Genomic DNA, 72089 nt, shown 5'->3' on the forward strand with positions numbered 1-72089 from the left:
CATTTTTGTCTTTTCTTTCTTATCTTTAGCTTTTTCTTTCTTTCGACATTCTGTAACATGGTATCCATATTTTCTACACTTAATACAAGCAGTAGTTATGTCTATAGAATCTTTCAATTTTATTAAATAGTCTTTTTTGTCTTTTAGTTGATTAGGTAAATTATCTATCAATTTCATTATTATGTCTTTTTGTTTCCTAATTCTTTTATTAACCTTAAGAGTGTTGGTTGATTTTAATTCTTTCTATTTCTTTACTTGATCTATTTCTTTTTGACTAACATGAAATATTTCCATTAATTCATTTATTATATCTTTCTCAAATTCTAATTTACTTATACGTTTTACATTTTTATTATGCCTATCACATTGTTTTTTAGTATGTCCATATTTTTTGCATTTATGACAAATATTATTACTAACATGTCTATCAGTTTTCTCATTATCTGATAACTCAGTAGTATTTAAAATTGTTATGTCTCTTTTTCTATCTATCTCTAAGGGTGTATTTAAAATTTTCATCTTTTTAGTTAATTCTGTCAAGCTATTTGTTTGGGTATATATTATATCTCTTTCAATTGATTTTAGTCTTTCATCAATTTTTTCCTTTAAACTATTACACTTCTTGTCTTCTCTGTTGACTACTTCCACTTTTTCCACTTTTACTTTTACTACACTATCACTGTTTGCCTTTTCTTTTAAACTATCATTATTATTGTTTTTCCTCCCTTTGTTGACTATTTCTCTTGATTTAAGTCTTTCTTTTTCTTTTGCATCTAGCTTCCTATGTAGAGATTCTTCAAGAGTACTTTCTTCAAGAGTACTATTTTCTTTCTTTAGCACTTTTTTTACTCTTTCTTCTTTACTTGTCTCTTTTAGGCTATTTTGACTTTCTATTTTTTCTAACATTTCTTTAACTATGCCTTTCTTTATCATACCTCTTTCTTTGTCTTCATTTATTATATCTATAGCACTTTCTACAGCACTTCTTTCTTTTATGATATTCTTTCCTTTATCTTTATATGTGTTGTTCTTTCCTCAATTGGGTTAGTTTTTCTGTCAACTCTTCTGTCAGTTGCTTTTTATATCTGTGAGCCTATATCCATCTCATCTTTTCTACTATTATTTATATGCCAATTATCTGTCATAGTTTTTGTTAAAGATGATCTATGATGGGGTTCAAATTTGCTTTCTTGTTTCAAAGGTGAATTTAAAGCTTTCATTCTTTCATAGAGGTCCAAAAAACTATCACTTTTCTTTTCTACTTCAGTATATATAGCGGATCTATCAATATTTTCTAAAGATTCTAATTTTTTATTAATTATATCCAAAAAACTATTATTGTGTCTATCAGTATGTCGGTTGATTTTATCTCCTGTTAAAGTACGCCAATTATTTGTATTACTATTATAATTATAATCATCAATTTCACTGTCAGAATCAGAATCTGTTTCATAATCCATATTACTATTTGACCAATTATTATCTATATCTTTCATGCTATAACCTTGATCATAATCTATATCATCATATTCCATGTTTCTAATTAGTGTGTGCCTAGCCTAAATGTGAACAAACAAACAGATGATAAACTAAAAAATGTATTTATTCTATTTCCAAGCAATTAATGATTACTAGCGGAACTATTACTAACCACTGGTATCCTTGCTATTGGGACCACCTCCTCAGGAAACTCCATTGTGGGACCACCCAAACAACGCTTGTCCATCGGCTAACAAAACGGGCTATCCAACGCGAAACTATGGTTTGCCAACGAGTCTGAGGCTGACCAACACTATAAAGGAGCAAGTAGTGGCTGAAGTAGTAATATATGTTCTTAGTAACTTCTTAATTACAAAGAAATAAAACTAGTACATCCACCATCCATGGCTCTGATACCATTAACTACCTAGGAGAGAGCATAGTAGTAATATGGAAGCATAAACAATGATAAAGAAGAAAATAGCAAAATAGATATATTCAAAATAAGTTAAAATAGAGTATGGAATATGAAAACAAAAACTAGTAAAATCTTAATTGAATAATACTTATGTCTTTGATTAAACTTGAAAACAAACTGTCTTTGTTACAAGCTTTGAAATTATTATTATTATTATACACAAATCACACATCTCAAGTCAAATATTGTGAAAAAATTTCGTTTCTGCGACTAAAATAAAGCCACATGATATTTTAGAAATTTCATTAAAATTTTTAATTATTTTTGGAAACAATTGTTGTATAATAAGTAAATTGAATACCTTGGCAACCATCTTTGAGGTACGGGTTCTCAAGGTAGCCCTTCTTGCACTCGCAATGGTACCCTGAGCCATTGATGGGATTGAGATCAATATATGTCCGTTTGGCAAAGATTATTTTTGCTAACTTATTTTAATATTTAGTTTATTTCTACTACTATTCATAGGTCCAACTGCACTATTTCAACTAACTTTTACATTTATCTACAACGTTTTCAGTAAAACATTTTCAGTTTTAGCAAAATAAGTGGATCCCAAATGGACCTTACATGTGGTATTCACTCCACATATGTAATTCGCTTCATTCTGAGCAACTTCACACGTTTCGTTACCAATTTCCCAATCAAGAACCACGGGAAGGGTTTCATTGTTTCACAAACTAATAAGGTAATTTGAGGAGAAATTGAATTTGTCTTCTCGGATTATAAAGGCAAAGCTTCAGGGATTGAAATCCAAATCTTTATTGTGGTTTTTAAAGTTATATGTTTCCATATAAGCATTCTTCAATCCTTAAGGAATATCTAACTGGCAACGCCCAATCCCAGAGCAAGAACCATTGACTACGTTTCTTGAGAATGTAGTCAAGAAAGAAGGCATGAAGGAAGGTAACACAGGAAAGAAGAAACAAGAAGAACACAGTTGCAGTGATATAAAGCCAGAGCAAAACGACAGATTTTATAAGGAATGAAAGAAAGGGAAGTTAAAATCAAAGAGTGGCGTTTTACTTAAGTGACTAGCATGTGAGATAGTTGGCATGTGAGAATGTTTAAGTGCTATATAGCTGTCAAATATGGATTTCTTAGTTTGTTAAAAGTTAGTTAGATTTGTTTCTTTCCCTCTTTTCTCTGTAGCGTATATAAGGCAAAGCCTTGGTGTAATTTAATCAATTTTTCCATTTTAATCAATTCAAGCAAACAATTTCTCTCAAGCAGTTTCTAGAATCTTTTCTTTGATATGGTATCAAAGCTTCCAATAGCATATTAATAGCTTCCATTTCTAACGTTGCTTCAAATTCTAAAACCCTTCCCAAAAATACTTCTAATACTGTAAATCATAAATCATCCAATCAAGCTCCTTCAATGGATGATGTGAATATCAATCCTTCAAGCCCTCATTTCATTCCACCATCATATGTTGTTCTGGTTTCTCAACCATTTATTGGTTCAGAAAATTACCTCAGTTGGTCAAGGGCTGTGTTTCTATCTCTGAGTGGTAGAAACAAATTTGGTTTTCTTGATGGTTCAATTCCTACACCTGATCTCTCTCATCCTTTGTACAATGCGTGGCATAAAGCAAACACCACAATTCTTTCATGGATGGTGAATTCTTTAAGCAAGGATCTTGCTACCAGTGTCATGTACGTTCACACTACAAGGGATTTATGGATTGATATGCGTGATAGGTTTTCATAGCCAAATGTTTCAAGATTCTTTGAGATTTAGAAAGAAATTTCGAAGCTTTCGCAAGGTTCCTTATCGATGAGTTCTTATTTCACCAAATTTAAGATTTTATGGGATGAACTTGTGCATTATCAATCTTTCTCTACTTGTACTTGTGTTTGTACCTATGGCTCTCAATGAAATCAACTAAATGCTCAGCAAAAGGATCAAGTTTTTCATTTTCTTATGGGACTCAACGACAGTTATTCCACTATTACTAGTCAAATCTTGATCACCGAGCCACTACCTGCTTTGAACAAAGCCTATTCTTTGATCCTACAAGAAGAAAAACATAGGCAAGTTGGTCAAGCTGATTTGGTCACTGAACCAACAGCTTTGTATGCTAATAATTCTAATCCTAAGGGGTTTCAAAGGTGGAATCAGGGTGTGACTCATGGCGATTAGGGTGGTAAGAATGGTAATTCAAAGAAGGAGAGGCCTGTGTGCACTTATTGTGGTCTTGTTGGTCATATAGATGATCAGTGCTACAAATTGCATGGATATCCTCCAGGCTATAAGCACAAAGGGACGGCATCTGCTAATCAGGTTTCTAGCAGTGGCAATCTTGGAAGTTTCTTTTGCAACAATGGTGGATTTTGGAATGTTACTTTTCAGCCTATGCAAGGTTTTCTCAATCAACCAAATCTGATGCATTGCTCCCCACAGCCTCAATTGTCCATGCCACAGTCTCAATTCAATGCACCTCAGTGTCCCATCACTCAAAGGCAGTGTGAACAACTACTTTCCTTCCTTGCTTCTCAATGTTTCAAGGAAGCTAATGCCTCTCAGCCTTCTCACCAAGCTACTTCAGTCTTGTCTCCACTGACCAATGCTGCTACTACTGTAGGCCCTAGCTCTTCCATGCCTTATTTTGCTAATTTTTCAGGTAGTCCCTGTTGGTTACCTCTCAATCCTTCTCATTCCATTTTTTCTACTCATATAGTTAATAGGCATGCTTATAAATCCAATGACTGGATTGTTGACACTAGTGCTTCAAACCATATGGTCCATTCAATATCTTGCTTGTCCTCTATTACATCCACAATTAACACTTTTGTCTATTTGCCCAATGCAGAAAACGCTTTAGTTACTCACATAGGCACAGTTCATATCTCATATCATCTTACCCTTTATGGAGTTCTCTGTGTTCCTTATTTTACCTTTAATCTCATATCAGTTAGTCAACTCACTAAAACATTGTTTTGTTGTCTTGTATTCCTTGGTTCCTTTTGCTTTATCCAAGACCTGGCCAATTGGAACATGATTGGACTGGGTAAAGCATCAAAAGGCCTTTATCTACTGCAACACAGTCTTCCATCATCATCTGTTCTTGCTACATCTTCACAAATACCAATTTCAATTCCTTATCAATAATACTTCTGTTAATGCTGACTTATGGCATTTTCATTTAGGGCATCCTTTTTATGCCAAAATGTCATTGCTTAATAAATTTGTATCTAGTTTGAATTCTAATAAAGCAATCTATTGTGACATTTGTCATTTTGCCAAACAAAAGAGATTGTTGTTTCCTATTAGCACTCATGTATCTTATTGTCTTTTTGATCTTATGCATTGTGATCTTTAGGGACCCTTTTCAGTTCCCACCATTAAGGGTTACAAGTACTTTCTTACCATTGTGGATGATTACTCTAGGTGTACTTGGGTTTATTTACTTAAATCTAAGTCAGAAGCATAAGCTCTTATTGAACAGTTTTCTAACATAATTGAAACTCAATTTGGTGCAAAAATCAAGCGTCTTAGAAGTGACAATGGCACAGAATTCTTTATGAAGGATTTTTTCAAATCCAAGGGCATCTTGGATCAATTAACTTGTGTTGAAACTCCTCAACAAAATGCAATTGTTGAGAGAAAGCATCAACACATTTTAAATGTTGCAAGAGCTTTAAGGTTTCACTCTTCCTTGCCTTTGAAAATGTGGGGTGACTACATTCTCACTGCAGTTTATCTCATCAATAGGCTGCCCTCAAAACATTTGCACAATAAAACTCCTTATGAAATGCTTTTCCAAACACCTCTTTCATATGGCCATATTAGGACTTTTGGTTGTCTATGCTTCACTTCTACTCTTTGTTAAAACAAACACAAGTTTGTACCAAGAGCTAAAAAAAAGTTTTTTCCTAGGATATCCAAGTGGTATTAAAGGGTACCAGGTCATGGATTTGGAAACTAACTCCATATTTGTTTCTAAAGATGTGATCTTTTATGAAAATATTTTTCCTTTTGCATCTAGTTCTCCCTCCATTCTACCTCTTTTGATTCTACTTCATCTTCATTTGTTTTCCCTCATTCTATTCCTGATTCTTCTATTTCAAATTCATCTTTTTTAAATGAAAGTAGTGTTTCATTCCCTAATTCTGCAGACAATGTTTCTGCAATTCAGATTCCCGATTCACCATCACATTCTCAATCCCCACATGTTAGTCCTGTTGTTGTTGATTATGAGCTTGATCTTGTTCCTATGTCTGTCTCTATGCCTAATTCTCCTTTGCCCCTCAGAAAGTTCACCAGACCACATAACCCTCCTTTCGACCTAAAAGACTATTCTTGCAAGTCTGCCACTTCCACACCTATCTCTTCTAAACCTTCCTCTAGCCTACCTTATAACATATTTGCTTGTCTTACTTATTCCAATCTCAATAAGCATTACAAGAAATTTGTCATGGCAGTTGATTCCACCTCACCAGACCCTACTTCCTTCCATAAGGCTGTCCAAGGCAAACTACTCCCTCTTTACCTATACTAAAGCTTCTTTTTTCACTGTTTTACTAGTATATGTGGATGATATTTTGCTTACTAGCAATGACCCTGGTTGCATTACTAACTTGAAGCATTTACTTGACACCAAGTTTGGCTTAAAAGACTTGGGTTCTTTGAAGTATTTTTTGGGTCTTGAAGTTGCTAGAAGTGACAGGGGTATAAGTCTAAACCAAAGGAAGTATTGCTTGGTGATTTTGCAAGATACAAGCTTCTTGGGGTCTAAACCAATTAGAACTCCAATGGAACAAAATTTGCATCTTTCAAAGGATGTAGGAAAGTTGCATCTAGATGCAAGTCAATACAAAAAGCTGATTGGGAGATTTCTCTATCTTACTTTGACCAGACCTGACATCACCTATACAATGCATAGGTTGAGTCAATTTCTAGCTAAACCAAGAGAGCCTCTTATGTTGGCAGTCAAAAGGGTACTGTAGTATTTGAAGGGTACTCCAAGCAGAGGCTTGTTCCTCTCTAGCAACTCAACAATGCAAATGAAAGCCTTTTATGATGCAGATTAGGCAGGCTGCCCTGAGACTAGAAGATCCATCACAGGCTATAGCGTGTTTTTAGGGGATTCCTTAATCTCTTAGAGGCCCAAAAAGCAAAGCATTATCTCTAAGTCTTCAGTAGAGGCAGAGTACAGGGCAATGGCTACTACAACCTGTGAAATTGTGTGGGTTCTTCAATTATTGAGAGACTTAAGTGTTGATCATCCAAGTAGTGCTCATCTATTTTGTGACAACCAGGCTGCATTGCATATTGTAACTAATCCCGTTTTCCATGAAAGAACAAAACATATAGAAGTTGACTGTCATTTGGTAACAGACAAGATAACAGAGGATGTGATTAAAACCTTTTATGTTTCAAGCAAATTTCAAACAGTATACATCTTTACCAAAGCTTTAGGACTTCCAACCTTTAGCAGATTGGTCAATTGCATAGGTTTAATTGGGATTTACTCACCAAGTTTGAAGATTTCAACTAGTCAAGTCAATGATCTTGTGGATTATGACTTGAGGGGGAGTGTTGAGAATGTAGTCAAGAGAGAAGGCATGAAGGAAGGTAACACAAGAAAGAAGAAACAAGAACACAATTGCAGTGATGTAAAGCCAGAGCAAAACAACAAAGTTTATAAGGAAAGAAAGAAAGGGCAGTTAAAATCAAACGGTGGCATTTTACTTAAGTGACTAGCACGTGAGAGTGTTTAAGTGTTATACAGCTGTCAAATACAGATTGCTTAGTTTGTTAAAAGTTAGTTAGATTTGTTTCTTTCCCTCTTTTCTCTGTAGCGTATATAAGGCAGAGCCTTAGTGTAATTTAATTAGTTTTTCCATTTTAATCAATTCAAGCAAACAGTTTCTCTCAAGCAGTTTCTAGAATCTTTTCTTTGATAACGTTGCTTAAGTTTTGACAACCGATAGAGAAATGTTGACCGTTTAGATTACCATTAAGGAATGCATGTGTCATAGCCAATGGCCACGAACTTGTTTTGATTGACAGAAACTGTGAAACTGGGGACGCTAAGAGTTGCTTTGATGTTTGGCTCACGCGTACCCCACTTATCGACGTTACAGTCATAAGCCTTATACATCAAGATTTCAATCTGGCCTTGGATGGAAATGTTTGTAAACTTCACGTTTCCAGTTAGTGGTTGAGGTTGACTGGACAAGTTGCTACAATTGATAAAAAAAACCTCGAGTTTCATTGAGGAAACAACCTTCAATTATGCCAAACAAATATGGAATTTTTATCTCCACATCTGTCGATGCAGTTAGGCAGGGCTAATGGAAATGTCGTTGATGCCTGGGTCACTTAGGCCATTGCATAGGGGCCCTACTAAAAAAAGCCCCGAAAATTTAGGGCAAAAAATCGATATTTTTTTTTTTAAGTATATATATTTTTCTGAATATATTAAAAGAAAGGAAAAAATGCAAAACTAATCCTCTAACTTTTACGTTTTTTCATTTCAGTCCTTTAACTTTCAGTTTTGTCATTTTAGTCCTCCAACTTTCAATTTTTGTCAATGTAGGACCCGTTACAACTCAGTTAGTGGTTGCCGTTAGAATTCCTGAAACGACACCCTTTTTTTTTGGAATTAAAAGAAAATAAGAAAAATCTAGAAAAAAAAAAATCAAAGGAGGCGAGTTATTCGCAAAGGTCGCTAAAGGTCGATTCACCGAAGATCTCAGCTGGAAGTATTTTCAGTAGCTCATCTCCGCCATCGGATTCTGCCATTCGCGCGGCATCTTCCGCTGCGATCTTAAGCTGGAGAATCTCCTCCTCGACAAGAGCGGCAATCTAAAAGTCTCCAATTTCAGACTCTTGTCATCGAGAAGCAGATTCGACCCGACGGGCTCTTGCACAGCCTATGCAGCACGCCTGCTTATGTGGCTCTGGAGATTTTGACAAAGAGAGGCTACAATAGTGCAATGGTCGACGTTTGGTCATGCGGCATCGTTTGTACGTTCTGAACACAGGCTATTTGCCGTTTAATGATCCCAATCTGATGGCTATGTACAAGAAGATTTACAAAGGAGAGTACCGGTATCCGAAGTGGTTTTCGTCGGATCTGTAACAATTCTTGTCTCGGCTTTCGGACATGAATCCCAAGAACAAGATCACCATTGATGAGATGATGAGGGACCCATGGTTTAAGAAAAGGTACAGGGAAGTGAATTTCTACGATGAGTAGGTTAAGGTGGAGGAGTTCAAGGTTACAAAACTTAATGCCTTAGATATCATTTCATTCTCGTTAGGTTTGAACTTATCTGGTTTGTTCGATGACTCATGTAAATCGAGTGATAGTGGGTTACAACAGAGAATGCTGATCTCTGCTAAATTTACATGGTTAGGAATTTGGGCGTTCTTTAGTTCTTTGTTCTTCAAATCTGCTAAAAAGCTCTTCTTTTTTTTTTTCTTTTTCTTTTTTTCAGATTTTTTTTATTTTCTGTTAATTCCAAATTTTATAAAAAAAAAAAAAAAAAAAAAAAAAAAAAAAAAGAGTAAGAATGGCGTTGTTTTAGGAGTTCTAACGGCAGCCACTAACTGAGTTGTAACGGAGTCCTGCATTGACAAAAATTTAAAGTTAGAAGACTGAAATAACAAAACCGAAAGTTAGAGGACTGAAATGAAAAAACATGAAAATTAGAGGGTCAGTTTTGCATTTTTGCCTTAATAATAGTATATTACACCAAAGTCTTTGTTTTTAGAGAGTAATACACTTGGGAAGTTTAAGCCAAAGAATTGTTTAGTCTGTTGCTTCCGTCATCTTGTAAGGAATTTTTAAAAGAAGGAAAAAAAAAAAAAACAGTTCCCCAACAATTAAAAATAATATACATATATATATATATATATATGTTAGGGTCATATTTTCTATGTAATTGGCTAATCTTTTAACAAAACATACTTTACTTGTAATTGGATAGATCTAAATTTGGTTTAGTGTATGAAGAAGTATTTTGTTCTAACATATCAAGTGATACCATTAAAGACATGAAGTTTGATTCAAGAAATAAGTAAAGAAAAATTGTTTCATTAAAGCTTGACACTAGCTGCTATTGAGGATTAATGATAAAGCTTGACACAAGCTCAACACAAGCTCGATCTATCGAGAATTACATTCAAATTTTTCAGATCTAACCCATGATGACTTGAATGATTAGGGTTTCTCTCTCTACAACCCTAGAGATATGTAAAGCTTATTTTAAAAGTCATCAAGTATGGAAACAAAGACTTAGAACTCATATACTTTGTGAGAAGCTACTATGTTTGTGTGCCTTAGGGTTTTATAACCAAGTGTTTCCTGATCTTCATTGTTTATGAAGTGAAGAACTTTGCAACCAACAACAATCAATCAAGTTGCTGAAGTTAGTCATATACTGGGATCTATGCAAAGAAGTTAGTCACAGATTGGAGATTTGTGCAACAAAGGAAAGAAATCTGCTACAAAATCAAGTACAATTGGGTATTGGAGTAAAGGTTCAACTGTAAGTTGGTATTTTGGGATAAGCTAAGGTTGTGGTAAGATTTCTCATGATAGGCCAGGAATGTATTGACCCCCATTTGGTAACTTAATCAATTAATTTAGTCAAGTGAAATTAATTAGATTCAATTACATGTAATGAGCATGGTAGCATAAACAAATCACCAAATAACTAAATGCAGCGGAAATTAAATGTGATACAGGTGATTTGTTTACAAATGGAGAAAAACCACCAAGGCAAAACCCCACTGGGTGAATTTAAAGTCACCACTCCCAAGAATCCACTATTATCAAAACAAGCGATTACAAGTAAAAGGAATCCAAGTACCTAATACCAACCTACAGTTCAATCCTTACTCCAATACCTAATTGGACTTGCAATGTAGTGACAATATCTCCTTTTAATGCATGGCTCCAAGTACATGACTAACCAATCGATGCACGGATCCAAGTACGTGACTAACACACCAACTTGAGAAAGATGTTAGTTGCAAAGTTCTTTAATTCATCCAAATGATGAAAATCAAAAAGCTCCTTGGTTACCAAACTCTTAGCGCAAAGATGCAACAGCTTCTACAAGGAATATGATGAACTATGGCAAATTCTGTCTCCAGTCACAATTTGCATGCACAATCAATTTGCATTAAGTTGCATCACTTTGCATCCCCTTTAACGGCCCTTAAAATAATCCTTATATATGTCTAGGGTTGTGAGAAAAAAACCCTACACAAATACACTTGGATATGCGTGAAAACAAATCTAGAAATCTGAATTTCGTAATTCTCAATAGATATTGTCTCTGTCGAGTAGCTATCAATCAGCATTAAATCTTGATAGATATTATCTGTCGAGTTTTAATAAACAGCACTTCTTCACTTGTTTCTTGAACAAACTTACATGATTTCAATACTAGACTTGAACTCTTGTTCCTTGAAGTACTTAACCCATCTTAGATCTACCCAAGTACAAGTGCGTTTTGTCAAAGGATTAGGCAATTTACAATAACATATGTTTTAACAAGTTCCACATATGTCCTAACAATCTCCTCCTTTTGCAATCCGTGACAAAACCACAACAAAAAAATGAAGTATGAGAGAAGTAATAAATCACTAAACTCATAATCACTTGTTGAGTACAATAAAATCTAATCCTAATACAAACTCTTGAAAAACTTTGCAAAAAGAGAGTTCATGGCATGATAGATTTTGACAACTTGTCTTTCTAAAACACTTTAAACAAAACTCATCAAGGCATCTTAGTGTGAAACAAAAATAAAGGATTGCATACATAAAAGAACATGTGCATAAAGGGAGAAAAGAAACAACACCTAGAAAGATAGGTGAAGAAACATACATCATATTATATATATATATATATATATATATATCAAAAGATAAGTACAATGTACGTCAAAATGATCATAAGACCGATGTACAAAAGGATAAAGTAACTATAAATAAAGAAAAGAAAAGCACATACATCCTCACTACATCTCTCAAAAAAAATAAACACTCCCCCTATCAAAAATGTCATATGCTAACTTCTCCCCAAATACATGAATACTCTCAACACAAAACTACTCCCCCTTTTTGTCACGAATGACAAAGGGTAAGTCACTGAGAAGTCATCTTGTCATCACCAGAAGAGCTAGCATTCTCATCCTTATCATCAATACCATCATCAGCATCGTCATCCTCAAAAGCCTCTAGAGAAGGAGAGGGAGAAGTGAAGATTCTGTGGAGAAAGAAACGAAAAAGTGAGATTTGATTTCACATTGAACCTATTTAAACAAAATGCAGCTCAATGGAGAGAGGATCTATCTAAATCTGTCGACCACTAAATCTCAACAGATATGAATCTGTAGAGGTATTGTCGAGAATCTGTTGATGGCAAAAACACCTCAATGGATCAAACTTTTGTCGAGAATCTATCGGCCAGACAAAAACTTTCTCGATAGATCGAGAAGCTGTCGAGAAGCTATCAAGACAAATTCCGGATAGCTCGATGGATGGAAATTGCGATAAGATCTGTCAAGAAAAGAATTCCAAAAGGCTCGATAGATAAGAAGCTGTTGAGGATCTGTCAAGAAGCTGTCAAGCTTGATAAAAAGCAATTTTTCAAAGAGATGAAAAACACATAGAAATGAATGCAAACAAGCAAGCTACTCAAACAAAGATCCAAACAACATGTTAAACTCTCAAAATCACCCCTCAACAAGAAAATGCAAAGCATTTATAGATCCAAAATACACACACACACACTAAACAAGTCTAACCAAATTTTATATTTCAAAAATAAGTCAAGACAGTTTAGTGAGTATACATTAATACATGTATCTCTTGTGATGGCCAAAACACATTGTACCTACATATGTATCAAAAGTAGTAAAGAATATGCATGGTGTGAAAACATCACAAGAGTGTATAAGTGTCTCAAGTTATGATGATTTGAGATATGAGAAAATCAATTTTAACTCACACACAATCATAACTGCTTGATGGGGACTATCACCTTCGAGATACATCTTATAACTCCTACATCTCCTAGAAACACGCTTGCAACCATATTTAAAAGCATTTTGATTCTTTTTGCTTTTATATTCTTTACACCTTGTTATGGCCAAAACACATTGTACTTAAACATGTATTAAAAGTAGTAAAGAATACGCATGGTGTGAAAATATCAAAAGAGTGCATAACTGTCTCAAGTTATGACGATTTAAGATATGAGAAAATCAATTTTAACTCACACACAATCATAATTGCTTGATGAAGACTATCACCGTCGAGATACATCTTATAACTCCCACATCTCCTAGAAACACACTTGCAACCATATTTAAAAGCATTTTGATTCTTTTTACTTTTATATTCCTTACATTTTTTTTTTTAAGCATATCATGCATAGATATATAAGAGAGAGAAAAAAAATACCCAATTATGTTAAGCCACAAACATCACAATTTCATTATGCCAAAACACATAGATGTTATATATGATTGGTGGGCTTTAGTGGTGGGATGGTTATTTATGCCTTTCTCTTAGGATTTTTTAGTCATTCCTATTAAAAAGAGTGATATGAGTTTTAAGTATAAGAGATTACTTAATCTTACTCATCACAAACACGAGCCATAAAGCTCACTTGCTTAGTTGTGCATTGAGATGCTCATCTAAGTTATAAAAGATACAAAGTTTAGAAAACTTTGTTTCAAAGGTTATCCAAGGTACACAAGTACTAATGTACATAAAACACACACTGTTTTTGTATTTTTCTGATTTTTCACTTTTTTTATTTTTATAAAAAAACAAAATAAAGCAAAACTGAAAACAAACAAACAAAAACATGTTAAACAAAACATAACATAAAACTAAACTAACTCAAAAAACAAGAAAGCAAAACACACAAGTAATGCATAAACAAAAAAGAGGGAGAGAGAGAGAGAAAAAAAATGACTAAATCATTTTGAGTCTTTTTCCTTCCACACCTTGGAAGAACCTTTCCATTGAGTGAACCTTTGATCGGACGATGAGGGGGAAGAATTGAAACCGTTCAAGTTCGAAATGAACATGAGGGTCTTAAGAAGATCTCTAAGAGAAGCACAAAAGGATGGAAACTTATTCTAGCTTCCAAAAGAGATCACAATGTTGCTCTGTTGAGTTGCTAACCACTTGTAGCAATTTGGATGAGTATGCCCTAAAGCTCCATAGTGATGATAGAGATGTTGCGTCTTCTATTTAGACTTTTGGTTATTACCCTTCTTAGTCCTAGGGTTTCTAGTTTCTTTCTTTTCAAGTTTAGAGGGTGCTCCTAAAATTGATTTGCCCTTATTCATTGTTCTAAAAATTAACATTATTAGCAGGTGAAACAAACACAGTAGTACTAGAAGAGGCAATATTAGAAGAAGAGAAATCATACCCCAAATCGATTCTATCAGAAGCAGATTTCTGAAAGCTAAGCATCTCATCAAGCTTTGCACTAGAAGTCCTCTCCAATTAAGCTCTGACTTGTGACAGTTCTGCTTCAACCTTCTTGGTCTTTTCCGCAAGAAAGTTATTCTCGAACTGCAAAGCTTCAATGGTTTGATTTGCTTCATCAAACTTTGTGGAGAGCTCCTCTCGATCTAACTCAACATCACTCAGCTTCTTGGTGGCCAGCCTATACGGTTTCTCATGCTTCTCAAAAACCTTGTACAATTTTGCATAGGCTATATGGATGTCATCTTGTTCATCCATTTTCTCAAACATAGAGTCCACCAAGTCCTCTTCATCATCTACTATCTCTAAAACGCCATCAGTAGGATTAACTATAACATTAAAGGCATTTGAGATTCTCTCGTCATCATTGTCATCTGAATCATCCTTAGGCTCGGTGTCACTCAAGGTTACAGCAAGGGCCTTGCTTTTCTAATAGTCTTAAGATATGTTGGACATTCTTGTTTCATATGTCTAAAACCTTGACATTCGAAGCACTTTGGTCCAGAGGGAACAGTGTACTGACCGCCTTCCTTAGCATCCTTCTTCCCTCTATCTTAGCTATTAAATTGTGAAGAACAGGTCTGCTTACGATCCATGTCAAATCCTTTTGCATTGGCATTCTTCACAAATTTATTGAATTGCCTGGTGATGTAGGATTTCATCTTGGAATCTTCATCATCAAAGGATTCATATGTATCACTGTTTTTAGCCTTCAATGCCACGCTCCTGCTCTTACTTGATTTCCCGATCCTAGTCAAACCCAATTCATAGGTTTGCAAGTTGCCAACCAACTCTGTCAAAGGAATTTTGTCAATGTCCTTTGATTTCTCAATGGTGGTGATCTTAGCATGGAACTTCTCCGGTAGAGATCTGAACACCTTTCTTACAACCTTACGTTCGGGAATGGTTTCCCCAAGATTAAAGGCGGAGTTGACTATGTCCTTTAGCTTGGCATTGAACTCATCAAATGACTCATCTTAATTTCTTCAAAACTAATGATAAGCCTTTGAAACTTTGAATGCTTGACAATCTTTGTCCCTTCATAGGTTGTCTAAAGGATAGTCCATGCTTCCTTAGCAGTGTCTGTAAAGGATATCTTCTTGAACTCCTCATTGGTGACCGCACTGAATAAAGCATTCAATGCTCTACTGTTGAAGTTTGCCGCTTTGATCTTAGCATCATCCTAATCAGCTGGCGCTTCCTTTGGCTTAGTCCAACCAATCTCCACAGCTTGCCACACCTTCTCATCTAAGGACTGCAAGAAAGCTCTCATGCGTACTTTCCAGTATGCATAGTTAATGCCATTAAATAAAGAATGTATAATTAAAGATTGTCCTCTATCCATGACAAACAAAGGTCAATGGATCACACAGTAAAGATTAACTCTAATTAGAGTGTGCCCGCTCTGATACCACGTGATAGGCCAAGAATGTATTAAACCCTTTGGTTACTTAATCAATTAATTTAGTCAAGTGAAATTAATTAGATTCAATTACATGCAATGAACGTGGTAGCACAAACAAATCACCAAATAACTAAATGCAGCAGAAATTAAATTTGACATAGGTGATTTGTTTATGAATGGGGAAAACCACCAAGGCAAAATCCCACCAGGTGAATTTAAGGTCACCATTCCCGAGAATCTACTATTATCAAAACAAGTGGTTACAACTAAAAGGAATCTCAGTACCTAATACCAACCTACAATTGAACCCTTACCCCAATACTCAATTGGACTTGCAATATAGTAACAATCACTCCTTTCAATGCACGGCTCCAAGTACGTTACTAATCAATCGATGCACGGATCAAGTACATGACTAACACACCAACTTGAGAAAAATGTTAACTGCAAAATTCTTCAGTTCATCCAAACGATGAAAATTAAAAATCTCCTTGGTTACAAAACCCTTGGCACAAAAACGCAGCAGCTTCTACAAGGAATATGATGAACTAGAACAAATTCTGTCTCCGGTCACAATTTGCAAGCACAATCAATTTGCATTGAGTTGCATCAGTTTGCATCCTCTTTGACGGCCCTTAAAATAATCATTATATTTGTCTAGGGTTGTAAGAAAAGAAACCATACATAAATACACTTGGATATGCATGAAAACAGATCTAGAAATATGAATTTCGTAATTCTCGATAGATATTGTTTCTGCCGAGCAACTGTCGAGCATCAGCATTAAACCTCGATAGATATTATCTATCGAGCTTTAATGAACAACACTTATTCACTTATTTCTTTGACAGACTTGCATGGCTTCAATACCAAACTTGAACTCTTGTTCCTTAAAGTACTAAACCTATCCTAGATTTACCCAATTACAAGTAAAGTGTGTTTTGTCAAAGGATTAGCCAATTTACAATAACATATGTTCTACAAGTTCCACATATGTCCTAACACCTCATACTTGTAACCGTTTGATTATTCATTAGTGGATTTTTAGGAATAGTGACCTTAAATTCACCATGTGGGGTTTTTGCCTTATGAGAGGTTTTCCCCATTTATCAACAAATCATTGTATTAATTTATTTTCAGCTGCATTTAGTTTATCTAGTGATTTGTTGGCACCTCCAGGATTTGCATGTAATTTAACCTAATTAATTAACTTAGGTAATTGAATTAATTAACCAGGGTCAATCTTTTTTAACCCAAATATATATATATATATATATATATATATATATATATATATAGTGATTTCCTTTTTATTTTTCTATTACCCTCTGACTTTGGTACTAGTCTCACGACTGAATGAGAATACAAATCTTAGGCTTCTTAGCCACTTGATTTGGCTCAACAAAGATCACACAACAAGCCAGCCTTTCAAGCTATTTCATATACATATATTTATAGTCTTTACATAAATAAGATAACAGTTGCACTTTCATTCACCAGTATTTTGCTCGTGTTATAACAAAGTGGTGGAGGATTTGGACTTTTTTTTTTTTTTTTTTTGAGAAGGAAACGTGCTGCTGTTTTATTAATTTAGGAATATGAAAATCAAATGAAAGAAAAGAAACAATGTCACGTGGAACATGCTCCATTCAGACAAAAAAAGGAAATGAATGTCTTGCTCTCTAGGCTAAGGCATGAGCGACTGCATTGCCTTGCCAACCAATATGAGAGAAGGAAATACTCTGAAAAGAGTTTTTTATAGCAGAAATATCTTTTATTAGGTGACCCCCTTGATCTCTCTCCCAGCCACCATACTGAAGTGCCCTGATCACTGTCTCAGCATCCCCTTCAACCACTGTTTTCATAGTACCAGTTTCAAGGGAAAATAACACTGCTCACTTGACATTTAGTAGCTCTAGGATTTCCACAGTAGGCAGCTTCTTGATCTTCTCGGACAAAGCATCCCTCACTTCGCCATTGGAGTTTCGAATGACCACGCCTATGCCAGCCTCATCGAACTCTTCAAACATTGCTCCATCGAAATTTACTTTCCAGTAATCCGGTGTAGGTGGACACCACCTCCTCTAAACAGCATGACTGGAGCAAGGAGGGATCTTTATCAGATTATGAAAGTCACAAATGTAGTCTATTGCGAAGTCAGAGATCTTTTCCAAGGGTAAGGCGGCTTCATTTTGACGTGTCTTGTTCCTGTGGTACCAGATCGACCAAGCCGTTGCTGCAAACAAAGCCACTGAATGGGGTTTGCTTTGGATCAATGTCATAAGCTCGAAGAAGGAGTTTAGTGAATTCCAGACCTAATCGCCCAGCCAAAATCCTTTTCCCAGACCGTTTTCAACTTGTCGCAACTCCACAATAAATGTAAAACGTCCTCCATGCCATCCAAGCAACGTTGGCAAACTGCTTCTTGGAGAATTTTTCATTTAATCAAATTTTCTTTTGTTGGTAGAGAATTTGAGCACGCTTTCCATATAAAGTGCTTAATCTTTCCCGGAGCTTTAATCTTCCAAATGTTGTTCCAGAATCTCTTCTCAACATCAGAAACTTGGTGCCGATTCAGTTCTTCATTTTGCCACTCACATAGTAGCTTATATCTGAAATTTACAGAGTAGTTTCCAGATTTTTCCTTGGGCCAGATCAGGATATCAGGTTGTGGGGTCGAGCACAAAGGCAAAGACTTTATAAGCTTTGCATCCGGCGGATAAAAATGGCGATCAATGAAGTGAATGTTCCACCATCCCGAAACCGGATTTATTAGCACAGCCATTGTTGTTTCCAGGGCTAGATTAGAGTGAGGTGTTGTGGTTCTACCTGTATCAGTTGGTAGCCAAGCATCCTGAAAGATCTTAATGGTCTACCCATCACCCACTTGCCATCTCGCTCCTCTTCCAATTTAGTGCCTAGACCTTAAGATGCTCTTCCAAGCATATGAGCCCGTGGATGATTTTGCTTCAAAGATTGAGCAATTTGGGAAGTATTTTGTTTTGAACACCCTATAGAATAACGAGTCCGTGTCATGAATGAGTCTCCACACATGCTTTGCTAGCATAGCTTTGTTGAACTTACATAAGTCTTTGAACCCCAAACCTTTTTCCACTTTTGGTTTACACATCATCTCCCACTTCTTCCAGTGAATTTTTCTCCTTTCTCCCCTTTGGCCGCACCAAAACTTGCAAATGAGCATCTCAATGTCTTGGCAAAGACCAACCGGTAGGCGAAAACAACTCATGGCAAAAGTAGGGATAGCTTGAACCATTACTTTCAGTAAAACCTCCTTCCCAGTCTGAGATAATAACTTTTCCTTCCATCCTTGGAGTTTCCCCCAAACTCGGTCTTTGATATAGTTTAGGCTTGCCCTTTTATTCCGCCCAACCACAGCTGGTAAACCTAAGTATTTCTCATATTCCTTAATTTCAGGGACCCCCAAAGAATTCTGAATGAGTTCCTTGAGAGTCGTAGGAACATTTTTGCTAAAGAAAATTGTGGTTCTACTTGAATTTATTTTTTGCCCCGAAGCCAACTCATACTTCCCCAATAGCTCTTGTATTTTCTCCACCTCCTCCACTCTTGCTCGACAAAAGAGGAGACTGTCATCTGCAAAAAAAATAAGTGAGATATTTTGGGCCATGCTTAAAAAGGGAGAAGCCTTCAATATGCTTATCATGCACAGCTTGTTCAATGAGACCATTCAAGCCTTCTGAGCATAAGAGAAAGAGGTAAGGGGAGAGGGGGTCCCCTTGGCGGATACCTCTAGTCGGAACTATGTCACCTTTTGGTTCACCATTGATCAACATCGAATAAGTGACCGATCTAATGCACTCCACAACCCAACCAACCCATCTCGAATGAAATCCCATCTTTTCCATGGTCCGTTGGAGAAAAAGTCATTCCAGTCTATCATACGCCTTACTCATGTCCAATTTCAGAGCCATGTGTCCTGTTTTTCCTGATTTCTTCCTCTTCATATGATGAAGTAGCTCAAAGGCCACAAGAATATTATCTAAGATCACCTTATTCGACTGAAAAGCACTCTGTGATTCTGATATAACACGGGGCAAAATCTTTTTTAATCTGTTAGCTAGCACTTTGGACACAAGTTTATATAATACATTACAGAGAGCAATAGGGCGAAATTCAATGACAAGTTCAGGACATTTAACTTTGGGAATTAGAGAAATAAAGGTGTGGTTCAAACCTAGCAAGATACTTCCCGAGTTCAGACATGAGTGAACTGCTTCAACTACATCATCCCCAATAATGCTCCAAAATTTTTGGAAAAAAATGGGGGGCATGTCGCCAGATCTAGGTGCCTTAAGGGGTGCCATTGCTTTATAGCCACTTCCACCTCATCCCTAGACAAGACCCCAATCAGGTCTCTGTTCATTTCCTATGTCACCACAGGTTTAATGAATTGCACCACTTCCTCTATTTCAACCGGATTTGAGGATGTGTACAAACTTGAATAATATTCCACCACCGTGGCCGAGACACCCTCATCACCAGAAATTAGAACACCGTCAACATTACAGAGTTCAGAAATTGTGTTGCGATGAAAACGTTGAGAAGCCCAATGGTGGAAGTACTTGGAGTTTCTGTCCCTAAAGACCATCCAATGAACGTGACTCCTCTGTTGCCACATTTTTTCCTCCAAACTAAGTCACTGACCTCGACTTTGAGCTGCATGAAGAGTTCAATATTTTTTCCTTGCGCTGCTTCCAGTTCAGCTACCTGAAGCAACTTCTTTTTACCCTTCAACTCAACTGAAACGTTACAGAAAGAGTGCTTACTCCACTGTGTTAAGCTCTGTTGGCATACTTCAATCTTCGACATTACTGTTGCCATAGGTGAACCGGAGGTGGCCAGCTCTCATGTTCCTTTAACCGTGTCATGGCAGCCTCTATTCTCTAACCACATCTGTTCAAAGCGCCAGGGACGGTTTAACTTAGCATTGAAACCAGGGCCGGCTCAATGAATTTGGGGGCCCTAGGCGAATACTTTAAATGGGGCCTTTTATTTAATTTAATTATAAATTCATATATTTTTTCAATTAAAATTTATTTTTCTTGCTTTTTGAGAGGCAAAATTACTAATTTAATTTAATAATGTTTGAACATTATCATGACTACATTCGTTATTATCATTTTGTTGTATATTTTCATTATCTTCCAACTCTTTTTGATAAATTTCTTGTTCATTTATGAAACCTTCATTCAAATTTTCTACAAAATTTTTTTTTTCACTAGTAATAAATTTGTCCATAGCTCCTTTTTGAGATTCAATTAATTCTTCTCTGTCTTTTTTTTTTTTTGTTTTTCATATCCAGATGGATATTTTCTAGTAGACATTTGTACTTAAAAAATATTTATGAATAAATGAAACACAATCTATAATAAAAAAAAATAACAATTTAACTAGAATAATATAAATTTAATGTATAAATAATAGACCCTGGTTTATCAAAAGCACAATTGCAGCTCTACTTAATATGATCACTTTACAATTTAAACCTGCACCAAAAAAAAAAAATTAATATTAATACAAAGTAAATTATTCTTAATTTATAATTTTGTTATCACTTATCAATACTCTTTTTTTTGTGTAGCATTAAACCTTTTTTTTAGCAAAAGATTGAATCTACTAAGACCAATCCACTAACAAAATGTGTAAGACCCAACTTGATCCACACTAAAACTAAGACAAGCCTAGAGCTCACTATCCCTCATGGTTCCATCCCACTAAATCTGATTTCTTAAAAAAAAAAAATTAAAAAAGGTATAAAGCCAAAAAGAAGAATAGAACAAAACGTGTAAAGCCAAAAGCAAAAGCAAAACAATACCTGATTTCTTAAAATAAAAAAAAAACGTGTAAAGCCAAAAAGAAGAATAAAACAAAACGTGTAAAGCCAAAAGCTAAAGCAAAACAATACTTTACATCTTTAAGGGGTCATCTGGACCATTCCATAGATAGCTAGGCTTCTAGAGAAATCTGTAGCAAAAAAGAAAGAGCAAAAACCCAGCAGCTCCTGTAAAACCCAGCCGCTCCTCTTCAAAAAAAGAAAAAAAAACTCAGACACCCATCAGCTGAAGAAGATCTAAAGCCAAAAAGAAAGAGTAAAACCCAGCCGCTCCTCTTCCAAAAAAAAAGACAGACCCATCAGCTGAAGAAGATCTAAAGCCAAAAAGAAAGAGTAAAACCCAGCAGCTCCTCTTCAAAAAAAAAAAAAAAAAACTTAAACACCCAGCAGCTGAAGTAGACGAAAGAGGCAAAGGAAGAGAAAGCAGAAAAGAACCTGAAATGAAGCTCTGTGAACACACCAAGTCTATTGCTAACACCGATTGATGAGTAAGTTAACTAAAAACAGTGTTTTTTTTTTTAGAATCAAGATGGAGAGAGTCAGAGAGTGAGAGTTTTTTTTTTTTTCTTCTCCCTTTTTTCTGCCTTTTCTTATCTGTTTCTTCTTTCTGCGGTTTTGCCTATAAGCTAAAGATTTCTGCCTTTTGCAATCTTTTCTTCTGCAAGCAAAACATTTGGGGATGGGAATAGTGTCACTTCAGTGTGAGAAACGGCCCTTTTTTTATTTTTTTTTTCAGATGATGGGAATTGGGACTAGCTGTAATGTCAGTTCAATGTGAGAAACGGCTATTGGGATTAGCCTTCACATCAGTTCACAGGCCTCTTCTTTTTTTTTTTTCTTTTTTTTTTTTAATGGAGTTGGGATTAGCCTTCAATCTTCACGGGCTCCTTTTTTTTTTTTTTTTTTTTTTTTTTTTTTCCTGCCTTCATGTTAGGTTCAGAGTGAGAAACAGGGCCATTTAAAAAAATGAGAAATTAATATTATATAATATATTATATTACTATTTGGGGGCCCTCTTAGAAGTTGGGGCCTTAGGCGGTTGCCTTAATCGCCTATAGCTTCAGCCGGCCCAGATTGAAACCATTCGATAAGATTAAAATCGGGCTATGATCCGAGGTTGCGCATGATAAGGTCTGCACTTTTGTTGTCGGAAAGAGATCAATCCACTCCACCATGCTCATGGCACTATCCAATCTCTCCCACACCATTCCACCGTTTGGTAAGCTTTTTGACCAAGTAAATTTGTTTCCGGCATATCCCAAGTCGAGCAAGTTGCACTCATCTAGCACCTATCTGAAATTCTCCATCTATCCATAAGGTCGTAAACGGCCTCCGCACTTCTCATGCGATTTTAGAAGCTCATTAAAGTCCCCTCCACACAGCCAAGGTAGTGAAAACCGGTTGTGCAAATCATGTAGCAAATTCCATGTCTCATCTCTAAAGTGGGTCTCCGGCGCCCCGTAAAATCCTATGAAACGCCAAGCATTTTCCTTGCGTTTATTTATCACTACATCAATGTGATGCAATGATGAAGATTCAACAGATACACTGAAATTTTCCTTCCAAAAGAGAGCTAAGCCACCACCACGTGTTATTTTTGAAACCCCATGATTATGACCAAATTGAAGAGAATCCCGAATACTACCAAGCCTTGCTTCATTCAGCCAAGTTTCGGCCAAGAACACAACTGAGGGATCTTGTGCTTGAATGAAATCTCCAAGCTCTTGAACTCTCTGGTAGTTCCCAAGCCATAGCCTTATTCATAAACTACATGGGGATATCGTACACTTGCACCCAAAAAGGAGCCCTATCGAAGAGTAAATCACGTGCATGTGTACCTTTGTCGTAGCATTGAATAGCCACCAAGGACTTATCGAAGCTCCATGGTTGACTCGCTAGGATTCTGTCAGTGTCAAGTTTATTGTCAAAGATGAAGAGAACAATGTGGTTTCCTAAGTCTTTCATCTTAAAACCGTTCCGAGAGCGCCAAAGCTGTGAGAAGTTCTTCGCAATAGCATCTGTATTAAGGACTCTCTTTGTAAAGAATTTTGCTGCCAGAACAAACTCCTCAGACCCCATCTCAGATCGAAGTCTGAAACCATCACCTTCCGGCCCTTGCAAAGATAATCTGCTCCAACCCTCAATGATTTCTTCCATATGTGAGCGGAGAAAAGAAAGTGTTTCCCAAACCCCACAAGCCTATAGCAAACAAAAGTTTACTACAGGGACTGACAAGCCTTTAGAGTGAAGGGACAGAAAATTCTACAGCCTAGAAGAAGTTAGGAGCCCTAACTTTCGCTAGAGACAGAGAAACATTTGGACTTAAATTTGGAAAAGGTAAAAGAAAAATAAAATTTGAAAAAATAAATCTATAATTATTTTTTATTGGGACACATTAAATCCCTTAATTTTTTTTTTTTAAACTATCCCATTTAAACCTCATACTTTTAAATGACACGTTTTAAACCCAACAAGTCAATTGATGCACATATCATGTGTGAGGGTCTAATTTGTTTGAATTTTTTTGGGGTGCATTTATGAAAGTATGGAGTTTAAGGAGTGTATAGGGTTTAATATGTCCTATAATAAAACTATGAGGTTTTGTGTGTGTGTGTGTGTGTGTGTGTGTGTGTGTAAGAGTTAGATAACCTGAGCCTGCAATATCATTCATGTAAAAGTCGGTTTATTTTGCAAATAAAGCTCTTTTATCTTAGAAATATATACACTTGATATAACTTCATTTAATGTGGCAAAAAAAAAAAAAAAAAAGATATAACTTCATTTAATGTTTTATCATTAAATATTTTTTATTAACATTAGATTACACATTTCAGTTAAACAATGGGTTAATCCCACATTGGAAAATTAGTGTGAGTTATAGAGATTTAAAGCTTATGCTATGTATTCAAGAATTAGGCCATTTTGGATATACACCATAGTAAGTTTCTTTATAAAACCTTCTCCCCTCTCCCTGTGTGTGTGTGTGTTAAAAATACTTAGTATTCTCAAAAAAAATTAAAAAAAAAAAAAAAAAAAAAAAAAAGATTACACATTCCAGTTCCTTAAACACACACACCAAATTTTATATTAATAGAGTCTATTTACTCATCGATTCCATAGTTGTCAAAACGTGAATTGTATCGTGAATCGATTTTTAATTTTTTCATATTGTGCATCATATCGTATTGTGTATCGTAAGATATACAAAAACTTAATAAAATTTATAAAAAATTATAAATATACATATATAAAGGGTATATTCATTATGAATTTTGAATATATTCAACTAATGACTAATTTATTCATCACTTATGTAATAATATTTAACAAGCTAACTAAATAAATCAAATTAGTATGTGTTCATAACATACACATTCAAATTACTTAAATTCAAAAGTGATAATATATTACAAATAACCCAAAAATAATAATTTATTTTCACCATATTCATCAAATTGCCTAATCAATCTCATCTAAGTCAACGCTATCATCATGTTTATAATTTTGCAAATTTATTTCTTCATTAAAATTTTCTTCATCATCATTCGTCATTAACATTTACTATCACTTCTTGTTCTTTTTATTTTAATAATTTTTCTATAAATTTTTTTTTTTTTGGCATTCTAGTTTCTTGGACTTGTAACAATAATGATAAAAATAAATAAATTTTTAAATATTAATGTGAAAGGTAAGTGTGTACAGTGTAGTCCAATTGTAAGAGAGAGGGGAAAAAAATTTATGAATATGTTATTTTAGTAGATTAAATTAAGTAAACTAATCATTTTTTACTAAAAACAAGTCCAACAACTTGTTAAATTCAAATAAAAGTACAAATTTTAACAAAAAATCTCATTTTAAAGCATTTATCTATGTATCGTACGATACGTATGATTTTACGATACGATACGATTCATACGATACGCACACTATACTGTACGATTCATGAGCACTTACAATACACCGATACAAAACGAAACTTTTTCCACACAATACGTATCGCGTATCGTACGATACTAACAACTATAATCAATTCTATAAAATCATGTATTAAATATAATTTTAAATAAAAATAAAAATAAAAATAAATCAAACTTAAACTTTTAATAAATGGGATAGTCATTGATTTCTAATAATTTTGTAAATTTGAACCGACGACATATGGAGTTACGGAGAAAATGTGATCCAGTATAAATTTTATTTACAACTATAATTTTCATGAAAAATTCCTATTAATTTGGTTGTTTTGGTGAAATTGAGCATGCCAAAAAGTATATTCCTCCTTTTCTTGTATTTAAGCACAAATACACTCTCAAAATGTATAATGTTTCACTTAAATTATCTTGTAATCTCATGCATATGCATTAATACAATTAAAAATAAACTAAATTAAATGTATAATAAAATTCCTACATAAGTTAAATTCCTAAAGTATATTATATTTAGGTTCTGATAAAAGTCTATGAAAAATTCTTCTATTTGGTTTTTGATTATTGTGATTGCCTTAATTTATTAGTTCCAAATAGTCTACTGGTCTGATGATAAAGAGCAATCATCATAAAACGGATGTCATAAGTTGAAATTTTATCATATCTATAAAAAAATATAAAAAATATTTTTAAGGTTTATTTTTAAGTTATTATTTCTCATTGTTATTTTACCATATGCACTATGCCCTGTAGCATTAGAGCACTAGTTTTCAGTTTTAGTTTTCAGTTTTACGTCATTTGAGTATCTCTTGAGTATCCATTGGTAACCATTTTGCTCAATCATATAGTTTATATTCGTTGGCTTGGTATCAAGTTAACATATTCATATAATTTTTATTTTACTTTTATTTCTTGTAAATTATGTATTTAGGTTAAAATTAAAGTTCCTTGACCCAAACCAAGTACAAAAAATTTTATAAACTACAAGAGAAAAGTGTTATTAGTAGTGAACTCAGATGAAAACCAATAAAAATTTGCTACAACAGTAGTTTATAAAAAGGTTGTAAAATATATTGTAACAGGTAGTATGTTAATTAACTTCTACATTCCTTGTTTGACATGTCTCTTACATCCAAATGAAAATAAGAAAGAATGGAAGGATCTGAAACAACAGAGAAACCCCAAAAATAATGCCATACAAAAGTGCAATCACACCTCCACTTCTATCAAATAGTCAAATTGATTCTTGCTTATCAAGAGATATATATATATATATATATATATATCAATAACTCTAATATGGGTGAAAGAGGAAGGAACAAAATATTGGGAAATTTCAAAGGCACAACAAAGAAAAAGAAATGGATTAATGAGAGCTATGCTCAACCAAATGATAACATCCATTTAAAAATCAACACAAAAGACTTGATTAGGACCCCTACATTTCCACCATTAATACATATATAACAAGCCCTTAACATACAGCCTCTCCCATAATTAATACATTTCCAATAGTCAAGACTCAAAACACAACTCACAAAACAAACGCAAATTACTACACTTCCAAACAACTTAACAACTTCCAACTTTATGAGATGAATACTTATTTCGAAATTACATAGATCATTATAGTACCATATCAAATGCAATTATCAATTAATACCAATATATCATGGAGGACTAAGTAATTATCTCCCATCTTCCACAGATTTCAATACTTGGTCTTTGATGCTGTCATTCTCAACAGTTGTGCTAGTAGAACAACCAATGTTTCCCAATGAATGTTTTTCCATAATTCTCAATCTCTCTAGCTCCGCCGCCACCTCTTTCATAGAAGGCCTATCCTCCCCTCTCAAACTTAGGCACCCTTTTGCAAGATTAGCAACTTCTTTCAGTTGCTCAATGTTAACCTCATTGACAATGTGATCTTCAAGAATTTGAAGTAGACGATCCTCTTTTATGGCAGAAACAAATGATATTGATAGATTTCTATCAATAGAGCCTATCAAAAGAGAGTGCCTTTTTACCTATCAACAACTCTGCCATAACAACACCAAAGCTATATACATCACTTTTTTCTGTTAGTTGGCTAGTTTGCATGTATTCTGGATCCAAGTACCCCCAAGTTCCTTGCACCAAAGTGTTCAATTGCGTTTGATCAAGAGGAACTAGCCTTGAAGCTCCGAAGTCAGCCACTTTTGCTGCGTAGTTATCATCCAATAAAATATTTGTAGTTTTCACATCTCTATGTATAATTGGCATAGAAGCTGATGAATGCAAGTATGCAAGTGCTCCTGCAGTTTCTGTTGCAATTTTCAAACGTTTTTCCCATGAAAGTAAGGATGATAGGCTTTTATCATGAATGTGGTTAGAAAGAGTCCCATTTGTGATGAATTCATAAACTAGTAAGGGAACTTCTGTTTCCAAACAACAACCAAATAGCTTAACCACGTTCCTATGATTAATTTGGATAAGCACAATCATTTCATTTATGAATTGCTCGATTTGGCTCTGATCCCCAATTTTGGACTTCTTAATGGCAACCATTGTGTTATCTGATAATACTCCTTTATACACAGTTCCAAAACCTCCTTGACCAAGGACTCTACTTTCATTGTAGTTGTTGGTAGCTTTTTTGAGCTCTTCTGTGGTAAAGATTTTGGTTGTCTCAACAAACATTTGGTGATTAGAGAGTTGTTGTTTTAATAGTAAGCCACCATTTTGTTGGAAGAATTTTTCCTTGAGTTTGATGAGCTTTCTTCTTTTCAATCCCCAATATATCCAATAATATCCCAGAAGCAGTACTAAGAGGCTAAAAAGGCCTGCACACATTCAAACATGCATTTTCACCAAGTACAACGTTTTAAATTTATACTTTTGTTAATACTATTGCCTGCAAACATAGTAAAAGTCTAAAATATTTATCAAACATATCGTATGAAGATGATTCGACCAAGTTCATTTATAGCGTAGGTGGTGGCTGCCACATAAATATATATCTCCTACGTGTGGCTCTAAAATCCTGCTCATGTCAAATTATATCAAAACTAAAAATATGGACAGTTAAAAGAGACTGGTGAACCAAGTTTTGAATTGACATCCTTTTTTAAAACCACAATGTTCCTTTCTAAGTTTTTTTTTTTTTTTTGAGGGAAAGCAAACCTAGCTAAGGATCGTAAGAAGTAGACTCCTAAGTTTTAGGTGTAGACGCTTTAGGTTTAGATCTTTTGCGATAGAAGTCCTAACCAAAAAAAGTTTTAAGGTTTGTTTGGTTGAGAGGACAACAAAAATTTATTTTCTCTTATTTGTGTTTGATTAGGAGGGTGAAAAAGTGAAAGAATAGAAAATATAATTTATATAAATTGACTAATATGCCCTTATTAAAAATTTATCTAGTTAAAAAAACAACCAATAAAAAAAAGTCACATCAGGTTTATTAAAACAAAGATCATGCCAAAAAAAAACTGAACCAAGAAAACAATCATGCCCAATTAAAAAACAAAAATGCAAAACAACCACACCCCCCCCCAAAAAAAAAAAAAGAATTGGAGATAAAAGAAAGCAAGATTGCAGTTAGAAACAAAAGCCACACCTGGTGTCACACTGTCAACTGGGAGACTGTTACGCTCCCCAAAGAGGCTGGAGGCTTGGGTATGTCCTCTACCCGTCATAGAAACAAAGCTATCCTCATGAACCAGGCCTAGCGCCTCCATTCTAATACCACAACGCTCTGGGCCAGGGTCCTAAAAGCAAAAATATTTTCCTCATGCCACTGTTTACCAGTCCCCGAACGTCAAGAGGCTCTCACATTTGGACCGCTATCTCTCTTGGGGTAGAGCTTCTTCTTGAAGGCATGAGATGGATGATAGGAGATGGTAGGTCTATACGAGTTTGGCAAGACCATTGGCTTCCCAATGGATCCCTGTGGAACTATATTGAAGGTCCTCTCCTCCCCCAGGAGGATAACCGCCGTGTCAACTCTCTTAGGTCAAACCAGGAATGGTCTTTCGACTCTCTAAATCTTCCCCTCCCCACCCATATCCATGACCTTATTCAAGGAATTCCGGTGGCCCGTTTTGCTAGCCTTACTGACTCTTTTCTTTGACCCCACAATAAGGGCACGTGTTCCGTCAAATCCGCATCGAAATTCCTTTTTTAGTGCCATCAGGTCCCTTGGAACAAAGCCCTTTGGCAATGGATTTGGGTATCCCCTTGTCCCAAGAAGATCCAAATCTTTCTATGGAAAGCTATGCGGGACCGTCTCCCCACCAAAACATACCTCTCCTTTGGACGTTCATATATGGATACCAGCTGTCCTAGATGCCACTCACCTGAAACGACTATACACATTTTCTGGGACTGTCCTTGGGCAAAAGAGGCATGGCTCAAATCCCTAGGAATCCTGCCCTTGGCTTTCTTCCAGTTGCCTCTTCAAGACTGGCTGAGATATAATGCTACAGTAGATAGGACCTCCTTACCCCACCACCCCCCGTGGCAGGTCTATTTTCCATTCACATGTTGGAAACTTTGGCTAGCAAAAAAAAATAGAATATTTACAAACAAATCCCGATCCCAACATAGCCTAATCTACTCCTCAGTTCAAGCGGCGATCGAATTTCATTTCCTCGCCGGCACCACCAAGCGGCCCTTGAATCTAATTCCTCAGATTATCAGTTGGCAACCCCCCCCCCCCCTCTCTTCCCCTTTCTTAAACTCAATACTGACGATAGTGCCCTAAATAACCCAGGAATGGCCAGAGCAGGGGGTGTTCTTCGAGATCACCAAGGCCAATGGATTGCAAGATTCTCAATGCATGTGGGCCTCGCAACAAACAATTTGGCTGAGCTGGAGGCAATTAGACAAGGACTAGCAATGGCATGGAATATGGGAGTAAAGCGCCTTCAACTAGAATTAGATTCCAAAGTAGTCCTAAACTGGCTAACTATTTCAAATTTAAATTATCACACTAACATGATGCCCTTGATCTGTAATTGCAGGAACCTCTTAGAGCAGGAATGAAAAGTGCACATGCAACACGTGTACCGTGAGGCAAATGGTTGTGCGGATGCTCTAGCAAAGCGGGGGACCCATCTCCAAGACAGGATGACTATGTAATGTAAATGTCCCACTTTTGTTTATGTATTATATGTGAGGGACTTAACCGGCCTGGGGGAAACTCGGCTATGTAACCCCAGCACAGTTGTAGATGTTGTATGAACTCAGTCTTTTAAATAATACCTCCCGCTTTTCACAAAAAAAAAAACAAAAAAAAAAAAAAAAAAAAAAAAAAAAAAAACAAAAAACAAAAAACAAAAAAAAACCAAAAAAAAAAAACCAAAAGCCACACCCACATCCAGTTAAAAACAAAATTTTTAAAAGAAATAGGAAACGAAGGCAGGTACGGTAGGCTTGAATGGGCAATTTTGTCCAAAAAGTTTTGCCCATAACGTTTAAAATGATAGACAAAACTATAATGTTAATGCGCTTTGAAGCTCATATTCTGTTCAATAATAAATTGACAACTTGAGAGAGTGTTTTTTGATATGGAAAATGATATAAAAGAGGTTATAATAAAAGTGTTTTGTAACGACGTTATAATAAAATTAGAGTGTTTTGTATTTTCATACTTAAACAGTTAAACCTTAACCAAAAAAAAAAAACCCTAATTGGTGCAATTAATGGCTAACATTTCGTATCATTTTTCCTCTCTCCAAATTGAAAGACATTGAAAATAAGGAGTATAACGCTAAATCACTTTACCCTATAGCTCAAAATTTTAACATTAGCAAGTTCTTTTTCAAACGCACTGTCATTTGCTTCCATCTTTACTAACAGAGAAAAAGATAATAAATATTATAAAAAGAAAAAGAAATAGAAATAGAAATAGAAAAAGGATAACGATGATATTTCACCTGCAGACAACGTGAGTTACGTGACTAAACATATATGGCAATGGCATTCCAAAAAGGCCAAAATGAGCTTAAAACAAAGACTAAAAAAGGGTCGTGAAAAGTAGGACAAGTCTGCGTTTCTCTTTTGGTAGAGAAAGTTAAGTACAAATATATTAAATAATCGTGAATGCGTGACGTGCATCTGATAGGAAGAAAAAGTTAAAGTGCATGTCTACCTTTAATGTGCTTATCAGAACTATTACTCCAATTCTTTAATTATTATTTGTGTTAATTTTGTAGTTGAAATTAATTTCAGAACTAAATCAATCTTATCTTTAATTATAACAACTTATACTTTAAATGTATAGAAAGATGAAATTAAGGACATGTTTGGTAGACTGTAATAGAAACTGTAATGTAATAGATATTCCTATAGTTTAGTTATTTAATAGTTGGTTTATGTTTTTATTACAAAAAATAATTATTTCTTATGAATAGCTATTCTTTAAAATAAAGATTAATTATTTTTCTCTAAAAGGGTTATAATAGCTATTCTTTGGGGCCGTTTGGATTGAACTTATTGTTGCTGAAACTGAAAACACTGTAGCAAAATAATTTTTAAACGTGTGAAAAGTGCCGTGGGACCCATTTTTAATATTTTTAATACATGAACAGTGCTGCTACAGTATGTAAACAGTACTGCTACAGTGTACAAACAGTAATTTGTCTCTATACAGTAAATTTGCTGTTCATGCGTTGAAAAAAACAAAAAGGACGGAAACGTGAAAATAAAAATGTGAACGTTGGTTTTAGCTGAAACCAAATGCTCACTTTATTAGATGTAATAATTCTAAACATTAATATATTTTCAAATAAAAAAAATTTCCATATCCACCTAAAAATTATGGAAATAAAAAATCAACAAAAAATAACTAATCTCTCTAAAATTTAAAAAATATTATTTTCTAGAAAATATAATTATATGAATAAGATATTTCCTAAAATAGACCTTAATTTTTATTCTAATGTTACAACTCACAATCAAACTAATGAATAGGTTTAGTTATTCCATAATAACACATTTTATTCTAATAATAAAAATTTGCATTCCTGTTATAATCTACATTCATCTACATTCAATGCATCCAATGTGCCCTGAATGAATTTTATAGCATCAAAGTAAATATTAATAGCGTTAAAGCTCAAACTTCCAAGTTTAGTTTGCCTAATTTTTTTATTTTAAAGGTAGTATTCTAAGCTTAGTGAACAATCTCTAAGCATTTGTTTAGTTGGAAGTGTGAAAAAGTGGAAAGAGGGAAGAAATTTTACACTCCGTTTGTTTCAATGAAAAATTTCGTGTAAAAATAGTTTTTCATATTTTCTAATATTTGGCAATATCAAAAAAATAAAAAAATCAAAAAAAAAGTATCTTTAGTCACAAAAATAATATGGCTTATTTTTAGAAATTAATTTCTATTAAATTAAAAAAAAAAAAAACAACTTTATCTCACAACAAGTTAAACAAAGAAAGTTATAAAATTATTTTTCAACTCATTTAAGTCATTGACTCATTTTCTAAAAAACATTTTTGCCTAAAAAATTAGACTATGCCTAGCTAGAGATGGAAAAGTAGAGAAATAAAAAAATAAAAAAAAATTTGTTTGGTTGAGAAAAAAAAGAGAATAGAGAATAAAACTAATATAAATTTATCATCATATTCCTATTAGATTAAAAAAAATAACACTTTATTTTTATTTTAAAACAAATAATGTATGAATGGAAACTTTACAATTCAAGAGCCCAAAACTATTATAATAATAACCCAAAACAGGTGTCAGGTGAGAAAAGAAACAGATGAGCACCCAAAAAAAAAATAATAATAATAATAATAATAATAATAATAAAGAAGAAGAAGAAGGTAGGTGATACTCACACAACGTAACATTGAAAAAGACCCATACAAAAGAAGACTGAGACAACATTTAAAAAGGAGAAAGACCAACAGTGAAAGAAACGATAAGACCAACATTTGAAGCTGCTGGGGTAGTTTTGTCTGAAATATAAAAAGAGCAAAGCTCATTCTTTTTCTTGCTATTTTCTCTCCAATTTGGGGAGACTGAAATCTGGTAGGTTTTGTGAGAAAATGCTTGGACCAGACTATTTTTCCTTCCTAAAAATCCCACCAACACAGCACCCCAAAATTTATTTTCTTCTCACTTTTATCTCCCCATTTTCACCTCCTAAAATCCCTTCAACCAAAAGGACCTTAAGTGATTACTCCCATCACCATAATTGAAGTTTTAAATTGACAAAATTTAGGTATAAAATTAGTTATAATTTAGGGTTATAACCTTATCCAATATCTTTTCATTGAAAGTTAATTTTGAGTTTTGACAAATCTTTCATTAGATTATATTATCTTCTTTTTCTTCTTATATTCTTAATGCTTGTAAAATTTTTTAAAATTTTTAAAAATTAAAGATGAATAGTTATATCATCAATAAATTATTTAAATTGAAAATTTTTATAATTTAAAATTTTTCATAAATTATAAACATAAAGATCATATAACAGATAATATATCTGATTAACACAAAAATTGAAATGCTTATTAAGAGAGTAGAAACTTTGCAATTCAATAATTACATTTTTAAAATACATAGGTATTTTATTAAATAAAATTGTAACTTATAAAACTTAATTTACAACTAGTTTTATAGTTAAATTTTGTATCTTATAAGTTAGTGCTGATGGTTTTAGTAGGAAAATATTCTATGCAATGGGTGTATGCATGTATCTAGTATCTGCCCTCTCACACTAACACTAACTTATTATTGCACAGGATCTTGACCCGTGAGGAGAATCTAATGGCGCAAATACAGACATACAATAAATATACTCACCAACTCCGACGTAAATTGCGAGTGATGATTGGCCAGCTGATCGACCGGGGACACATACCCGTTCAGGTTCGTCCATATGGTATCCTTCAATGCACAAACAATCATAACTCCCGGGTTTATTAACACATTTTTGTTTGCTCGTGCAATTGTTGTTGTCTTTGACTTTACATTCATCAATATCTGTAGTGGAAAAGTTCATTTTAAAGTAAATAAGAACTAATTAATCCAAAAAATTAAAAACTGAAATCGAAAAAATATAATAAAAAAGCATTGACTGAAACGAAAATAAAAATATTACCTCTCAATAGTTATATTAGAGACTAAAATTGGTATACAACTTCTACATAGATCCACTGTTATTACTATTATTAAATCATAATCTATCAGTTTAAACAATTGTTAACAAAAATTGTGACAATTTTTATGTTACTAAAATAAGGCTACATATTATATTAGAAATTTGTCAAAAAAAATGTTTTATTATTCTTGAAAAAATTGTTGTAAATAAGTAGTAAGTAAATTGAATACCTTGGCAACCATGGTAGAGGTATGGGTTCCCACGGTAACCCTTCTTGCACTCGCAACGGTACCCAGACCCGTACGGGGGACTAACACATGTGCTATTCCCTCCACATATGTAATTCGATTTGTTCCGAGCAAGATCACACTTCTCACTACCAATTGTCCAATCAAGAACCACCGGAAGGGTTTTATTGTTTCCCAGAGTGGTAAGATAAGCTGAGGAGAAATTGAACTTGTCTTCTCGGATAATAAAGGCATAGCCGCATGGATTGAATTCCCAGACGTCTACATGGTTATATAAGCTATATGCTTCCACAGTAATATTTTTCAATCCTCCAGGAATATCCGTCTGGCAACACCCAACCCCAGAGCAAGACCCGTTGACTACATCACTTTTGCTTTCACATATTGAGCGACAAAAAGAATAGAACCGTTTATCGTTCCTGAAACCCTTAAGGTACGCATAACTGTCGCATCCAATGGACACTAACTTGTTTTTGGTGTGAGAAATGGTGAAAATCGGGTTAGTGAGACTTCGTTTCCGCATGGGTTTACTCAGACTCAGAGGTGTGCCTGTCGAGTTGTAACAGTCAATTTCGTTATCCATCATGATCTCAATCTGGCCTTCTTGAATGGAAATGTCTGTAACGAGGAAATCTGCAGTCCTTGTAACGAGGAAATCTCCAGTCATTGGTTGAGGTTTCTCCAACGAGTTGTCACAGAATATTGAAAATTTTGTAGATCCCTTGGTTTCCTCCAGGTAACAACCTTCAGTTAAGCCAAACGGATATGGAATTTGTAGGTCTCCACATCTGTCGGGGCAATTAGGCAGGGCTGAAGGAAATTGTGTATCTGTGGCTGCCACCATAACTGATGATATCACACCAGCCCAGGTGAGTTGCACAAGAATCCTATTGAAACCCATAGCACCACTATTTCTGAGGAGAATGTTTAATGTGTGGAGAACTTCATAGATGCTGGACTTTTTAAAAGCAGACTGAAAGACCCAACAGTTTTTTTTTTTTTTTTTTTTTTTTTTTTTTTTTTTTTTTTTTTGTGAGAAACAGACCCAACAGTTATTGCATGTGTATTTGTGCCTACAACTTTACAGCTATAATTGTAAGAGCAAGTGTTGCATAAGGTACACTTTCATAAGGTCCCAGACAAGATAGAGTCTGACTAAGTTCAGGTACGTGTGTGGCTGAGAGTAAGCAAGAAAAAAAAATCTTATACAGTGACACCATTCAAATACGTCTTCTTCTTCTTTTTCTTTAAATGCAAGACTGCTGCTTAGACAAGACCTTGGAAGGACCCTGACTAAAGTACATTGGAGCTGCGTGGCTAGACATTGTAGGCTGCAGGGCTAGACAATCTGTGATGCAGGGCAGCCTAATAGATAATGCGGGGCAGTGCTTTGGGCAGTGCAAGGCAATATGATAGGATGAGTTGTTGTGACAAAGCGGAAACAGAGGCTTAGAATATTAGCATTAGAAAATTTTAATATTATTCTATTTTATTATTTTTTTTGACTGAGGAAGGTAGATTTTATTTTATCATTTTAAAACACCACTTTATGGTTATATCATATTATTTTATAATTTTTTTAACGTCTCAAAACTCTATTTTTATTAAAATATTATTTTTTAACATTTCTTTATTATTTCTTTCCAACCATTTTTAGTCTCAATTCCTACGCTTTCCAATAGCCATTTTTATTCCTCTCTCTCTCTCTCAACCTCTAGTATCGGTTCAACACACAACACACACACACCCATGATACACCGATCAACCTATCTAAATCCATCACCACATCCACACACACAAACACAAACATCAAACCAGCAACAAAGACACACACAAATACAAACCATTAACAGAGCCACACACAAAAACCATCAAACCAGTTGGAGCCAACAATGGCCACCACACCCACCACCCAAGTCACCAATCAGCAAACCCAAGCCATCGATCTGAAACCCATGCCGCCGATTTGAAACCCAAGCCACCAAACCAAAAAATCATCACTAGAGCAAGCCCATTCAAACCCATTCAAAAAAAATCATCACCGGAGCAAACCCATTGAAACCCACGCCGCCGATTTGAAACTCAGGCCACCGATCAAAAAAATCATCACCAGAGCAAACTCATTTAAAAAAAAAAATCATCACCAAAGCCACCAGAGCAAACCCGTTCAAAAAAATCATCACCGGAGCCACTGGAACAAACCCATTCAAAAAAAATCAACACTGGAGCAAACCCATTCAAAAAACATCATCACCGAAGCCACTGGAACAAACCCATTTAAAAAAAATCATCACTGGAGCAAACCCATTAAAAAAAAAAAATCATCACCAGAGCCACCGGAGCAAACCCATTCAAAAAAATGAGAGAGATGAGAAAGCAGATGAAGAGCAGAGATGAGAGAGCAGATGGAGAGCAGAGAAGGTAGAGAGAGAAGAGAACAGAAAAAATGAGAGAGATGAGAGACAGAAGAGAGAGAATCAGAGATAAAATATTAATTTTTTTTTTTTTACAATACTGCTACAGTGCAATTCTATCTTTAGAATTGCACTGTAGCAAGTATTGCAAAAAATCTGCAATACTTGCCTTTACAATTCTCTGATGCTGATGATTTTAAGGCTGCAAATGTCAAATTTCCCTTAGATATGGCATTAGCATTCTCCAATGCTAATGCTCTTATAACCAGTAGCTATAAGGTGTTGTATTATTGTGCTATTGTTGTATTGCATTAAGTGTTGTACTTAGTTAATTAAACTTGGTTAGTTAAGCTGTGCCGTGTTGTACCTAGTTATTTAGAATAGGATGAAAGCCACAATTCCGATTGTAGGCATTCATTGAAGAATAATACATGAAAATAGCTAATTCTTGAATTGCTAAAGGAGGTAGATTCCCTCGAAGAATCAATGGAGGCCTAGTTCCCTCAAAGAACTACTAAACTGAAAATCAATAGATTGGATTCTTAACATTCCGTATCAGAGCTGGTTCAATCATGGTGTAAGAAACAAGATACTCCTTGCTGAGTGAGACTGTTTCATCGGTTCAGCAGAGGTTGGATGATCATGCTTCTGCCATGGAAAGGATTTCTCGAAGGTTGGAAGCTTTAGACAACAATTTCAAGGGATTGCAAACTATGTTCGAAGAGAGACTACTAGCAATGCAACAACACGAAGGCTCTGTTCCTCAGCCAGGAAACAATCATGAAACAAAGGTGCGATCAAATCAAGCTCACCAAAGACCTGAGGTAGGTGTTCAATTTCCCTAAACCTATTAGATTGGAGTTTCCTAGGTTCAATGGAGGTGATCCTTCTGCTTGGATTTTTAGAGCTGAACAATTCTTTAGGTGTTATGAAATTCCTAGAGAAGAGAAGGTTTTGAATGCTTCTTATCACCTTAATGATGAGGCTTTATCTGGATTCAAGATTGTGAAAGGTCTTTGGATTCATGGGAAACATTTGTTAGGGCTATACAGGTCAGGTTTGGACCTTCTTCATATGATGATCCTATGGAAAATTTGACTAGGCTTAAACAGATTACTACTGTGGTTGTTTATAAAAGTCAATTTGAGATGTTGAGCAATAGGATCAAGAATCTACCTGAGTCTCATAAGCTTAGTTGCTTTTTAAGTGGATTAAAGGATGAGATAAGGTTGGCTGTGACAATGCAAAATCTAAGGACATTGAGTGCTGCTTTTGGGTTAGTCAAAATTCAAGAGGAATTTTTGCTCACTTGTAAGAAGGCTTATAAACCATTCCAAGAACCTAGCAAGACTAATTGGCAGGAATAATACCCAACAACTAGGCATGACAGTAAAGCTGAAGCTAAGGTGCCAATACAAAAAATCACATCAGCCCAAATGGAAGAGAGAAGAAAGAAAGGCTTGTGTTATTATTGTGATGAAAAATGGCAACCCAAACACAAGTGGAAAGGACTCAAACTATTCATGATTGATGAAGTTCAAGAAGTGTGTCAAGTGGAAGTTAGGGATGAGGAATTAACTATAGAATTGCAGTTGAACCAAGCTAATATTACCCTATATGCATTATTGAGCAGTCCTTCCCCGGGTACCACGAGGATATTGGGTCAAATTAGGGGACATTGGGTGGTGATTCTTTTGGATATTGGGAGCTCCCATAATTTTCTTGATGCTGTTTTGGTTAGAACTTTGAAGCTGGTTGTGGACACTACCAGAATTTTGGAGGTGAAGGTAGCTAATGGATATGTGATTAGAACTAAAAAGGAATGTAAGGATCTACTACTTAAAATGCAAGGTAGTGAATTTATAATGAATTTGCATGTGTTGTCTCTAGGGGGCTGTGATGTGGTGCTGGGAACTCAATGGCTTTGCACTCTTGGCCTTATTAGTTGGGATTTCAAGCAGCTAAAGATGGGGTTCATGTACCAGGATAAACAAATATGGTTGCAAGGCATTAAACCTATGGGTTCCTTAATTCAGGCTGCAAATGAATTTCTTAAACAGCCAATCACTAAAGGGTTGTTATTGCAGATTGTGTCTACTAAGGTGGCTGACAAATCCAAGGCTTCAGAGGTTTCCACAGAAGTGTTGTCCTTGCTTAAAGAGTATGCTACTATTTTTAAGGAACCAAAAGGCTTACCTTCTTGTAGAGGGCATGAGCATCAAATTCTCTTCAAACCAAGTACTTAACAAACTTGTCAAAGACCCTACAGGTATCCATATTATCAAAAGACTGAAATTGAAACTATTGTTAAGGATTTGCTTGAGTCTTGTTCAATTAGAAATAGCCAAAGTCCTTTTGCCTCACCATTGTTGTTAGTAAGGAAGGCAGATGGTAGTTGGAGGATGTGTGTGGACTATAGGGCTTTTAACAATGATACTGTCAAGGATAAGTTTCCCATTCCTGTGGTGGATGAGCTCCTTGATGAACTAAGTGGTGCTTGGGTGTTCTTAAAGTTGGATTTGAGGTCTAGCTATCACCATATTAGAATAAAGGAAGAGGATGTGGAGAAAACAGCCTTTAGGACTCATAAGGGCCATTATGAGTATTTGGTCATGCCCTTTGGGTTAACTAATGCTCCTTCTACATTTCAATCTCTCATGAATGATATGTTCAAGCCTTACCTCAGGAAGTTTGTCCTTTATTTTTTGATGATATTCTAGTCTATAGTGGGGACATGGCTTCTCATGTTTTGCATCTCAGATCAGTCTTGCAAGTGCTGCTGATCATAAACTATTTGCCAAGAGAATAAATGCACATTTGCTTGCTCTGAAGTTGAGTGTTTGAGGCATGTCATCTCAGGCCATGGAGTGAAGACAGATCCTAAGAAGACTCCAGCTATGCTAGACTAGCCTATTCCCAAGATTGTGAAAGCTTTGAGGGGATTCCTAGGATTAACAGGCTACTACAGGAAATTCATAAAAGGGTATGGGTCCATTACTGCCCCATTGACTGACCTTTGTAGGAAGGATGCCTTTGAGTGGACTGAACAAGCTAACCAAGCATTTCAAAATCTTAAACAAGCTATTTCTCAATCCCCTGTCCTTGCCTTACTTGATTTTTTTCAGCCCTTTGTAATGGAGTGTGATGCTTTTGGTTTTGGAATTAGGGCTGTGTTGATGTAGCAAGGAAGGCCCATTACTTTTTACAGCCAACCTTTGAAAGGTAACAGTGCTCTCATTTATCTATATATGAGAAGGAGTTATTGGCCCTTGTTACAACAGTAAGAAATTGGAGACCCTATTTGTTTGGGAAGGCCTTTGTGATCAAAACTGATCCTAAAAGCCTGAAGTACCTACTAGAGCAAAGAATTGGCACTCCGATGCAGCAAAGATGGATAACTAAGCTCCTTGGTTACTCCTTTCTCATTGACTATAAGAAAGGAAAGGAAAATGTAGTAGCTAATGCATTATCCAGACAAGGTGAGAAGGATCACTCTAATTCAGATTCTGTTTTGCTCAATCAAGTAGACTTGGTAGAATCTGATGACTTTTCAGCCTCTGAGCTGGTTCATTGTGATCATTCAGACTTTAGTTTTTTTTGTTTGGACAGTCTTAGTAGCTTATTTCTCATTTCTTTTCCTCATCCAACTTGGCTTGAGGAATTGAAAGCTAGCTATACCATTGATGTGGAGGTGCAAGAAATCCTACAAACACTCCATTCTAATCCGGCTGCTGTTGGCAAGTTTAGTATGCAAAATGGACTTTTGTTATAAAGGTAGACTTTACTTGGGCTCTATTTGTGGTCTGAAGCCTAAGGTGATAAGTTTAGTGCATGATAGTCCATTAGGTGGACATTGTGGTTATTTGAAGAGCTTTCACGGAGCTAAAAGGGACTAGTTTTGGAAGGGGATAAAGAAGGACTTGAAGGAGTATATTAAAGGCTATGAGATGTGTCAAAGGATTAAACATGAGACATGTAAACCAACTGGACTATTACAGCCCTTAGAGATTCCTCATACACCTTGGTCTTCCATTAGGATGGATTTTGTGGAAGGGTTACCTAAGTCCTTAAGGCATGATGTGGTGATGGTGGTAGTGGACAGACTTACCAACTATGTCCATTTTATCCCATTGTCTCATCCTTATATAGCAGTTAAAGTGGCTTCTTTATTCATGACTCACATTTTCAAGTTACATGGGCTGCCTGCTTCTATAGTGAGTGATAGGGACCCAATGTTTACTTCAAGGTTTTGGGAGGAGCTGTTTAGATTGCAAGGAGTTGACTTTGCTATGTCCTCTGCCTATCACCCTCAATCGGATGGGCAGACTGAGGTGGTTAACAGAAGTCTTAAGCAATATCTTAGAGCCTTTACTGGTGATAAGCCAAAATAGTAGGTAGAGTGGTTACCTTTGGCTGAATTCTGGTTTAATACTAACTATCACACTGCAACAAAGGTGACTCCCTTTGAAGCACTTTATGGTTTTCAACCCCCTAAATTGATGGATTACATATCGAGCCTCACTAAGGCTACTATTGTGGATGCTTTTTTATTAGCTAGGCAGCAGATTTTGGACCTTCTTAAGGGGAACTTAATAGCTACCTAAGACAGAATGAAGTTGTAGGCTAACAAACATAGGCAAGAAAGAAGTTTTAAGGTGGGTGATTGGGTGTTTCTTAGGTTGTAACCCTTTAAACAACACTCCCTTCGCTGGTCTAAGGTGGGGAAGCTGGCACCATTAGTCCTTTTCAGATTCTGTAGATGGTTAGATCAGTGGCAAACAAATTGCATTTGCCTTCCACTTCCAGTGTCCATCCTGTGTTCCATGTCTCTTGTTTGAAGGCTAAGATTGGCCAATCAGTTACTCCAATCCTAACACTTCTTCTAGTTGATGCTCAAGGCCATATCACTCCGGAACCAAAAGCTATTTTTCAGCAAAGGCAATGTCAGATCAGAAGGTACGAGGATGCTACTGAGGTTTTGGTTCACTGGGAGGGTTCTTCTCCAGCTAATGCCACTTGGGAACTTCTTCATAAACTGCAGGTTCAATACCCTCACCTTGTGGGCAAGGTGCTTTAAAGGGAGAGGTATTGTTAGGACCTTGACTAAAGTACATTGAAGCTGCATGGCTAGACAGTGTAAACTGCAGGGCTAGACAGTCCGTGATGCAGGGCAGCCTGATGGATAATGCAGGGCAGTGCGTTGGGCAGGATGAGCTATTGTGATAGAGTGGCAAGAGAGGCTTGTAACCAGTAGCTATAAGGTGTTGTACTGTTGTGCTATTGTTGTATTGCATTAAGTGTTGTACTTAGTTAAGCTTGGTTAGTTAAGTTGTGTTGTGTTGTACGTAGTTAGTTAGTGTTGTACCTAGTTAGTTAGAATAGGATATAAGCCACAATTCAGATTCTAAGCATTCATTGAAGAATAATACATGAAAATAGCTAATTCTTGAATTGCTATAGGAGGTAGATTCCCTCGAAGAATCAATGGAGGCCTAGTTCCCTCGAAGAACTACTAAACTGAAAATCAATAGATTGGATTCTTAACATTTGGTATTAGAGCTGTTGATCTTGAGACTAGCAATTGTGATAAAAGAAAACTTTTGAAAGAAATACAGCAAATGTTGGACAAAGCCTTAGAAGAAGTCAAGGATATTTCAAAGATGATGAAGGCCTTGGCTAAATCTAACGTGGCCATGAAGGAAGAACTTTCAAGAGTGCAAAAGGATCTTGAGAATATGTTCGAAGAAGAGTTACGGCACAAGTGACAAGTTTCAAGTAGTTGAATTAATAAAAACTACCTTTGATAGTGAAGATGCAAATGACAGTGAAGATGTGGCTGATCTTGAAGAGTTTCTTGATTTAAAGGAATTAGTGAGTTTTAATGGTCCATGCAAGGGTCCTATTGCGATTCAGGCTCAGGTTCACGACACACCTCAAACTCCAGTAGTTCCTAGCAACTTCAAAGGTGCAGATGAACCTTTAGTTATGCCAATTGGAGTGAAAAAGAATGTGCACCAATCTTTGAGTTCTATGGAAGAGGCAGATATGAGCATTGCAATCATGCCCTTCATCAATTCTCTGCACCACAACATTTACCTTATAGAGGATAAGGCATAATTGAACTTGGACATTCTTGTCAAAGTGGGGACAAATGTTCATGTACAGACAGATTATCTAGCTTGTTTTAGTGATTGTAAGTGCTTTGGTTGGTTTTGAAAATGTTGGAATGTTCTAATAAGGAACCAAAGAAACTATTATATGGTGTGGCTGCCAATGAGATCAATTGGTCATGGGTTTAGACCACTTGGTGGGATCACATGAAATCACTTAATTTGCCCATTGAAGGCGCAGGTGATATGGGGCAAGGATCTCATGGTAAGGTTACCATCTTGCCAACATTAGTGATTAGCAATCAAGAAAAACAAAAGGAGCTTACACATTGGTGCAAACATTACAATGGCATCCTTAACCTTAATGTGGATGAGAGGCCTCTATATCATATTTTTAGTGCATTTAGTGTCAACCATATTAACCATGATGCTTTTGGGGAACCTGATGCGGCTATGAAGGTAATGTATGGCCAATATCTTCATAACCATCAATTTACGGTGTCCTATGCCTACAAGATGTCATTGAAGTATTGGTTTTATGGTAGGTCACCTCTCATGAAGGTGTTACTCAATAACAACACCTTGTGGGCAAGGTGTTTCCAAAGGGAGGGAAATGTTAGGAATGTCATAAGTATATGGATAATAATTGTTGTATTGAGATTTAGTTAGTTAGTTAGTTATAATTCCAAGCATGTTAATAACATTTAGCACATGTTGGAATTATTAATGCACATGGGGAATAATAGAACCAATAGGATGAGGCCATATGGGCCAATGAGATTAGAGTTAGTTTCCTATAAATACATGATTTTAATTTAACATGAGATATGAATGGAAGTATAAACCAATTTCTTAGTGTATTAGTGCATTAGGACTGACATAGGCTAACATTTTTTAATTTTTGAAAGGCGCAATCTTTTTTGGCTTCTTTTGTCAATTCTCCAAACCTTCCCCAATTTCAAAGCTCTCTCTAAATTCTGAATATGTGTGAGTTATGTTGGGATTCAAATCTTCTCTCACGGTATGACAATGGAAAAGGGAAATAGAAGAGATTGTTTGTTTTTAGACCTCTTAAAACACAATTGGATTAACCTAGTTAATTAGCTAAGTGATTATTTAGTTCAAATTTCAGATCTAGGTTAACACAATCATATAATCATATCAATGTAAAGTGCAGAATATAAAGAATACAAAGATATGATGACCTAGGAAACCACACTAGTAAAAACCATACAAAGATACAAAGATTTAACCTAACTATCCTCAAGATAAACTTGAATCCACTATGAAAGAATCGAAGTTTTACAATAGCAACTTAGACCACTAACATCCTATTACTACCCACCAGTAGAAAACTTACTGATACGACCACGTGACAGCACCGAGGCCATAGACTCCTTCTTTCTTGGATTCTCCAGCAAGTACAAGCACTCCTGCTTGTGTATCTTTAAGTTTTTATTGCAGCAATTGAGTGATTATCAAGTTCTTGAATCAAATTCTCCTTCTTGATAATTCTAAGTATGTGTAAAGGCAAATACCTTTAGATCTCACAAAAGATTCACATACACAGCAAAAAGAGCTCACTAAAAAGTGGCTAGAGTTTTCCCTTTTATACTTAGGGCAAAACATAAAACCCTATACGTCATATGGGCTTAGGGCTGAGTTGGAAATTTCTGTAGAAAAACGTTCTGCTCGAATTTCGATCGGTCGAGTCTAATTCTTGATCGATTGAGCCAGGCAGAATCATACTATAACTTTTGTAATTTGATTCCAACTTTACATAAAATGCATACACTTTGAGCAAGTCTAAACAAGACTAAAAACTTGTTTTGATTATGATTTGCAAACAATACAAATTAGAGTTCTAATGCATTAGTTCCTAAGTCTTAGAACCTAACAGAGACTACAATGATTTCTTACTAAGGATGAATAACTCTCTTTCTAAAAGATGGGTGTGTGTTATAGAAAACTTATCTAGGATTTTTCTCTCTGAATGGTCTCTTTATAATTTGTGGGTAATGAGGGTATATATAGTATAGGTGAAGAGTAAGAAAGTCACACTTAAAAATCCTTAAGGTAAAATGTTTCACGACTATCTTGTGGGAAGGCCTTACCCGCGAGACACTCGCAAAATCCTCACGCTGGTATGATTTTCCTGCTTCCAACATGTGCTTCTCACGTGGCTCTTTTGCAAGTTAGCTTCTAATGAAACACTCGTGAAATCCATTGATTCTTCAATTCATGCTCAATTCTTCACCAGCTTAATACTAAACCCAATACAATAAAATCCTACAAAATACAAGGAAATAAATTAAAACAATTACAACACTTTTTGTCATGGAATAAAACCAATATAAAGCATAATTGTAAATCACAACTTTACAACAATGTACAAAAGGGCTAAAGACCTAAGGCCAAGATAGGCCTTGACAAAACAAGAATAAAACGAACTCAAGGAATTTCAATGGTCAATTTCACCCAGTTGATTATATGATTCTTTTTTTTTTTTTTTTTTTTTTCACCATGCCGATTATATGATTCATTCTTTTCTCTTTTTTTTTGTCAATTCCCCAAAGTTTCCCAAGTTCCAAAACACTTTCTACACTCTGAATAGATATGGATTGTGTTTGGGTACAAATCTCCTCTCAAGGTATGACGAAGGAAAGAAAAAAGGCTACAATGATTTCTCACTAAGGATGAGTAGCTCTCTCTATAAAAGATGGGTGTGTGTTGCAGAAAACCTATCTAGGTTTTTCTCTCTAAATGACCTCCTTACAATTTGTGGGGTAATGAGGGTATATATAGTATGAGTGAAGAGTAAAGCCACACTTAAAAAGCATGGGTGAAGAGTAAAGCATGGGTATATATATAGTAAGAAAGTCACACTTAAAAATCCTTTAGACAGAATGTTTCGCGACTATCTCACGGGAAGGCCTTACCCGTGAGACACTCGTGAAATCCTCTAGGCTGGCATGACTCTTCAACTTTCAGTATGTGCTTCTCACGTGGCTCTTTCGCAGGTTAGCTTCTAGCGAGATACTCACGAAATCTATTGATTTTTCAATACATGCTCGATTTTTCACCAGTTTAATATTAAACCTAATACAATAAAATCAAACAAAATACAAGGAAATAAATTAAAATAATTACAACATTTTTTGTCATGGAATAAAGCCAACATAAAACATAATTGTAAATCACAACTTTATAACAATGTACAGAAGGGCCAAAGACCTAAGGCCAAGATAGGCCTAGACAAAACAAGAATAAAATGAACTCAAGGAATTTCAATGGTCAATTTCACCCAGCCGATTATATGATTCATTTTTTTTTCTCCATGCCGATTATATGGTTCTTTTTCTCTTTTTCTTTTTTCCATGTATAGAAAATCGGTTGGCTTGGTTCTATCTACTTTCTGAGTAATTACCCCTAATTTGTTTCAAAATTAAAGAAGAGGAATTTGTCCACTCTTCTGTTGAATCTGTAACTCTAGCTGGGAACATGGTACTTTACAGCAACCAAAATCAAGTGAAAATCTTACTCGAACGGTGTTGGTGAAAAGGAAAGTTATCTACTTCTCTTTTCTTACATCAACGGATCAACCTAAAATAAAAGCTTAGATGGCCTACGGAAGTGTGCCAAGCTCACAAACAGCAATTTCTTAAGCTTTTTATTGGGTGTTCTAACCATAATGTTTCTTTCCAAACTACAATTTCTATCTTATCCGCATATACATAGGCTTAGTCCATGATAAAGTTGGAACCTTCTTCATTAATTTGGTATTTTTCCAAGATTTGTGGGGGGTTTTGGCATGGTTGAGAATTTTCTATCATTCCTAGAACTAGTGGGAAGTGGAAAATAGAGAAGAACATGAAGAGAATATTTACACACGACAAGGTTTTATGTGATTCAGCAATATACCTACATCAATGGACTCGTAGCAAATTTTACTATGTCAAATAATTCTAAAGCAACTATATGTAACCACAACTATATGACAAAAAATTTTCTCAAGTCTCATTTAGAATCGTAACACTTTCGAGTTGAGTTGAGTCCAAAAATTACACTCCACATAATGTAACACACCATAGTTGCCATGCTCTTTCTTTCCCTAGCTTAGAGATTTTTATTTTTATTTAAAAAAAAAAAAAAAATTCTAAGAGAAGTTGATGAGATAGCATTTAAAAAGAAATGGGTTGGGCTTCACTAAATGCCAGGTGCCAAAAATCCCTTTGGGTTTGTGAAATTAATGGTTAATATATTATTATATCACGTTGCTTGGTTAGACGACTCAAACCCATTAGTTTAGAGTCCAAATTTAGTAAGGATAGAGTGTAAAATTTATATTTTACACCATCTAATAAGAGATTACCACATCAGCATTTTACTTAAAATTCAATACATTATACCATTCTAACATCTCAATAAACTCCCAATTTGGTTGGATTTATATATGAGTATTAAAATTGATTAAGTGTGATTATACTTATTCTTAAATATATGATTAGATGATGTAACATATTAGGATTAAAATGGTAAAACATAGATTTTGCACTACCTCTTTACCGAATTTAATCTTATTAGTTTATTTGGGTTCTTAAAGTTTTCATAGGCCTCTTTTTTGAAGAATTTTTTTTTTTTTCCTCTAAGTTTTACATTTTATTATTTCAGTCATCTAAATTTCAATTTTATCATTTTAATCTTCAAAGTTTTAAATATAGTCAATTCAGTCTTTTGTTAAGCTTTTGTTAAGTACTGCCGTTAACTAACCAAAACGTCTTTTTGGATTATTTATTTATTTAAATTTCTTAATTTTAAAAAAATGAAAAACCTTAATTAAAAAAAGAAACTAAAGGAACGATGTCATTCCCTGCCCACTGAAAAACAAAATAAATCCCCACCCTACCGATACAAAGGAACAGACGCCGGCCACTTCGAGTTTGAGCAATAAGAGGAAGGGCACGCTGTAGCAGCGGAGAGGGACCCCGGTTAGAGGAGGAGATCAAGTGGAGAATTCTAAGCCTCTTGAGTAGCATAGGTTCGAAGAATCCGTTGTTGTTTAAGAGCTTGGATTGTGGGAATGGTGTTAGAGTTGTTGATAAGAAGATAGGTGGAATAGGATCTGGGATGGTTGTTAAGGCATTGCAGAATTCAATGACGGTTGATGAGGGTAGAAAGGCTTCTTTTGATGGTAGATTGAGTTTGGATTTGGGCAAATGCAGAGTTATTGAAAGTTTCTCAACAAAATCCAGATGCCAATTCAGTAAATGAGTGTTTTGTGCCTTTTGATCTTACTGCATAGTATGTCCACTGGTAGCACTACTTCGGGAGTGCAAGAAGTTGGTGGGGTTATTGCCAAGGGAAAGCCCTCAGTGTTCTAGCAAAGTTTGGTCAGTCAAAAAATTTAGTTAGTGAAAGCCAAGTGAGGAACACCCTTTCCAAATAACAATAAATATCAAAAAATTTAGTTAATTATCACGTTTCAAAATAATGCTGAAAACTAACATCTCGAGTGTCTAAAACTCAAGTTCCAAGATAAAACTCGAGTTTTTAAGTCTCGATTTGTAAGCGGATAGGTCTGATTTGTAAAACAATCCAAGTGGAAATCGAGTTTTAAAGACTCGATTTCCATAAATTGCAAAAATACGCCACTATAGGGATTTAAAACGTCACTATAGGGATTAAAAACGCCATTATAGGGCTCCCAGAACTTGTGTGGGGTGATCACACTTAAAATTTTTTTTGCAGAAAAACACCACTATAGGGCTTTAAAACGTCATTATAGGACTTAAAAACGCCACTATAGGAGAAATTTTTTTTTACATGGAACTCGAGTCTTAAAGACTCGAGATCTATGTGGCATTTTTAGTCCAAATCGTCTAGCCAAACACTTGTAAAACGAGTCTTTGGGACTCGGGTTTTAATATGGATCTCGAGTTTTTAAAACTCGAGATGCTATTTTCCTTAAAACTTTGAAACATTGTCCAACTTACTACATACTTGCCCGTCACACTACTACTCTGCCCATTCCCTCGCCAAGTAAACGTACTCTCGTTCCCCTTAGTTTCTTCTTCTTCTTCTTCTTCTTTTTGGTAATTAACGTTTTTCAATTTTTTGTAATTAAGAAATTAAAAAAAAATCCCAAACAACGTCGTTTTGGTTAGTTGACGGCAGTAACGGAAGACTGAATTGACTATATTTGAAACTTAAAGAACTATTATGACAAAATTAAAACTTAGAGGATTAAAATGACAAAATGTGAAACTTTTAGAGGGTCAATTTTGTATTCTAACTTTTTTCTTGTAAAGAACCATGATAATGAATTTTAGTACTTCCTTCTAATAAAATCTGCTAGATGATGTAGATAATTTGCAGGTACCAGAGGAGTTCTGAACTCCGGATCAGGAAGCTCCCATTCCAGAAGTTGGTCCGTGAGACTTCTTAGGATTTCAAGACCACTTGATTTTTCTTTGATATTTACACTTCTTACAGTCATATAAATATTTTTGCATTTTGGCTAAATCTTCAAAGAGTTTAGGATAATGGTGGAAATTTTTTGATTTATGTACTTTTTGTAAAGCTTGAATAAGTGATGAGATTTAAGTGTAAAATTCGTGAACATTTTGCCTAAACCGTTTTGTTGAATATTGTGGTTGTCAGTTTTTCTTGATAATGACGACAATTATATATATATATATATATATATATTTGGCTTTGTAGTCTCAACAATTTTACTCTTCTTAGCAACTCAACTCACAGTTGTAGTAAATGTTCAAGTTATTGCTTTATTAAATTTTGTATAGTTTAAATTTTTTAGTAACCACCCTAAAAAATTTTTTTTAGAGCCACCACTGATTGCACCATGCAATTGCCGTCATCATGTAAGTTGTAAAATTTAATAGAATAATTTTATTTTATTTTTCATAAAAATTTTAACTGTTTCACCTTTTTACTTTTTTTTACCCCCATTAATTGCTACATCTCAAATCACATGTGGCAGCAATTGCATGGTGCAGATCTCAATCCCCCATTTCTAGATTAGATATTGGTTGAGAGAGTGAAGGCATGGCCAACATAGTGTCTATAAACTATAATAAATAAAAATAAGAATATGTGGCATTTTGTGTAGGCATAGGGCCTGACATAGAAAAACAGGAGTAGTCACAAAAGTTCTTTAGCAAAAGAGAAAGTCTATAGACATTTTAAATAAAATGATAAAAATTTCGCACCTAGTTAATGTGGCAAATTGTTGATGGTAGATAAAAAAGTGATGTAAGTAATGAGTCAAGATAAAAATCAATAAAAATTTACCAACTGAACTATTGTGAAAAATATTGTAATTTTTTATTGTTTATATTATTGCTCTTAGCACAAAGTATCGCATGTATTCATAATTTTACTAAAAAGTTATAAGGACCCAAACTATTGAAAGTTAAATTTTAAGTTAAAGTAAAAATGGAACTTTATCATTAAGAGTTTTTAGTTTAAAAGAAATAAATGACTTGATGTATATGTCTATACTTATTTTTCAAAAATGCACTAAAGGTCTACCCATTTGAGAGAGAGAGAGAGAGAGAGAGAGAGAGAGAGAGAGAGAGAGAGAGAGAGAGAGAGAGAGAGAGAGAGAGAGAGAGAGAGAGAGAGAGAGAGAGATGAATTAATATTATTAGTGTTTAACCCGCGCAATGCGCGGGATCATTTTCCATATTAATGATCTTTGCATCCAACATAACCTTAGTTCTCATACTTTCACTACATACATTCAAACCTAAATAATTTTGTATATTTAAACATATAGTATCTAATATCCCCTAAAATTTTTAAACATTAGTCTCTTCGAATCACTTCATGTATGTACTTCCATTCTCCAAGAGACCACTTGGACTAACATATGATATGAGCAACCACCACTGTTATTACTTTCATTGCAATCAAATGAGTTTGAATGAGGGGAATTCTCTAGAATACCTGAATTTTGCATGCAAATATGCAATATCTTCAAAACCATCCAATATCACATAATAATAATAATAACAACAATTTATTATAGTGGAAATCATATAGAAAATAGGGCAAATATATCCAACTAAACTGGTATGCCATCATTGTCTAAACATTTGGGACTAAATCTTCAAAGTCGAGTCAATACATTGAGGAGGATATTAAGCTAATCCAAAATATCACTAGAAGAAGCAGTTATAGCACCGAATTTGTCAGGAGTTTGATGAAACCTAATACAAAAAATGAACACAATAATTACATAATAGCAAGATGATAGGCCTATAATTTAGATTATATATAAACCATCAAGAAAATATATTCAATTGCAGGTCTATTTTGTCACAGTTTTGTAATAGGAGAAATGAATATATGTTGATAGTTGATAATTAATATAATATTTTAAAAGGCCTTTGCAAAACTTTTTGTTTTTTTTTTTAACAAAACAATAGTGGTATTTATTGAGAACTTATAAAACTTGTACATCAGTAACTATTAATTGAATCTAAAATACATTCAAGAGTATCATACCAAGATTTGAGTATGCTGTATTGCCTCAAAAGAATGCAATGCACTTGAAAGCATGACAAAGAGTTAAAGCATATTAGGTTCACTTATCAAAAAGCATATTAAGTTCTTGAATGACGGAGCTATCTTCATACTCTACCTCCAGGTCTCATATTGATAAATTCTTGGCAAATTCCAAGGCTTTACGTATCCAACAGCTAGCATTTCCAATCAATCATTACCAATATCCAACAAATCCAGTGATTCGCAAATAATGCTCATATACCAAACAAAAAATCCTTTCCATTTTTTTTTTTTTTTTTTTTGTTTTGTGGATTCTATATATCAAACAAAGCTAAGATATACAAAAATGGACCTCCAAAAGGCCAACATCACTTGGCTAATCTAATACTCTTTTCTTTCTTCTTTTAAGCAATTTGATGGTTTTTGAACCTTGATTTCTTGAGTTATTTGGCTTTGACAATCATAAAACTACAAAGATTGAAGGAAGAGATTGGCTCGCAGATTAACTGTCTAAAGAGAATCAAAAAGAGGACAATTGAAAAAAAAAAAAAAAAACACACACACACACACACACACACACACACACATTTTTTAAATTTATTCCTGGATTATGGCTTGCATAGTACATCTATAGTGGAATGCTCTATGGTTTTAGCTTTCAAGAATCTGCCCTTTACTAATCTCACTAACAATTTGCAAAGGTCATTTTATTTTTAAAACATTTACTAAAACTTACATAAAAGCTTGAAACGCACCAATCTAAAACTTACATGACAATTTCAAACACCAAATTTGCTATTCCTAGGAATCACAATGAATCGCACCGAACTAAACTTTTATGACAATATTAGTTATAGTCTTTGAGGTATGTATCATAATTTGTGTGAGGGTATGAAGGAGCATATAAAAAGTTAAAATAAAAGAAATATCTCTTAACGTTTTTGTAGATTAAACCCAATTTATCACCACTTTTAACCCCATTCCTCCCATTCTCTTTCAGGTATTACAGAAAGTATTAGAAAAATTTAGCCCACAATATTCTCATAAACTAAACATAATTTCACAAATGATGATTTAAAAATGAAATACATAGGAAATCCTTATATTGCCTAATTGTGCTAAGTGCTAACAAATCCTAGATTGTACAATGACTTAAAACAATATATGAAAGCGATCACAATATAATGCACACGCAATGAACATGATAAATCAATTCTAACATTTATGAAATCACCCAATAGGAAAAACTCATATTTGTGTAAAATCAAGTCTTGATAGTCACAAATTTACAATCAATATTGTGGCATCCAAATAAAACCCATGATGATAAAACTTTAATTGTTCATTACATACTAAAAACATATTAAAAAAAAATCAAAACATTGTAGCGATAGAAGTCCTAACTGCTAACTTGAAGTAAAAGAATAGGACTGTTTCCATCAATTCTATTTTCTCTCATTTACATTGGTAAAATAGAGAATTTGAGTACTTGAATCAGTAGAAAACTTCCACAGTAAAATAAAATCATTTAAATATAAATCCTGAGCTATTTAATATAATATATAAAGCCATAGTCGGTTTGTAGCAAGTACAACTTTCTACCATGAGTAATAAAAAGTTTAGCATAGTGCATTCTCATCATTCCTTCTAATAATTAATTATGCTTTTCCAAAAATGAAGGAAAGCCATTGAAAGAAAAGATTCCCCACATTTTTTTTTCATTCCAAGAACTTACAGGTGGTTCTTAAGGAGGGAAATTCTTCTAATTCTAGGCCTGAAAGATTTGCTTCAGATGTTTCTAGTGCCTGCCTTTGGATTTGCTTGAAACAAAGATGGGTTGGCAACACTAACTCTACTTTCAGCACTTCTATCTCCTTCTTCTTCGTGGAAACTGGATATCACTAAAAACAGTGGCTTTTGTGAGAAATATACAATTTTAAGAAAGGCAAAAAACACATTTTGGTCCCTACATTTTCAGCCGATTTCCGTTTTAGTCCCTAAGTTTTTTTTTTACTGCTTTTAGTCCCTCTCCTGAAAAACGCTTCCATTTTAGTCCCTGCCGTTACATCAGAAACGGATATTGCAGACGTGGCAAACGGCAAAATTAAATAATAATAAACTAATGTCCACGTGGCCTAAATTAATAATAAAAAATATTTTTTAATGCCACATCATCATCTAAATTAAAAAAATTAATTTATTAATTTTAACTAAATAAAAAAATTAATTTATTAATTCTAACTAAATAAAAAAAATTAAAAAATCTCATAAAAAAAAAATCAAAAACAAATTTAAAACTAAACCCAGCAAGAACAACAAAACCCAAAAAGAACTAAACCCAGCAAGAACAAACTAAACCCAGCAAGAACAACAAATTTAAAACCCAGCAAAAACAAGATCAACAAAACACAAACACGGCAAATTTAAAACTCAAAAAATTAAATTCAAACCCATATTTGCAGAGAGCCACATTCCTCGTTGGTCATCCTCAAAAACTCGACCTTTTTCATTTGTTTTGTTTCACACCCACGTTGTTTTTGTTTTTTATTTATTTATTTATTTTTAATATTCAAAATCAAATCAATCCTTTCTCTTATTCTTTGTTTTCAATGAAATGAACCTCAACTCAATTTTTGCTCAGATCCATGGAAGAGAAAACCCACAAGCTTTCTCTCTAAATACTCCAATGCCCAGATCTATTATTATCTCCTTCCATTTATACTAAACCAGAAGAACATGAAGAAGTCTTCGTCGAACATGAAGAAGAACATGACTCGCCTTACTCGCCCCTCCGATTCCACTTGCCACTCCGATCCGAACTCGGCGACCCTCCCGAGACACCTCCGTATCACTCTCCGGAGGCCTCGCCAAAGAAGCCGCCGCTGGACTACTCCAAAGCCGTCGTCGCCGTCGACAAGTACACTCAGTTCTCTCCGCAACAGTCGAAGCCGGAGAAGCCGAACCTCACTAACAACAACAACAACAACAACGCCACGACACAGACGGAGAAGTCGCCGTCGCCGTTGATGGTGTTGAGCAGGGCGATGAGGGAGGAGCCACAAACCCACAACTTGGTTTTGAGTTTGAGTTTCCATTCTTTGCTTTGGCTTTCTCTGATTTCTGGCTTTGGTTAGTTTTTTTTTTTTTAAATAATTTCTGGGTTTGTGTTCTTGTTGTTCTTGTTCATGACACACTTAGATCTCAATTCATAAGATTTTTAGTTTTTAATTCTTTTTTTAATTTTTTTTATTTAGTTAAAATTAATAAATTAATTTTTTTAATTTAGATGCTGATGTGGCATTAAAAAATATTTTTAATTATTAATTTAGGCCACGTGGACATTAGTTTACTATTATTTAACTTTGCCGTTTGCCACGTCTGCAATATCCGTTTCTAATGTAACGGCAGGGACTAAAATGGAAGCGTTTTTCAGGAGAGGGACTAAAAACGGTAAAAAAAAAACTTAGGGACTAAAACAGAAATCGGCTGAAAATGTAGGGACCAAAATGTGTTTTTCACCTTTAAGAAAACCGCAACACAATCCAAATTAATTAAGAAAACTGCAACACATTCCAAATTAATTAAGAGAATACAACACTTTGTACAGAAGCCTCGACACAGAGTCCATTACAGAAACAAAAAACCAATAATTAAAGATGTATAACATAACCAAAAAAAAAAAACTAAAATTTTAAAAGAAAGCTTATTTGATCCAAAAGACATCTTTAAGATTTCTGTTTTGAACACTTTAGGGTGAATCTTTTTTAGTAATTTCTGTAATCTATACAAATATAAGACGATGTTTTAAATAATTTTTAATGCATTTAAGGCCAATTGACAACCATAATCAACCACATTCAAGGCAATTCATCAAATGACAAAACACCAGACTCTTACTTTTTAATAAGCACATGTTGTTGCTTATAATAGTATAAAGATAAATTTTAATCGAGAGCCAAGCTAGTTAGTGCAATTAAATCTTCAAATTGCTTCCAAAACAAATCATGAACTCATGAAGATTATTCTAAGAAAAAAAAAATGCAAATTAGAAAATTTCAAAACTGTGGTGCTTCCTGGCTTCTTTGCAAACTTGTTTTTGCCAAAAATCTTTAGTTGGGCTTCAGCATTTTCTGTTAAAAATCCACTTCGTTCTTCAAAAATTTCTTCTAATGCAATGTGCTCCCATCAAACCAAAGTATTTCAAAGATTTTAAAAATTAAAAACAGAACTTTACAGGTAACTATTTCGGCAATCTAACTGTGTGTGAAAACTGATTTTTCTTTCTCTACTTTAAAATCTCAAATCTCTAAGTTATTATTCTAAAAGCCCCAAATTTTTCCTGTTTGATACTGAAATAGTTTTTAACAGCAACTGCAGTTCTACCTTTCAACAGAAATTGCCATAGAATGGTTGCAGACAAAAAAAAAAAAAAAAGTAAGAAGAAAGAAAAGAAAAACCAAATAGAATTTAGAGAATAAGAGGAAAGAAAGAAGAGCACAATAGCAATAACAAAAAAAGGAATATACAAATCTGAAAAATAAGAATTAGAATGGATTTTTTTTTTCCTTAGAACTTTAAGTCTCTCTCATTCCAATGTGCCCCTTATGAACTGTTTCTCTTTGCGATTGTGGTTCTGGTGGTCTAAGTCTGGCGATGGAACGGATGGTAGAGGAAAAATTGATGGTTATGGCCAGCCTTACATATTGGCGCCATATGAACTTTGTCTCTCATATCTCTATATCTCAAGCATTTCAAGTTTTGATTGCATTTTAAGTTTTTAACTCAAATAACTAAATCTAAAGCAATCCAACCAAAAAATTCAAACCTAAATCATATTCAATCCCCAGATTTGAAAAAGAAAAGGTAAAAAACAAAAACAAAAACAAAAACTTTATTGATTATGGGTATACGGCAAAAAAAACCTAAAATAAATATCAATGCAACATTCAATCCTATACTTATTTAATCCCAACGATTTGGTTAAGATTAGAAACAGAAGTACCCAAACTAAAACCAATATTTTTTTAGTGATTTCTGTAATCTAAAAAAAAATTCCCGTTTCTTTACAGTGAAAAACCCAAAAAAAAAAAAAAAAAAAATCAAAACCTAGTGTAATCCAAATACCCTAATAAATTCAATCCAACCAATCTCATACCCAGATCTAAGAAAGAAAGGAAAAAAAAAAAACCTTACAGATGGTAGTTCCGACGATCCAATGTTAACGTGTTAATGGCACCGAGTTTTCTCTTCCTCAATCTCTACTCCTGTGCGCCTTATGGACTGCCTCTCTCTATCTCCGTATCTCTCAATCTGATGGTAACGGTGTTGATGGCTTTCTGTAGGTGTGCGTTTGAGTGGATGAAGCCACCGCCTGATACTTTAAACCATGTCTCTCTGTTTCTCATATTCACTCTGTTTCTTGGGCTCTCTCTGTCTTTCAATTTAACTGTGTTCTATTTTGGACCGTATGGAAAACACAGTAAACGTACAAATTAATTTGAGGCCCTCAAACGGTGTAACTATCGGATATTTGGCCTTTGAAAGTGTATACATGGCAGCATTTTAAGGGGCCTTTTTCCCTAACGTGGCAGCACCTTCTTAAAGGCTTCTGCTATTATATATAGTATTAGATTAGATTAGATTTGTTAGGGTAAGAAAATTTGTTAAAAAATTTAGTATAGTAATAAGTAAATTTGAATTGTATTAAAGGAGTCGTGTTAAGGTTCAGTTTGGGTCAGAATCCTCACTAGAGAAGTTGCGTCAAACAATAAATCAAATTGAAGGCCTAAAGTCTTAATTACCTAATGATTTCCTAAACAAAACTAATCTTTGTTGCACAAATTGAGAGGAGAGAGGTTGCTGTGTCAAGATTTCACTAAGAACAAATCTTCTTATGCCTAAATAATTTTAAATTCCCTAGAATGTTTTTCCTTCTGTGATAATTTTTATAGTTTCTTCTTGAGAGTTTTTTGTTGAACTTAAGTAGCAAAATCCATCTTCATGATTTGATTTATAAATTACAAAAACAGTGATATGATCTATTCACATTGGCTCGTCCAATTACAAACTTACAACTTCTTGTCACTAATCTAGAAATGGGGGATTGAAAATTGAATGGCTTCGGCTAAAAATCGGTTTTAGTGTAGCTTTAATGCTTTTTAGGTATGATGCCAAGTTTTCTATCTGTGGCAACTAAACTCTCAATTTTAATTATTATTATTTTAATTTGATAGTTGACGAATGATAGATTTAAATCCTGAATGTTTTTTTAAAAGATCAGAAGTTGCCAACCAATTGTGCTGCACTGCAACACACCTAGGAGACAGTGACTTTGATATCATTAAAGCCTGCCTCATTGGTGGGTCCATAATGCGTGTACCCTCCATGTTGAGATTTTCTGACTCATTTATATATCCTTAAGGTCACATGCAAAACAGAAACTTGTCCAGCTATTGAAGGATCTAGCTAGGGTGAGCATGTGCACTAATTGGCCGACGAGGAACTAGGACTTAAATCATTTGGGTGTGGAAGTAAATTAAAATGAAATATAACTTGGAAGACAGACTCCTTATGTTCTATACATGATTGGGTAATTGCTACTAAAATAACAGTAATGAAAATTCAAATTCTCAATACGTATATGTTGACTTTTTTAGTGACTAATTAGAGTCCATGACATAGGTTATCTGAAAGACCCAAATTTTCTGCTAGTTCACCAATTGGATTCCAGAAGAAAAGATGAATTTTATACGAGTTGTAGTGATCTGCAGCACCACATGGACTGAGACAAAGGCGAAACAACTCATGGAGTTTTCCCATAGAACCAAGGGAACAACTTTTTGAGGATGGACAATACGACACACTCAAAAAATTGCCTCTGCACAAAATCATATGCATAAGGTGGTCCAAAGGAAGATGATGCATTTTGTTTTGTAGGTAAATGTTAAAGAATGCCCTCGGTGTATTGGTTTAAGAACAATTCTTAGAAATATTTTATAAAAAAAATAATAAAACAATTAATTTTGTTGATAATATTTTATATTTTATATAAAAGTAATGTCAAAACTTTTTTAATGTGGTTTATTAACAATTGCCTTAGGAGTTAGGAAATCCGTTAATATGTCCTATTTTGTATGATTTCTTTCTTTCTTTATATTAGGAGGAAAGGCTCTGATTTGATGTAGATTCCTTCAAATCTTCACTCATCCATCATATACTTTTTCGATCCCAACAAACGTGGTTCTTTGTCTTTGGTTATTGCCCATCTGACTTACAAAACAAAGGGAGTTTGCTTGTCTTTTGCTTTGGCCCCTCTCTAGTCCTTGGACACCCATTTTAAATTGTCCCTATGTAAACAATACGAGGACAACCCTCGTGTCAGTGTGTTTACATTAAAGCCTCCTCTACATGATAGATGAACGTATAGTCATATCGATTCAGCAAGAAAAAAAATAAATATAGAACCATGTTGCCCTAAATTTGCACGAATCCTTAACATAATTCACGAGTACAATGTAGTAAACGGATTTTTTTTTTTTTTTTTGGTTAGAAGTAAGAGCAGTGGCGACTACAGGAATTTTGTCCAGGGTGTTCCTATTCCACTTTGAAAAAATTTCGGGTGTCTCGGGACGTTTTGGTAAATACCGGCCAAAATTCAAGATTTGGCCAGCATGAAGTTTGTGCTTGAAAAAAAAAATGTTCTTAAAACCAAAACAAATTTGCATACTGTACACCGAAAAACCTCAAAAGGAAAAAAAGTGAAAAGAAATGAAATGAACAAAAGTACCTGATAAGAATCACAAAGCATTCAAGGATCCATTGCATGTTCTAGTTGGGCCTATTACTAAAGCAAGATCCAAGAAGATCAAAGAAGCACTTGATGGGTTGATTCAAGAGATTTGGGCTGATTTTAACGCAGGACATTCCAAGCTTGGCTCAAAGAAAGATGAAGGTGTAATAAATTTAATCCAAACTATTGAGGGCTGATCTGCTTTGATTGGGCGTGATTTATGGCGTGGACTAATGGCTGATTGACTTTCCAGCCCCATATTAGTTAATAGTCATTTTTCCTATTCTAGAACTTATTATTTTAGACCAAATCTACCTTAATTTTAGGCTTTTATTATTTAGAATGTTTTTTAGCTATTTTCCTATTTTGGATATGTTAATTTCAGACTAAATCAACTTTTATTGAGGGTTTTATTATTTACTACGTTTTTCATATTTTCTAGTTTTCAATCATGCCTTATAAGTAGTATGCACTCATTGTAATAGAGAATTTTTGAATAAAAATCAGAAAAGGTGAGGCTTTGCTTTTCTTTTGGTTCTTAAAGAACTGTGAACTTATCAGGGATTCTTCCTTGTGGCGTTCAAACTTTATACCTTTGGTTTGTGATTCAATTATAATCATTGGGTCAAGGTGTCACTTATACCTTTGGTTCGCGTTTTACTTATAAACATTGGGTCAGGGTTTTCTATCAAAATCTGAATTTTAGCTTTCTTGGGCAAGTATTCCAATATTTTTGTTGGGTCTCAAAGCATGTCGATTGAGGTTCGCAACATATTTCAATATTTTTGTTGGGTCTCAAAGTGTGTCTATTGAGGTTTGCATCATTTGGTATCAGAGCATAGGTTCTAAAATCAGTTTTATATCCCTTTATCTTTTGTTTCCTGTTATCATCCTATCTTGTTCTTTTTGTGTTCTTTATTCCTTGTTCTTATTTTGTGATGTGCACTAGGTTAAAATCGTGCACCAAGCTTCCAAAAAAAAACGTGAAAAGAAAAAAGAAAAGACTTCAAAAATATATATATATATATATATATATATTGTTTGTAGTTTCAATTCACTTAGACCAAAATACCATTTTCTTTTGTCCTTTTCCTTTGCTTTAGTGTTTCTGTCATATTTTCTTGCCATTGGTATTAGTTTAAATACTACAAGTTGAATTTCTTGATCAAGTTTATTAGTTTAAGCAAAACTGAAAAGGAGAAGATACGAGTGGAAAAAGGCAAGAGAATGTGAGATTAATATCGGGAAAAAGCTAATTTAAGAATGAAACACGAGTGTAAGTGACATAATTTGAGTGCAAACACGAAAGGGAGTATTGTGAGGAATTATTTCTAACATCTGTTTGTAGTTTTAAAAATATGTCTTCCAAGGGCGAAACATCAAATAAGGAAGGAAGGGAGGAGTCATCCCTCATGTTGAAGGCTATGCAACAACAGTTTGAGCGCATGAACGTGGTGTTTAATGATATTCGGGATCGGATGGATAGGCAAGATGCTATTATTGCTTCTTTGCGTGAGGAGCATCCCCAAAGAGCCCCTAATGCTAGAAGGCAAGGAAGGCGTGCGCGCGTTGATGATTCTAATGACTACCATGAGGATGAGTTTGAAGATGAAGATGATCAAGCTTCATTGAACAATGAGGACAGGTTTGCGCCAAGGGGAGAAAGGCATGGTAGAGGTTTCTGAAGAGATCCAAGATGGCTAGATGGAACTGATAGAAACCTAGGAAACATCAAAATAAAGATACCATCGTTCCAAGGGAAAAATGATCCAGAAGTGTACTTGGAGTGGGAAAAGAAGGTGGAGTTCATCTTTGAGTGCCACAACTACTCTGAGGAGAAAAAGGTAAAACTAGCTATAATTGAGTTTACTGACTATGCTCTTATATGGTGGGATCAACTTGTGATGAACAGAAGGAGAAACTATGAGAGGCCTATTGAGACGTGGGCGGAAATGAAGGCCACCATAAGGAGGTGGTTTGTCCCTAGTCACTACTATAGGGATTTGTATCAGAAATTACAGAGTCTTACTCAAGGTTATAGGAGCGTGGATGACTATCACAAGGAAATGGATGAGCCTCAACAAGCGGTGTTGCTCAATGCTCTGTGACCTTTGTCTGTCTTTAGGTTAGGGTTAGCTTAGTGATTTCATTTATTTTTATAAAGCCTTTAGTGAGAATCTATGGGTTTGTCATTTTTTTCTTTTTTAAGGCACTGCGCTGCTCTATTTTTTGGTGAGAATATGTCGCCTGTGGGTTTGTTTGTAATCTGTTGGGCACTTAGGCTTGCTGTGGGCTTGCCTCTGTACAATTTTTTTTTTTGGGCTTTTTTTTTTTTTTTTTTTTTTTTTTTTTTTTTTTCTTGAAAATAGAATAAATATATATATTTTTTAATTTGAGGGTGTTCCTAATATAGAACAAATACAATTTTTTTTTATTATATATAATTTTTTTTTCAGGTTAGGGTGTTCCTGGGAACACCCTAACCTGTACGTGACGTCGCCACTAAGTAAGAGAATATAGACCACATAGGGTGAGTGCTCTAATGACAAAGACTTGCACCATTGTGGTTATCAGTTGGAGTTGGGACAAAATTGGCCTCTGCCCTTTTTGGGTAAAATAAGTAGCATTCTACCCCCTTTCTCAAACCAATTAGAAAAATACTCTTCTTTTAAAACTCAACTTTCTCAAAATCGAGTTTTTTTTTTTTTTTTTTTTTTTTTTTTTTTTTTTTTTTTTTTTAAATTATGGAGCCCTATAGTGGCGTTTTTAAGGACTTATAGTGATGTTTTTAAGGACTTATAGTGACGTTTTTAAGGACCTATAGTGGCGTTTTGTATCTTGAGCTCCATGAACTCGAGTTATATGCAATTTTTTTTTTCTTTTTACCTATAACTCGAATTCATGGAACTCGAGTTCCAAAATGCCACTATAGGTTCTTAAAAATGTCATTATAGATCCTTAAAAACGTCACTATAGGGCTTAACTCAATTTTAAAAAAGTCGAGTTTCAAAAGAAGGGCATTAGGAGAGCTCGAGTTCCAAAATGCCACTATAGGTTCTTAAAAATGTCATTATAAATCCTTAAAAACGTCACTATAGGGCTTAACTCAATTTTGAAAAAGTCGAGTTTTAAAAGAAGGGCATTTTCTTAATTAGTTTGAAAAGGGGGGTAGGATGCTACTTATTTTGCCCGAAAAGGGTAGAGGCCAATTTTGTCTGTTGGAGTTGTCTTGAGTTCAAATATGAGTATATGATCATTGAACAATTGGAACGATCCCACATTACAATATGGATAAATATGTTTTCTAAATCTTTCACTATTCGAATATTTACTTAATTATAAGAAGCATGAATTCATAGAATAATTAAGTTTAGCACTATGATGAATGAATATGTTTTATAAATCTTTACTGATATATCTCCTTCATATATTTAACAAAACAAAAGAAAAATTATGAATTTACATTCTAACAACATTATGACGATTGTATTTAATTTGACCAAATTAGTCATATGGCATTATATTTGCTTGCAATAGAGTTCTCAGTTCTCACTAACCAAGTGAACATATACACACATAGGTGTAACTAATGTAATGCTAATAGAAAAATTATAGTCACAATTTTAAAGAAAGAAAAGACTAGGGTGGCCATTGGAATCAATTTCTTTGAAAAGCATATATATGTGTGTGTGGCAACACTATTGGTCCCTAAAGTTTATTATTTGAGCAAAATTAGTCCCTTAGGTTTTAATAATGAGCGGTATTAATCTTTCTATTAATTGTTGTTAATGTTATAACTTATGTAGCTAACGGAATAGTGATCTAACATTTTTTTTAAATGACCCCAGCATTCTTTAATTAAAAAGAAAATTACAAAAATTACTTTACACATCAGAATCTGACCCATTAATGCCAAAATACTTGACCCGGACCAATCGGTAATATTAATTAAATTCAAAAACTGTAGTGGTAGCAATCAGTGGTCGACAGCAAGATGCTTCCGACAAAATGTAGTTGGTGTGGAGTTTTGGTTGAGTCCAACAGTGTTTGGGTTTCGGTTTTGTTGATGGTGGCTGATGGTGGAGGTTTGGTTAGTTGTGAATTGGAGGACAGGGCTGATTGTTACCAACATCACCGTCAACGCCTTGCTGGAGCTGATGTCCTTTCCACCAAAGCTATACTGAATCTTCAAGTGGTACTTTTGTACAACCTATGAAAATTTTAAACTTCGATTTCACTGACAAGGTAGCAATTCAAATTACGAAGGAAATTTTTTTAAAAAGAATATCAAACAATTATTTTCTTTGTTTAACGGAACTACGTGAATTAGAATTTGATTAAATAGAAAACTATGGCGGTGCTCGATTAGAGAGAGAAATTAATATTGAATGAAGACCAAGTGAACTTTGAAGATAACGAGCATTGAATTTGACCCATTGCTCAAACCCTATCTTCCTAGAATTTGATTAAAAATAGAAAAACCTTGTCGTCGACCACCATTGCTCCCATTTCATTTCTTGAATTTTACCTGCTACTTACCCGGTCAAGTATTTTGGTATTAGTGGTTTTATGATGTGTAAAAATATTTTTTTGCAATTTTTTTATTAAAAAATGCCACATCATTAAAAAATTTGCTAGAGCACTATCCTATTAGCCACATAAGCAACATTACTAACGGTAGTTAACAGAATGACTAATACTGTACACTTATAAAACTTGAGGAACCAATAGCGCTCACTTGAAACTTAAGGGACCAATTATGCTTATAAGGTAAACATAAGGGACTAATAATGTAGTTTCACCTATTTTGATTGTTATTTTCATTTTCCTATCCTTTGGGTGGTGAGTTTCTGTTTTTGTATATCTTTGGGTGATGATAATTTGTATCTCATTGAGTAGTGAGTCATTTCAATCCTGTATCCTTAGCAGAATTCTGTTGGTTGGGAATGCATGTATCTCATTGGTCTTTTTGCTTTGGTAGTGGGCTATTTATTCATTTTATTATTGAGCTTTTTCCTTATACCATCTATCCAAATAATTTGTGATCCATCATTCATCATATTAGTTTGGGTTCCTCCATACTTTTCCAGGGATTTTTTTTTTCAAAATAACACAAATTTAAAAACAATTTTGTTAGTTAGCACAATTTCAAAACTATTTAGCAAACTAACATCTCGAGTGTAGGGCACTCGATTTTGGACTATACAAATCGAGTTTGTAAGGCTTGATTTTTGGCATTCTTCATCCCCCAAAGAACAAACCCAAACTATGAAGGCCGAAAAAACAAACTAGAGATCAAACCCAGGCGGCGAGGCTCCAGGTGGTGGCAACGAGTTTGTTGATGTTTATCTCTGGATCTTTGGTTGGGTTTCTTGATTCTTGTTGATGGTGTTTCTCTCTGGGCCTTTGAGTTTCTTGATTGTTGATGGTTTCTCTCTAATTCTTTGGATTTCGTTGGGTTTGTTGTTATTGACGGAGTGTTGTTGCATCTGGATTTCATTGGATTTGTTGTTGTTGACAGAGTGTCGTTGCGTCTAGATTCTTTGGATTTCCTTGGGGTCGTTGGGTTTGCTAAGAAATCGAGTTCTGCAAACTCAATTTGTATAGGAAATCGAGTTCAGTGGGCTTGATTTAACACTCCAAAATCGAGTCCATTGCACTCGAGATGTTAGTTTGTTAAATAGTTTCGAAAAGGTGTTAACTAATGAAATTGCTTGCAAATTTGTGTTATTTTGAAAAAAAATCCCTTTTCCAGTGTCACTTAGTTTAATGAATATCCCTTTTCTATCCAAAAAAAAGAAAACAACAAAGAGATTCATATTTTGTTTTGTGACAAATTAAAATTAAAAATGTTATTTTATTTTCTTAAGATGAGAGAAGAAAAATGAAAGAAAACAAATGATAAAAGAAAATGATTATATATCTCCTTCAATGTATTATCTCCTTTTACAATAATAAAGTCTCAAGTCTCCGGATAGTAAAAATCATAAGAATATAAAATCAATTATACAAAAGAATAATTATCCATACTTATCCATAGAGATTAAGTGATTGGTTCCTTTTATAGGTTCCAATAGTAATGATGGTTGACAAAGACTACATTTGGTATATTGGGAGTGGTTGCATGCATGAAAGATATTGTGTGATTGCTTCCTTAGAATGACCCAATATTAAAGATCGTTGACGAGAGTTAGATATTGTAATATTGGGATTGACTTGATTCGGTATCTTGTCTTAATTTCCACTAACACACCCTCGCAAGCTGTTGGAACAATAAAGAACAAATCATGAGCTTGTCAGCCAGAATTGAGCACTAGTAAGGTCCTTGCCGAACACATAAGCAATTTGATCCACAGTGTGAATGTAGAACACCCAAAGCTCGTTATGCACAACCGTCTCACGAACATAGTGATAATATCATAATAAACTTTGAGATGTTTCATACAAGCATAAAAAGAGTGGATTGGAGGATTTGGAGCAAAGGAAAATGGAGCTATATTATCACATCATACTAATGGAGGTTGAAAAAGATGGAGATTTCGGAAAAGTTGAGAAAACCAAGAGAGGTCAGTGGCAGTTTGAGCCAATTAGTGGTAGCTCGTTTTGGTGCTAAAGCAAGAAATGATGGCCTAACTCTTGGTGCTCGACAAGATAGATGAGAACTCAAAATAAATGCAATAACCACGAGTGGAACAGCAATAAATAGGTCTCAAGGCTAAGAGGACTTGGTTTAAAAAGAAGCCTGTTATCGAGATTCTAGAGTGCCTTTAAGACGCAGACTAATGAGATGTCCTAGATTGATGCATGAATTGGCACACCTAGTTGAGGGCAAATGGAAGGTCAAGATGGGTGAGAGTGAGGTTTGGAAAGCACCAAAATGCTATGGTAGGAGATGGGATTAGGACAATAGGGAAGAGTATGGTTTGGCAGAGTCCATGCATGTGAGCATACATTAGCAAAATTAGTGGCATACATAGTTTGTGTGAGATGGATATTGTCACCAAGTTAAGAGGTTTCATCAATAACCAAGGAAATAAAGTAGGAACTTGAGATCTTTTATAGCAAAGTGGGAACCCAACTACCCAAGTACCGAACTATTGAACGAGATGAGTAAGTAGACTACAAAATACTTCACTTGTTTCTACCCACTAATTTCGAGGGTCCAAACAAACACTGAAAATAGATCTGAGTGAATAAGTATGGACAGCTTTATTTCGAAGGACATTAAAACCCTTGAAATAAGCCAATACAACCGTTTGAAAAAAAGGCGGACCAGTTTTAGTAGCATTCTCGCGAGAGTTTTGGCTCCAAATATTACATTTTTCAGCACCATTTTAACGTAACCCTCAAAATAAAGATATCCTAAAATTTTCAACCCACAAAATAAAGCCCATAATTTGAAAAATAAAAGGTGCGGCGGTCGATGACTTAGCTGATCTGAGGCGCGGTGGTTAATTGGCGATATCATCTCCGATGACGAGCTGAGGGCCACGGTGGTCGGCAATATCATCTCCTCCACTTCTTCGTTTAATTACAGGTCTCTATTTAACTCTCTGTTTGTTTCCCGAGAAAAAAAAAAATTGGAAGTTGTCCCAATCTCTCTTCCACTTCTTCGTTCGACTACAAAGTATTCGTCCAATTTTGGGTTAGTCCTGATGTTTTAGGGGCTTAGAGAGAGAGAGAGAGTAGTAGGATAAATTGGGGGCTAGGGTTTGGATACTTTGGAATTGGAATCACGCCAAACCGGCTTTGATTCAAAATAGATCCTTGGCCTGAAAAAGCAGGTGGATTTCGTTATTTCTCATTTTCTTCAATTTGCTCTGCGTTTCCTGTTTATTTGTGTTTTTAGGTCTGATCTGAAGCTTTAGCCTGATTCAATTTTTTATATAAAATCTTTTTATTTTATTTTATTTTTTTATTGTAAGTTTGAATTTTTTTAATAAAATCGATGCACTGGAATTGAATGAGAATGAAATTGTTTTCATTTGGCGATGGTGGCAATTAAAAATATATTAATTTTTACTTGGGGCATAGAATGTGGGGAGGACTTAAATAGAATCTGTTAAGCTCAATTATCTTAAAGGTTTGGCCGTTTTCAGAGTTTGCTTCACTGCACAATTTCTTGAACAGAGAGAACTATAGGAATGTTATACAAATGTTATAGAGGACCTTGTTAGTTCAATATGGTTAAATTTACATGGAAAGAAGTGTGCCACTTTGGAAAGGGTGTGATCTAAATCATGAATTGCTGGGATTTCATTTTGAAATATATTATTGTTGGGCATGCTTTGTTTTCAATTGGTGTCACGGATTTGTGAAGACCTGTGTTGGTATCAATTTTAGATGGTTTGAGTGATGAAACGGCAAAACCATAGCTCAGTGCTTTGTTGGTAACGCATTATGGTACTAAGGTTTCAAATTTCACTAGAAATTTAAAAAATACAAGATCCGTTTTCTATCTATTGTATTATATAATGCCCAAGTCAGGTTTTTCACTCTATCAAATTTCATGGTTGGTGGCAATAATGCTCAACTTAAGTTGCTGCATAATTGCTGGTGCTGTTGTTGGAGGCGTGATGGATGCTTTGATTGATTTGGTATCTCATTACGTACCAAGCACAAATATGCATTACACAAGTTTACTTTATCCTAGTTTTTAAATTTTTTTTCCACAACATTGTCTGATGAGATTATTTTGGCAAGAGTTACTCTATAGTTCTGCCTTTTGTTACTACCATCATATGTCGTATGTTTGATTTCTTGAATATTGACTAATAATATGCAATGGGTAACAATCTAGTGGAAGTTGCCCTCACCATATACTTCAGCTTGTTCTCAAAGCACTAAATAATGGCATCCGGTAGTATAATTGGTTCATTGATGCTTTTTTTTTGTTAACCATGTTTTGGATAGAAAATTTACTACTAACCTGGCTATTCATGGCAGCCTCCTTGGATCACCTTTCTGGGAGCATGAGAAGGAGATATTTATCCCTGAAACTTCTCCTGGTGCAAAGCCTTGCGTTTACTATACATATATGTGTTTTTTGTCTTCTTATTTAATATGTTTGACATTGTAAGTTTCTTCTTAACTTTATGTTCTACCATCCATTTATGTGCTGCTAGACAGTATTTCTATAATATATTTTTTTTCATGATTTTCCTCTCATCCAGGATATTAATCTTCTTTGGCAACCACTACTTAGTTACATGACACAAAAAATATAAAGCAAGATGGTCCATTTTTATTGTGCTAAAATTTGTGATGGACTCACTCTTGATGCGGCTACAAAAACCCTTGTCTTGTTTCCAAGATTTTCAGTTACACTGACAAAGAAGTATTTTAAAGTTTCTTGAAGTTACCCACTATTCTCTCTTTTTGGCACCTTCGCTCTTCACTTGTTCATATATCATTGCTTTATATTCCTTGTTGTTTATAATCTTGTCTTCTAGTTGTTGTAGAGATAGAAATTTAGTTGAAAGAATTACAGATGCTACTGCAGTGAAATCATGGTGATGGTGCTGATCAAAGATCTTTTGGTTGTTTCTGTCATCTTTAAAAGAAAGAAGCCTCTACATTCTATTATATATGAATATAAAATTTGTATAATATAATCTTCAGATATCTAATCCAGCCTTGTAAATGTTTGACTTAGTATTCAGTTTGATTAAATTATACTTCTGCTTTTGTTTGATATACACAAATGTTGATTTTTTTTACATGTAAGGATGTTTCCTAATTTTTCCAGCAAGTGGTTATGTAATTAATTTGCATTGATTGAATATTTTTATAGTTTAAGATTTGTGTCTTTGTTGAGGTACTTGTAATTGAGGTACAGATCTCTTTGTTTCTTCCACCCACCTTCAAATCTACCTTTTTGTTTTTGTTTGTTTACTTTCACATCTTCACTAGATTCTTCTCAACAGAATTCCTGAGAAACTTTTGGGTCTTTAATTGCTTCTAATAGTCTTTCTTTATGAGAAAAAATCTGGTCATATCTTTGATGGATTTTGACTAAGTTATTGAGCTCTGCTTTGATTGGTCTTAGCTTCCTTTCCAGGTTTGTTTTCTCACACTTTCTTACTTTTTTTCTTTGGGTATATCTAGGTGCACAAGTCAAGTATTGTTTTTTGGAATTTGCTAGAGTGAGATGGGAGTACTTTTTTTTTTTGGAATTAGTAAATTTATGTTTATCTAGCAAAAGTTGGGTTAAATAGAAAATATTTTAGGCTATGCGATTCTCTTTGTGCTTGATATCCTAGCTCTATAATGAAGGTTATGACTCTTCTAGGCAGTTGACATTCAGCACTACTTGAACTACCTTGGGAAAATGGTGACTCTCTTGGTGGAACTGGAGGGAGCATGAGTGAGTTTAGTTGGGATGTCAAATATGCTGAGGTTTAGACACTTGTGGTCAAGGTAATAATTCATGAACTGAACTATACTACTTAATTTGCTTTTTCAGAAATATATTACATGTCAACTTGGAGTGCATTGTATGACAATTTGTCAATCAAACACCTCAACCATGTAACAAGTGCATTACCACATAGGCTGTGGTTAGTTTGGTTGTTTTTACCATCATTAATCTGAGTTTATTTTTATACCATGATGATTTGTTCAATTTCATAATCTATATTCCATTTTGAGTTTTGGAAAGCACTACTCTTAAGAGTTGAAAATTCCATCAATATATGAGAATTTGAAAACTGTCATCAGTTATTTGAAGCCAAGATGTTGTATGTGTTCACTAGTAACTTTAGTTTATTCATTATTCACAAGCCACCATTTCTATTTCTCTAATGCCCCCTTCATGAATGTAAGATTTTTAAAGGGCTTTACATCTTTACATATGTAACCAACTGCATGATTTATGTGTTATACATGGTATCAAGTGGATGATTACTCTCCATGTTGTAGGGGTATATCTTTGGTTGCAGATTACTAACAAGATGAAAAGCATGTGCACAGTGACGGACCTACGTGTGGGTTGGGGAGGGGGGGGGGGGCATGGCCCCCCCAAGATTTTGAAAAAATCACAATACTAGCATGTATATTACACAAAAGTTCATAATTTTGTCCCTGAAATGTATATTTGCCCCCCAACAACACAACCCCCCCCCCCCCCCCCCCCAAAAAAAAAAAAGCTTTCAAATTGACCCATGAAATCAAAACAAAAAGCTTACCTGACCATTACTGCATTCCATTTGCCCAAAAAAACAAAAACCTTGAGACAATCCTTTGGACAATTCACAAAACCGGATAACAAAAGAACCTTTAGACAAACCAACAAAACCATTCACAAATTCAAATAACAAGAAAAACCTCTGGACAAATCAAAAATACCAACAAACAAACCACAAATCCAGTCTAAACATAAAAAAATAAATACTAGCAAGTAGCAACACAACAAATCTCAAATCTTGACAAAACAAATCTTTTATCTGATCTTTTCTTCTCTTTGATATCCCTCCTCTGTCTATCTCTTTACGTTGTGGTGTGACTTGTGAGGCTGGGCAGCTACTCTGCCTTTCTTAAGTTTTAAGTGATAAAGGTGAAAGCTTTTATTTAAAAAACTATTAGTGAGAATGATCATAAGTAGCCACGATATCATTAGGTTACTGACAATCCAATAAAACGGGTACACCATACCTATAGTGTTGTGGGCCTATGGCTACTTTAGGACACACCTAAATTATTAAAATATCTTCTCTCAAAAAAAAAAAAAATTTATTTAAATATCATTTATGCCTTTTGCTAATTTAATGAAAAACGTTGCTATTATTAGTATTAAAAAAAAGACAAACTATAATCTTTAGTTGTCAATATATCATTATAATGATATTATTATCAGGTATATAATAATGTGAAAATAATAGCTAAATTGATTTTCTTTAAAATTTAATGTGAAAAGATTAAAGAATAAGCCCAACCCCAATCCAACCAAAGAACCTTGAAGTTCAAAACCACTCATTTTTAAGATAGTTACAACAAAAATGAGTGGGGAGACTCAAAAAAAGGTTATTGTACTTTTATTTATTTTTGAATTTTTTGAGGGTTGTCAATTCTCCATAAAGATAAAACATATGTTTCAAAGGTCATGTAAGCTGTCGAAATTTTTGTTTCAAGGGTCACATAGGCCATTGTAATTTCTATTTCGAATGCATTTGTTTCAAAGGTCATTTAGACCCTCAAATGGCTTTTAATACTTTTTTTAAAGGGTTTTGACCCTCGAAAAAACCAACTTTGTTGACATAACTGATATTCTTCAGCTGT

At 34.6% G+C, this 72089-nt stretch overlaps 1 protein-coding gene, 1 long non-coding RNA gene and 1 pseudogene across 2 annotated transcripts; all 3 read right to left on the reverse strand.

Annotated features, from left to right (window-relative positions):
* Nucleotides 1-18270: 18270 nt before the first annotated feature.
* On the reverse strand, nt 18271-19717 carry LOC115961554. Its single transcript, XM_031080520.1, has 3 exons — nt 19600-19717; nt 18918-19445; nt 18271-18662 (listed from the first exon to the last, which is right to left on the reverse strand). The coding sequence occupies exons 1-3, from the start codon at nt 19715-19717 to the stop codon at nt 18271-18273; spliced, it is 1038 nt and encodes a 345-aa protein (XP_030936380.1).
* Nucleotides 19718-27319: 7602 nt separating this feature from the next.
* Nucleotides 27320-35920, reverse strand: LOC115961555 (annotated as a pseudogene).
* Nucleotides 35921-53752: 17832 nt separating this feature from the next.
* Nucleotides 53753-57433, reverse strand: LOC115959038. Its single transcript, XR_004084740.1, has 2 exons — nt 57218-57433; nt 53753-53925 (listed from the first exon to the last, which is right to left on the reverse strand). It is a non-coding gene; the product is annotated as an uncharacterized LOC115959038 (long non-coding RNA).
* Nucleotides 57434-72089: the final 14656 nt, after the last annotated feature.

The sequence above is a fragment of the Quercus lobata genome, chromosome 9 (assembly GCF_001633185.2).
Source record: "Quercus lobata isolate SW786 chromosome 9, ValleyOak3.0 Primary Assembly, whole genome shotgun sequence".
NCBI lineage: Eukaryota > Viridiplantae > Streptophyta > Magnoliopsida > Fagales > Fagaceae > Quercus > Quercus lobata.

Excerpts from the sequence above, each read along its gene's own strand:
- LOC115961554 (XM_031080520.1), bottom strand. The coding sequence starts at position 19,717 with ATGGAAAAGATGGGATTTCATTCGAGATGGGTTGGTTGGGTTGTGGAG. Across the intron at positions 19,446-19,599 it reads TGACATAGTTCCGACTAGAG|ATGACAGTCTCCTCTTTTGT; the intron begins GTATCCGCCAAG and ends TTTTTTTTGCAG. Across the intron at positions 18,663-18,917 it reads TTTGGGGTTCAAAGACTTAT|GTAGAACCACAACACCTCAC; the intron begins GTAAGTTCAACA and ends CAACTGATACAG.